This window comes from Agelaius tricolor, unplaced genomic scaffold, assembly GCF_023055355.1.
Source record: "Agelaius tricolor isolate 1412-34295 unplaced genomic scaffold, bAgeTri1.0.p SCAF_25, whole genome shotgun sequence".
Taxonomy (NCBI): Eukaryota; Metazoa; Chordata; class Aves; order Passeriformes; family Icteridae; genus Agelaius; species Agelaius tricolor.
This window is the reverse complement of record NW_027269285.1, coordinates 2,295,772-2,367,263: the sequence shown is the minus strand read 5'-3', so window position 1 is coordinate 2,367,263 and position 71,492 is coordinate 2,295,772. Positions and strand designations below refer to the sequence as shown.

The following is a 71,492-nucleotide window of genomic DNA, read 5'->3' as shown; positions in this document are numbered from 1 at the left end:
AAGCCGCATTTACCGACCTAAACCTTGATCTGCAGCAGCACATCAGCTGCTGCCCGCCCTAAGACACCAGAGGAAAGTTGCAATTAGGATTTAGGAGGACATTTTATTATCTGAGATTTGAAATAGGTTTTGTTAGTTAATCCAAACATCTTTCCAGATATGTTGACAGAGCCCTTCTGTACATGTACTTACTTCAGCTTAAGTGGGAAGTGCAGTGGATGTTGCCAAGGTTTAATGCCTCTAAAAGGAGAATACTTGTCAAGGGCAGGACGTGGAGGGAGGCACAGAGCAGTGCCTTGGGCAGCCTCCCCTCACGTGGCACTCAGTGTGGTAGAGCAGGGTAAGGCTGGATGAGGGGGGCAGAAATGATGCATTTGACTTTATTGAGATTAGAGGCTAATGAATTACTATATTATCCTATATTATTTTGTATTACACTGTGTTACATTACATTTTAACTGAATTTATCAAGCACTCAACTCTGAATTTCATGACTGTCAGCTGACAGTTTCAATACACACGTATGGATTCAATTGGTCAGTGAATTAAAACACTTACACTAAAATCCAATTTCCAATTCTCTTCAGGTAAACAACCTTCTACAATGTATTTTACTTGTTTACTTGTTACTTGGGGATTTGTGGGTAACTTGTGAACAACACAGGAGCAGTAAATGAGATAAGAAGTGTTTTTTCTTTCTCTGAGGTTCAGAGAATGTGAATTTTAAGAAATATTCTTGGGAAGTTGTACTTTGCTTTTTTCTGTGAGGAGAAATGCAGCTACAACTCAGCAGTGCTGGGGCAGCATTCTGCTGGCCAGATTCTCCTGAAAAATAAAATCTATTCCTTAATAAAGGAAAATTAGTAGCTTAACCAAGATTAGACTGTACCCCAGCTGCTTTTATAAGTCTGTTGATTGTGTATGAACTCTGCATGCCCAGGGCTCAGCATGGTACAGACAGGGGAATCTCTGCAAAGCTTAAAGAGCAGAATAAAATCCTTACCTTTCTCATGCTGCCTCATTGCTTTAATAGCAAGGCTTTTTTTTTTCTTATTTACATTTGTAGCCATAACTTTTATATATATCTACATATAAAAACAAGAGGGATAACTTATATATGCCTCTTGTACATAAGAGGGGCTTGTGGCTGTGCCATTCAGTCAGTGGGGGATGGATCCCAGGGCTTTGGTGCCATTTCAGTTGCCCTGGGGCTCATCCCATTGTCTCCAGCTCCTGTGTATTTTGATTTCTCCCAGAAGTGGAGGTGGTTCTGTGCAGAAGGAACCTGTGGAAGTTTTCTCTCCAGCTGGATTCACCAGGCTGCAGCTGCTGTGTCTGGTGGGACCACGCTGGATCTGCTGCATCTTCAGTGCTTTGGTGTCCCCAGGTTCACCTGGAAATTTCTTTTCACTCTATTTGAAATTGGGAAAGGAAAATATCCACGAACCCCCAAGTTTCATCACCTGTGTACAAATTGAAGCAGGTAAATCAAAATATTCCTCACAGTGTCTCTAACTTTATAAATCATAGACGGCTGAGCCACCCTTTTACAGAAGCCCTGAGTTTATTAAGCTCCATGAACTAATTTTGGCAATTTCACAGTGATGGTACAGCCAGAGGAATTGCTGTTCCATGGCTGCAGAGCAGGGCTGGGCTGGGACCGTGTGCCTGTACAGTCCCTGGACAGCAGAGGTCCTCCAGACCCAGCTGTTCATCCCCAAGTGGGAATTTTACAGCAATTACCTTCCATTTGTCACTCTAGAAAATAATTTTGCTCAAGGATTTTGTCATGGAGATAAACAAACAGTCATCTTGTTTGCCTTGATTTTTAAAATTATTATTATTATTATTGTGGAATATTTGCTGTTGTTATTTCCTCTGCAGTGTTGCAGTAATATTTTAGAAAGACATTTGGAGGGTTTAAATCCTCTGTGGAGTGTTTTGAAGCCACATCCAGCATTATTTTAGCAAAGTATTTCTTGTGCCTCATCTGTGCCTCATTTAGCAGCAGTAATGATGTCTAGAAACACAACTCTTGAATTGTTATTATGAGAAAACCCAAAAGCATCTGAAATGTTATGGTTAGAATGTAACTGATAGCCAGAAATGATCAGGTCACTTTCCAGTAAGATTGTAACAAATTTTTACCTCAGCTTTGAGATGCTAATTTGGATTATTTAAATGTGTACAGCAAGTAAAGAGTTGGCAAAGCTTCTTGAATTTATGGGCTTGGGCAAAACTTAAATATTTATGCACTTATAGAGGTAAGTGTATTATCAGCCTCTCATTTGTAGATTTATAGAAATATTACCAAAGTATGGAAATTATAAATATTGAAAGTGGTTTTTCTCCTGCATACTCCACTGGCTGAGCACCTTAACAAGCTCTGTCTGAAAACCATTCCAACTTTGTTGCTGGTAACTTCCCTGTAACCTGGGCAACTAAGCTTTGAGGAGAAAACAAGAATATAAGTAAAAGTAACTGCAGTTTATTTTAAAATATTTTCCATTATTAACACATTTTTAATAGCAGGAGACGCCCAGATTTTGGCTTCATTATTAAACATGCTGGGGAATGGGGTTTGTGCTAGAGCAGCTGCCAGCTTTGTGTCTCCACTCACAATTATTTCCAAATTGTTACCCTGCTACTGCTATTAACTGGGTTGGTCATTCACAGGTTTTTAGAAGTAAAAAAAAAAGAAGAAAAAAGGGCATTTTAGCATTTTACTTCAATTTGGTTCACTACTGTCTTTAACCTGTCGTGTTTTCTGGACAATCTCACCACGGTGCCTTTTTGTAAAAGCCCTCTGAATGATGGATTAAGATCTGTCTTGGATTTTACATGGATTAAGCTTTAAATTAACATAAAAGAATAACAATGTGAATCAATTTGATCAAAGAAAAAGTGTCACTAATTATTTAAACAGGACACTTAGTCCCCAGCTTGAAAGGCAAAGGAGCGGATTTCCCTTGCATGTGGATCGAATCAGAAGTATCCCATAATTGACTCTTTACAAGACCTTTCTGCAGAGTAATGGACTAGATATTAAAGCCTTAAGTATTTAAAGTGAGTTTCCTCCTTCTCTAAGTGGAGCTGCAGCTCTAAGAGCAATTTTACAAGTCTGACACATTAGTGCATCCCTGGGAAATCCTCGGGCCGGGGCTCGCAGCCCCTCCCGGTGTGAAACGGGCACTGCTGGACCTGTGAGGAGCATCCTGACAATCAGTTCCAGATGGGAATGGCCCTTGGGAGGCAGCACAGATAGTGCATGGGGCTATGCTTTATAAGCATCTAATTGGCTTTATCTTTGCCACCTATTTCTAATTTTGTTGGTGTCTCTTGGGAGAATTCATTCTCTGGTGACAAAGGCTCACGTGGCCTCGGAGCTGTTCTCCCTTCTGGAGATGTCCTTCTGCATTTCTGGCTGCTCAAAGTGGATGAGATGAATGCTGCTACAGATAAAACTCTGCCTTGTACCTGAAGGAATTCTCGATTTTCTCAGGCCAGTTTTATTTTGGAGGGGATGCAGTGAAGTCATTCCCAAAAAGGGCACCACTCTCTCCTTGGCCAGTCCTTGTTTGCATGAGGGGTGATTATTCTTTCAAATATTCTTCCTAAGGGAAGTAAAGTTAGTGCAATTTCTCCAATTTTACAAAAACAATCATAAATAAGACAGGAAAAACATGAAAAAAAAAAAAACAACATGAAAAATGTTGTAGGTGCTCCCATTCTTCCCCAATCCTTTTTTTCTTTTTTCTAATACACATATAGATGTATATTCTAATATACAAAAAATATATATAAACTATATATATACTTGTATATGTACACATATATACATATATACTATGTATATATATATATATACACACATATACTAATATACATATATTTATAATAAATACATTCTAATATACATATAAAATAGCATGTGTTATATTAAGGACTATTTCTGTCAATATAAACTTTCATTTGTATTAATCCTCCTTTAAATTGTTGCTGTGCTTTGTTTTAGAGCCCATGAATATCCTCCAGCTCTTTATTTTCCATTCATCCATGCTCCAAGTGGTTTCCCCCACCTTGTACCCCAGGTTTCACCTTTTCAGACACCCCCATGCATGTGGTACAATAATATTACACTGATAGGAAAAATCAGTTCCTTTTTGTATGGAAATAATTCATATATAAATATTCCTTTGTGGTTTATACTGTATAGACTTACAGGATATTGTAATTGAGAAAGCAAAATAATCCTTACTATGATACAGAATTTACTTTTAGCCAGTTTCTGTCTTTTACTGTCAGGTAGAAGCCAAATCATGCTGGAATCAACAGGAGATCAGTCAAGGAAGGAGCCCTGGGAAGGCAAAAATTCTGTCCCATATAGGCACAGTTTAAAATTCCAAAAGATGTGAAAAATCTGAATATCTGAACTTCAATTTGTAACATCTGGGATTTCAAACCAGACATAAACAATATTGAATGAATTATATTTTTTCTCTTTCATCAAAATAACATTGTAAATACTGAAGCCACAAATTATACTTTAAAATGAGAGTGGACATTGAGTATGATTCCCCTGAATGTATTTCATACACAAAGATCAAAGAAATGCTGCTTAACTCTTGCAGAGGAGAAATCATTTATAAAAGTTAGTCTGAAGCTCAGGTTATGGATTTAACTGCTCCTTTTTGAGGAGGTGAAGAAAGAGAGCCAAGTTTTGAAGTATTTCTTTTCACAATTATTCCTGGGCTTGTCCTCTGCTCTGAGGAAAGGACCTCCCGTGCTCTGGGCATCGCTGTGGCAATGCTGGGGTCCCTTCCCTCAGCTGGGACAGGGAATGAGGGGCTCAGCAAAGCCTCATTTCTGCCTCTGCCAGGGTGGCCTCGTCCCCCCAGGCTGGGCTGGGCTTTTGGGCCAAGGCTGCTCCTGCAGGGCCACTCAGCTCCAGCCCTGGCCACACCCGGGTCTAGGCAGGGCTAAGGGACACGTTCAGCTCTGTCCCAGGGCTTTTAGGGCTTCCCTGATCCCTCCAGGCTCTGTGGGACACATTCCCAACCTTCCCAGGTCTAGGCAGGGCTAAGGGACACGTTCAGCTCTGTCCCAGGGCTTTTAGGCTTCCCTGATCCCTCCAGGCTCTGTGGGACACAGTCCCAACCTTCCCAGGTCTAGGCAGGGCTAAGGGACACGTTCAGCTCTGTCCCAGGGCTTTTAGGGCTTCCCTGATCCCTCCAGGCTCTCTGGAACACATTCCCAACCTTCCCAGGTCTAGGCAGGGCTAAGGGACACGTTCAGCTCTGTCCCAGGGCTTTTAGGGCTTCCCTGATCCCTCCAGGCTCTGTGGGACACATTCCCAACCTTCCCAGGTCTAGGCAGGGCTAAGGGACACGTTCAGCTCTGTCCCAGGGCTTTTAGGCTTCCCTGATCCCTCCAGGCTCTGTGGGACACAGTCCCGGTGCTGGATCTGCTCCCTGTGCAACGCCCAGGTAAATGGGGTTTGCACAGGGCTGCAAGTGGGAAAAGCAGAGTTCCCAAACTCCCCAACTCCCAAATTCCCAAACTCCCAAATTCCCAAAATCCCAAACTCCCAAAATCCCCAAATCCCAAACTCCCCAACTCCCAAATTCCCAAATTCCCCAAACTCCCCAACTCCCAAATTCCCCAAACTCCCCAACTCCCAAATTCCCAAACTCCCCAACTCCCATATTCCCAAAAACTCCCCAACTCCCAAATTCCCCAAATCCCAAACTCCCAAATTCCCAAACTGCCACCACAGGCACAGAGCTGCAGCAGCTCCCTGAGTGCTGCCCCCCTGCCCAGGGCTGTGTTTGTGCTCGTGCCTCCCATCCCTTTATTTCCCCCTGGTGATTTCACAAAGGAACAAAATGGAGTTCCTGTGGCACTGAGTTTTTCCACTCACCTTCCAACTTTCCATATCCTGCTCCCATGCCATAGAGGGAACGTTGGAGCTCTTCTGCTGCCTGGACTCTAGGGGTCTGAGTTGTTAAACCTTTTACAGCTCATGTTGTGTATGTGTCTCGAAATCTCAATTATTGAAGTCTAATAATTAAAATTGTTTATGAAAATTCTCCTGATTTAAATCATGCCAGAAGGTGATGCTGAGACCCTCAAGGGTCCTGAGCATTGTTGTACCAAAAAAGAGTTTGTAGGTTTCTGTTGCTTCCAAAGAAAGTAAACCCAAGAAAACCCATAACTTTTAACTTGGTCTTAAAATCTTACCAGTCTAATTTTTCAGTCATGAGATTTCTGCCTGAAGTACTTTTCTTGGGCTATCTTTGTTTTACACCAAAACAAATATTTTGAGAAATCCAGTTTCCATTGATTTTCTTCCCCAGAAAAGCAGCTAGGAGCTAATAAAAGGAGGGGAGCTGGTCCAAGGAAAGCACTGGGGCTGCTGGAGATCTGCAGAGCTGGGCTGGGAGCAACCAGAGCTGCTGTCAATCCCCTTCCTTTTCCTCCTCTGCAAGGCACAGCTGGGCTTGCACCCACGCTGGGGCTCCTTTCCAATGGCATCCAAACCAATATGAATTTATATTTTAAAAGTAACCTAAGGAATCACCAAGAAATATATGAAATTAATCATAAAGCAAAGCCTGATCTCAGAAAAATCAAAGTGAACTCTCCAGCTCTTGTTCCAGATACATGGATGCTGCTCTCAGCTCACCAGAGCATCAGGGCTGATTTTATAGGTTAAAAATAAGAGGCTTTTAAAGCCTCTAATTGCCAAATTATTGAGGTGTCTTATGGTATCTTTTTTAAGATTCCTTTGTGTGCTGCCTCTCCATCTCCATCCCATTCTTGCCATGTGTTCCTCAGTTTGTTTCAGTCCTGGGGTGGTGTTTCAGTCCTGGGGTGGTGTTTTTGGTCCTTGCCTGGTGTTTCAGTCCTGGGTTGGTGTTTCAGTCCTGGGGTGGTGTTCCAGTCCTGGGGTGGTGTTTTAGTCCTGGACTGGTGTTTCAGTCCTGGACTGGTGTTTTTGGTCCTTGCCTGCTGTTTCAGTCCTGGGTTGGTGTTTTTGGTCCTTTCCTGCTGTTCCAGTCCTGGGTTGGTGTTTTTGGTCCTTGCCTGCTGTTCCAGTCCTGGGGTGGTGTTTTTGGTCCTTGCCTGCTGTTCCAGTCCTGCCTTCCTTCTCAGCAGTGTTTGCTTTCCCAGGGAGCTCCTTGGAGAACCATGGAGCGTTTCCCATCTGAGCCCAGCAGGCTGCTTGTGATTTGACACACAACAAATGGCTTTTTTCAGCTTTGATTTCATTTCTAGGCATGCTATAAATGCCCTTAGAACCTACCAAGCTAAGCCAGTGTACATTTGTGGGTAATATCCTCAAGATGCAAGTGAAAATTGCTGATGTCTTGAGCTCTTAGACTCTCCTAAAGACTGGAGGCAGTTGGGGTGCCCCAGGCTCTGCTTCCCTGCATCCAGCACACCCTCCAGAACATTAATTCAACTCTGTTACAAATTTCCTAGAGGTGTTAATTGAAGGTGCTGGAAATAAAGGTATGAATTCTACTTGAGAGTCACAAATGTTTTAATTAATCTCCAGACAGATTATTTTTAAGTAACGTGTGATTTGATTTTCATTTTCTCTTCATTTTATTTAAAAAGGCTTCTGCATTGTTCTTTGCTGCTGTGGTTAATCTGTGCATTAGGAGGGGCAGGAGTTAATTTATGGCATAGAAAGCATTCATGCTGCTTGGGGAGCTGAATCCATCACCCTGTGTTTATTTGTCAGCTGTTTAGGTTTCCTTCTCTTTGCCTCCCAGTCCTTTCTCTGCCACTGCTGTGTGCAGTCTGAAATAAGTTCAAGCTGTGTATAGAAGTGTGTGTACACAGGTCTCTGCTTCCATTCTGGCAGCCAAACATTGACTCCTTCCTTTCTGGGGTTTCCTGAAGAATGTGACTGCAAATCAAAATGTTTGGGATGGCAAAAGTATCCAGAACCCCTGAATTATATTTGGAAATCTCAGCTTTAATACATGGCAGAGAGCCAGCTCAGACCCAGAGCCAGCACACCCCAGTGTATTGGATATTGTCAATTGAACAGAAACAATTCTCCCTCCTGCTTTCCCTTTATGTATTTGTGTGTTATAAATGATTTATTGATGGGAGACTGCTCGTGTAGGTGACCACTTGTAGCATTCCTGTGGGAATAAAACTGTCCCTTGGCTTTTTCCAAATTAAACTGCTTTAGGTGTAGTGCTCATTTGCTTATGAAATTCATTTCAGTCCTTTCTCATTGTTGCCAATATTTTCTATTTTTACCACAGCCTACCAATGATCTTTCTGCCTGTATAGAGTATCCTGAATACTGCTCAGGTTCCTCCTTTCTGCAGGACTGACCCATAGCTCTGGGATGAGGTTTCCAGGGCTGATTTTGGGTTCCACTGACAGCCCAGCCCCACAGGTGCTCCTGGCTGTGTCTCCTGTGTGAGTGCCACTGACACAGAACCCTCCCACCTCCAGCTGCTGGGAGCTCTGCTGAGCTCTGGGAACCCCAGCGTTGCTTTCTCCCTGCAATCAGCCAGAAAAGGCTTTGAGAGGCTCCAGGATGAGTGGCTGAGCAGGGCTGGAGCCATCTGCCCCCAGAGTGGGGCTGGAGCAGGAGGAGATGAGGAGGAATCCTCCCTTCAGGAGGGATTGTTCAGGCACAGCTGGCAGGTGAGCGCTGCAGCTGTCAAATCCTCGCTTGCCACAAGCAGTACATTTCTGCTCTTAATATTAAAAGTGTGTCAGAATTTCCATTATAAACCACTTATTTTGTGGGTTTATAGCTTTGCCATAAAAATACACCTTGGGTTGAGCCCTGGCACGCAGCCATTTGGCTTCTTCTAACACAATATTAATTCAGAACATCCAGACAGTGTTTTTAAACATCAGTATCTGAGAAGTTGTTGCTTCTTTTTCTCTTGATTTTTTTTTCCTGAAGTCCCTTGTTTTCTGCAGGACTCACTCAGAAATCAAAGGTGGCCAGATGTAATTGCAACAAGAATCTGCAACATCTGGAAACCCTTTTTTTTGGAAGGACTGAGACCTGAGATAAGAAAGAAAGTTCTGGGGACATGTAGAGAATTGCCAGGCCAGGTGGGAAGGCTGGATCCAGACCCCCAAGGCTGAGCTGACAAGGTCTGTCTGCCATCACCCACAGAGCTCCCCAGAAAATGGCAGAAAGAAGGAAAGTCTGGGGCAGATGAAGATAGAAGCTAAAATATTCATTTTGGAACCAAAACAAAGAATCTTAGGTCACATTTGAAGCCCACAGTGCAACAAAGGATTGTCAGCCAGTGATCTCTGTGAGATGAGAAACTAGGACCAAAAACAAACTTGTCATTTGAAATTTAAGAATAATTCTGATTGGATATTTCAGATCAACTTCCAAGCTAACAAACCCTCTCCACCTGAGCTCTGGGCTGCAGGAGGAGCATGTCTGCTCCTTTCAAACCCCAGCCCTGGTGAATGGCTGGAAAGGTGGGCAGAAACTGCAGCTCCTGGCAGCCAAACCCTGTAAGTGCTTGGAAAATGAATGCTGAAAAGGGGCAATCCTAACCTGATCCCTGGCCTTACTGTACAATTAGCAAAAGTGATAATCTTCATTTGTGAAACAAGGAAAATTGGCAGCTGGGAAAAAAAAAGAAAGGAAGTAATTCAGTTTAATATTAGACTTCTGAAAAAATTGGCCATAAAAGCTGTTCTGAGGCTGGCCAGGACAGAGCCTCAGAAATGTCTGGAGAATGTTCTTCAATCACTTCAGGGAATGTGAGGACATGAAGCTGAAAGTGCTGAGCTCCAGAGGAATGAGGATAAAGCTTCAAGCTTTTCTCTAGATTTGGTCAGTTTACTTTCTGAATGTATATTGGGATCTGGGAAAGAAATGGAATAAAGTTCCCTTTCTCAGGCTGCAGTTATTGGACAAGGTGGGCTGGAAAAGAATAAATTGGGCTCAAGCAGGGAGAGTGAGTGCTGGCAGACACAGGGCTTTCCAAAGGTGGGGAAATTGATTCAGAAAAGTCATCCTCTGTGAGCAAGAAATGGAGCTCAGATGATGGATGGGCTATGGAGGGATTTGGAGATCATTATGGCTGGTAATGGAGTAATACAAGCTGGAAGTGTTGTCTTACCAATGAAATCCCTGGAAATTTGCTTTAATTGCATGGCTCGGATGAAGCAGAGAATTGCAGATAACTGATTTGGAGTGAGGAGATTTTCCCAGGGCAGCAGGCAGCCACTGCAGCAGCTGCTTGGGGCAGTATCAAAGGAAAGGTTAAACTGCTGGAAATCATATTTTAAGGGCCAAGCATTTGCAGAAACTTTTGCTGATAGATTTGAGGGGTGATTTTTTCCCTTGCACTAAGTAATTTAAATTCTGAATTTCTTTAAATGCAGAACTGCAGCAGGATTTCAGGTGACCTCCCTGCAGCATGTGATGCTGTAGTGGGTGTACTTACTCTGGCTTTACTCCAGCTTTCACAACTAATTGAAACTGAAAATACAACAGCTTGGAGGTCAACACAAGTCCTAGAGATGCAGGAAATACCTTCAGGATCCACAGAGCCTTCAAGGCTCTGCTAATTTGGAGGTGCCAGCACTGCTGGTACTTGTGTGAGCAGGGCTGAAGCCACCACAGCTGTGCCACAATCCCAGTTCCAGGGCACTGTTTGGATTCCCAGAAGTTTTTTCCAGTTAAAAATCAGTTTTCTGAATCCAATAAACACACAGGCTGCACACAGTGGTGCACCACAGATGGATTCTGAGGGAAACCAAGCCATTCCCAGCACCTCTCTGTCAGCAAGTGCTACTGGGCATGCAGGGAGTGAACTGGGATGGATAAATGAGCTTTCAACGAGCTTTGGACCTCACCCCCAGCTCTGACTGAAGTCAAATGGTGGCTGGAGTGGGTCCTGCAGAGCCAAGTTTCAGGCAAAAGAGGAGAGAGCAGCTTCCAGAGCAGGCCAAGGCCTGCTGCAGCTTTAGAAGATGACTTTTGGCCCAGCACCTGCTGCCTTTTGAGCATGGGAAGGAGCTGTGTGTGCTCAGCCTGCCTGGATCAGATCAGCTCTAGATGGTATCTGGGTACCAAGGCCAACACTGAGGTGGGACCTGATGGATTTACAGAGGCTGGAACACTCTGCAAGCCTCAGCCTGACAGCAGCTCCAAAGGCAAGGAGATCACTGGAAGTGGTGAATTGTGAGTACACAGCCAGCCAGGGAATGGACAGAAGGACAGAGGCCAGGCAGGACCATCCTGGGCAGCTCCAGGCAGTGCCCTCAGGTGAAGGGGATTTTTTAAGGATTTTTTTAGGGATTACTGCTACTATTTCAGGCAGATTTTTTGTGGCTTTGTTAATATTGTAAAACCACTGCATGAGTTTGGTGAGCAGGAAACAATTTCAGTGGCTGGCACAGTGTGATTTAATATTTTCAAAAATGTTTTTGAACAAAACCTCTTGTAACTGCTGCCATTTTCACCTCCCCATGTTCCAAACACCTTCCAGGCTGGATGGGGACTTATCACAACAAAACATTCTGTTCTCAGGAGAGAAATTCATCTTGTGCTCAAGGAACATCTGACAGTGCCTAAACCCAGAAGGTCCCACCATGGCTCCTCTGGGAGGGCTGGCCAAACCCTGGCAGGCTGCAGGGGCTGGAGGGTGTGCAGGGCAGGAGTTGGGGGTTCATGGGGTGAGACAGGCTCAGCCTCATGCAGAGAGCAGCTCTGGAGCTTCACCCCAACATTGTCCCATCCAGAGCATCAGGAAAGGGCACCTGGGACAGCCAGGTTTGAGGTTTGAGGTTTGAGCTTTGAGGTCCAAGTGGCTCTCCTGGGATTCTGTGCTCTTTGGGAGTTGGAGCAGTGGGAGAAGACATCAACTCCTGCCCTGGGAATCCTGCTCTGGAGTTCATTTGTTAAACAGCACAATTGTACAGGAAACACGTGGCTCTATCCTCCATTAGTCTTTCCTGACATAAATATACAGCAATAAATAAAAATATATTAATTTTTGGTGTTCAGGAAGGTTATTCTGCTGTTAACCTCTCCATCTCGACTGTTGGATGAAGCAAAAGAAATCTGAAGGCTGTTACAATACCACGTGGCTGGAACACAGGTGGTTTTATCCCTATTCTTTAATAAAATATGACAATTCCTTGGGTCAGTGCATGTGAACTAAGTAATGGACTGATAATTTTCTTGCTACATTAAACCAAGTACATTAAACCAAAATTTGAGGAGGTTTTGCTACAGCAGAGATTCAGCTTTTCATTTTTGTATCTAAGCCATGCTTTCCAAAATGTCTGATTTTTCTGTACCTAAACCACCCTGGGGATGTCATGTTACATTTCAGGTGTGTCACTGACATGTGCAGCAACACAGCAGAGTTACACAACCAGAAATGGGTTTAAACATTTCTTTTAAACACTGATATCTCAACTTCTGCTTAAAAATGCAAGGACAAAAGCTTGGAAATCGGGTACTTATGATTAATTAGATTTTAACACCTTTGTTTCATTTCAAAGCTGTTGGGAGCTCTCTTCCAACAGTAAGGAAGGGTGAAACACTGGAAAATCAGTCCTGTAAGATTTTCCTCAGTTTCTAAATCCTTGTTGAAGGAGCTCCCATGGAAATCCGTGCTCCTGCTGGGAATAACCTGCATCACAGGGGCACCTTTCAGAAATCCTGAGGCAGGGATGTGTTCATGAACAAGCTGCTGATGTGGTTTTTATACAGTGTAAGTGCCAGGCAGGTTTTATGAACAGGAATGGGAAGGAGAGCAGGGGATGTGGGAAACCCTCCTGCAGAAAGCAGCTCATTGTCCTCAAACAGCAGATCAGGAGTCAGGAGTGCCTGATGTTGGGGTTTCTGGGTCATCACTGACCCCACAGATATTTATATTTATTATATATTAATATATATATTAGTATATTTATATTAGTATATTTATATTTATTATATATATTAATATATATCATCATACTGTAATGAATACAAATATATAATTACATATTAATATGTTATATATTATTTTATATATTAATATATGTGTTTTATCTAGTATATATATTAATGATATATCTATATAAACATATTGTCTATATAGTTATATATAAAATATAATACTATATAATAATTACATATTTTATATATTGATAAATATGTTATATATTATATACATTAATTTTGTATGTTTTAAATATATATCTTATATATGTATATATATAAATATATATATTTAAAATATTTTTATATAATATATATAAATATATATAAAATATATATAAATATATTTTTATAAATAATATATCTTTATATATATAAAATATATGTTACATAATATATATTGAAATATATATAATTATGTATATATTAAAATATTTTTATATATATATATATATATATATATATATATATATATGTTTGTTTGTATGTATGTATACACATGTATATTTATATGTACTTGAGAGGTGCTGGGACTCTGCAGTGACACAATTCTGGGCAGCTGCACAGAATTCAGGCAGTTTTTGGGTTGAAGTTGGCCCTGCTGGCAGAAGGCCTGAGGGCACTGGGTGTTTCTGCTTTGTGGGACCTGCTCTGTGCTGGGGTTTGTCTCAGGGAGCTCTGCTGGCCCCAGGAGCTCCCTGGAGTGTCCAGCTCAGCCACATCCCCTGAATCCCAGCAGAGCTGGGCCCTGCAGGGCTCAGGGTCCATTCCAGGAATGCTGAATCCCTCAGTTCCAAACATTTGCAGAATGAGGCCAAGGACTCTGAGGTAGGAAGAGGTGTGAGGAGAGCTTTATTAGTATGGCACATATTTAACCCATAGGAAAACCCACAAATTTTACTCATTTTAAGTGTATTTCACACTTTTTGACTATTTGAAATAACCACATTTGTAAAAACTTCTTTTAATGAATAGAGCTCTTTATGTACAAAGGCAAACCCTTTTTTCCCCCCTAAATCCAGTCCTTTCCAAATACCATTTCTTTTGTAGGTCTGGCTGCTTCCCTCCTCTGTTCATTATTGCTTGCTGCTGCAGAACCCTCCAGAACTGAAACCAGGACATTTAGATTCTGGTTTATCTTAGAAGAGTTTTGCTGATCAATGCCATGTGTTCATCAGGACTAATTAGACAGATAAGTAAAGGACTTTAATTATTTAATGCCAACCCCAACCAAGCTGGTGTTCAGCACAATATTTGTGTGTGAGGGATGGGAAGGAGCTGCCTGGGTACAAATCCTGGCCCCATTGAACTCACTGGGGGCTCTGCCATTTGACTGCACAAAGCAAAGGCTTCACCATTATGTTTAAAGGAAATATTTCACTGGGGTTTTCTGAATGCTGGTAAATGTGGTTTTATCTTCCTTTTCACTTTTGAATGTTTGTTTACCTTATATACCCCTCAAAGTAATGAAACATAAAAAACTTCTCATCAATTCCATTTTATTCCAAGTTTGAATTGCCTCATTTTTTCATTTCTTGTGCATTTAGAGACCCCCACATGGCAATGTCTGGGCTGAAAACAGTGTAGGGGAGCATTGGCATATTTTGTCTTGCTGTGATTTCAAGTGAATTAAAGAAACCCAGAAATGAAAACACTTCCATTTGTTTATGTAACTAAAAAAGCCCCATAAAACTGAGCTAGCAAGAATATCCTTTAATGAACACAAACCCTTTTTGCAAGCAGGCCACAAACAGGGGGACACACACACCCCCACCTCCTATCTCCCCTATCAACAGCAAATTAGAGCAGGTAAAAAACCTCCCTCTATTTGTCTTAGGAAATATCCACCACTTTTACAGGGAATTTGGAAAATATTCCAGTGGAGGTGAAATGCTGCACACAAAGCACAGCCACGGGCTGCTGTAAACCAGCCCTGGAACAAGGCATTAAAATGCCATCGACCTGCACACATAAAAACAACAAAAACAGCTATGAAAACAAATGCCTCTCAAATAATTAGGATCTTATGGCAGGGAGCAGTGTTGATCTCCATGCTGAGATTTTCTGCTGCAGTCAGAGCAGGCTCAGGCTGATGGGCTGAGGGGGGAATTAGCAGAGCACAAATCGGCCTGCACAGCCAAGCCCCAGAGCATCCTCCAGCCCTTCCAGCTCCTCCTGTGTGTCCCTAAAATCCCCTTTCTGTCCCCTAAAGTCTCCTTTCTATCCCTAAAGTCTCCTTTCTGTCCCTAAAGTCTCCTTTCTGTCCCTAAAGTCTCTTTTCTGTCCTATAAACTCTCCTTTCTGTCCTCTACTCTCCCTTCTGTCCCATAAACTCCTTGTCCTCTAAAATCTCATTTCTGTCCCCTAACATCCCCTTTCTTCCCCTAAAGTTTTCCTTCTGTCCCCTAAAGTCCTTTTATGTCCCCTAAATTCTCCCTTCTGTCCCCCAAAGTCTCCTTTCTATCCCCAAAATCTTCTTTCTGTCCTCTAAAATCTCCTTTCTATCCCTAAAGTACTTTGGAATACCACATCCATACATCTGGTTTGTGATGCCAGGATATTTTTTTAATTGAATCTCAGGTTTTTATCATGAGCATGGGAAAGGTTGAATTTGCTGATTTTCAGGGTGAGTCTGGCTGATCCAGCCAGAAATGGCTGCAAACCCCATTTCAGGTCCTGAAAAATCTGCTGTGGGTTTGTTCTCACTGCAGGTCATGTGCTTGTATTTATTTAAAGGTTTAGCAAGAGTTTGTAGAGGTTGCTGGTGTGTAAAATGCATCAAACTGTTGTATAAATGTATCCTTTAATACAATAAAATGATTCTTCAAGAGCCAATTTATCACCTGCAATGTTTGGAAATACAAAAAGAATGATAATAACAACTGATCATCCATGTCTGTGTGTTTGTCACAACTGTTGTGGTTGTTATTAGCACAGCTCAGAAAAGCTACACCATTAAAAATGTATTTGGAAGGATGTGCATCTGTGATTACATCATTAACATGGTGAAATAAATGAAAAAAGCTGCTGCCCAAGAGTTGGGAATTTCATTCTCAGCTTTAAGTTGGAATTTAATACCTTTTTTTACTAAAATAGCCTTAAATGAATATTGCTTTTCTTACATAATAAAATTACTGTTTTGATCTCCATTTTACAGACCACAAACATCAATAATTCAGGGGCATTAATGTATGTCCCCTCTGTATTTCATCTTGTTTCCTGTTTTGTCATTAGGTAACAGTTCCCCCTAAGGCACATGGGTTTAAACTTCCAATCCAGCTCGTGCCTTTCTTCCAGACCTGCAACTGCAGGCACTTTTCAAGTTTGTATTTCCACACCCAGAGCTGTGCCCATGATAAGAGCCCTGTGTGTAACACTCCCAGCCACCAGAACAGATCTTGGCACTGGCATTTCATCCATGAATCAGTTTTTTATCTGACTTTCTGCTGGCCTGGCTTTTCAAAGTGTGAAAATCTGCACTGCAGAGGAATTTTATGGATTGCAACCCTAATTTTTGGAGTGAAATTCTACAGAACCGCTCTGGTTAGGAAGCTTTGGGCAGAATTTTCAGGTTGCTGTGAATTGCTGTTAAGCCTGTGGTGCCTTTTGGCTGGAAGTACATCCCAATTAGTGACCCTTGCATGGAGCAGTAGCACAGAGAAGGATTTGGTTGTTTTTTTTCAAGGCAGTTGTAAATGATTAGTCCAAAGGAGCAGCATAAAACTGAGAGTCCCCTGCAGGAGTGGGCTGGAGGAAATTAAAGGATCAACAACAGAAGGGAAGCACTGAGCTAGGATTGTTCCAGGCTGCAGCCACAGGCTTTCACATGCACTCAGGAAATTGGCTCCATCAAAAGCTGAGGATGCAGGAGTGAGGATGAGGAGGATCGTGCAGGTGATGGTTCTAAATCATGGCCTGAGATCCCAGGGCTTTCCAGGGCAGAGCTTTCCTCCCCTCCCCACAAAAAGCAGCATTTCCCAGGTAAAAATGGAATCTTCTCTTTATGAACCAATAAAAGCTCAGCAGAAATGTGAGCTGTAAATCTGATATAACTCAATAAATAACAAAGATTCAGTCTCCCCACATTAATATCAGCTGGATGGGGATTTTTACTGTGCTGTGCCCTGTGTTTGTGTGTGAGAGCTGTGAAAGCAATGACTGGGGAGTGCTTGGCAGCCAGGTAAAGCTTTTCCTTTAAAGTCTAAAGTAAATTCATTCTGCAGAAATTTGCATCTTCTGGGCCTGGGATGAAGCTGAAACCTTTGCTGGTGGAGCAGGAAAGGATCACAGGAGGGGAAATGCATAAATCTCCATCTGGAGCCAAGTATGCTGGGAAGGAGATGGGGAGCAGGAGTGCCAGGGCAGGCTGAGAGAGCGAAATTCCAAGGGAAAAGTGGAAGAAAGGAAGAGCAATGTCCCAGGAATTCAGCTCTTCTAACGCTCAATACTTTCATCAGGAGCAAACCACTGGAAAGCTGCAACCCAAATAAGGAAATTAGAGCAAAAATTAACAATATTCAAGGATTCAGATGTCAAAGGAAGCAGAGGAGTTGTTATTGGTGTGAGAGGTTATTGCCAGAGGGCAAAGCTCAGCATGTCCTGGGTAATTAAGGTTCACTGGGAGCACGGATCCCTTCTCCAGGTAAGAAAGGCTTTTATGGCATGGCATCTTTGCTATTGTAATTAAACACCATGGGCTATTCTGCATATGAAGTCTTAAACACTTCAGTCCTTTATCAGGGGATTTTACTGGCCAGGCATGTGTGTTCAGATGGCAAAAAAAAAGCCCCAGCTGCTATAAAAAAAGAAACCCAAACATTTCTTTTTATGACTCGACTTGCTGTATTTTTATATATATTGAGCCAAATTCATCCCTTGTGGAGCTCAGTTGAAGCCAATAAGGGCAGATTTGGCCCATGTCTATATGAGAAAGGTGGTGACAATTAAAATATATTGTTTAATAATGAGAGCTATGGTAGTGAAGTGTCTTTGTGTCTATGAAATTATACACCACGACACCCAGCCCGTGTGGAGCTGGGACTAGCAAAACACAGAAGGCTGGTTTCTGATGGAAAGGCAAAAGCACTCTGACTTTTATGATTATGATTAAATATCACAAAGGCATTTGAAGGAGGCTAATTTAGGTAACATCTCCAGAAGGCTCGTTTATAGTGCAGTATTTTACCATTTGAAAATATTTCTTGACTCTTTTTATATGTGGCTCTCAAGGACAGCATGACTGGCTGTTATTAGCAGCAAGTAAAGAACAGTTTTTATTTCACTTATATTTGAGGGACTTTCAGCAATATTACAAGAAGGAATGTACCCTATTAAAGAGAAGTGAGGACAGCCTTTACTATCACTTTACACTGGCAATTCCCCCTTGTTCCTGCCCAGGCCATGGTACCAGCACATGAAAGGCACTGGTGAGACCTTGGAGAGCTGAAGATGTTTCCAGGTTAGCAACAAACACCCAAAGCAGAGGAGTTGTGGTTACAGGGATCCTACCCAGCAGCTCCTCTGTGTATCCCTGTTGTAAGTCTGGCTGGATTTCCAGGCTGGAGCTGCTGTGCTCTCTGTGCCCTGCATGCTCCTGCTGCAGTTTGGGCAGAGCTTCTCCAGAGCCAGGGTCCAAACCCTCCAGGCTCCATCCCGGCCTCAGCTGAGCTCTGCCTTGCCAAGGTCCCAACGTTTGGCCCAAACATTTTCCTGTTGGCTCCTGGCCCTGCCAGGAGGGGAGGCTGAGGGGATCAGCAGAGATTTCCCTGGGGGAAAGTTTTTGTCCCCTGGGGTTTTCTGTCCTGGGCCTTGGCAGCTGCCTCTGGCTCCTGGCTCTGGGAACGGGGCTGACAAAGGTCACAGGAATGGGAAATATTTTGTTGAACCAGGAGTGTGTGAGGAAGGTGGGAACACCTCAGTACCTGGACCAGCAGAAAAGGCAGCTCTTAAACAGAGATATAAAATATCCTTGTTAATATCAAAATATCAAAGCTGAAGATAGAAAATATCAGTTCTAATGCCACTGGTCTTCTAAGGAGTCTCTGACCCCTAAAAATGAGAGTGGGAGGGAAAAACAGAAGAATAAAAATCCTTTTTGTTGTACTTATTACTCATTCTGAGTCTCTTTTATGGAGATCTGGCCTTTGGCATCAGACTCAAATAATATTTTATTAGAAGAAAGCATGATTCATTGGAATGGTGCAGTATCTGTGGAAAGGAAAACTGGGAAGGACACAAGAGGAGCTCAGCTGTGGAAAAACCAATCCAAGGAGCCACTGCCCCACACAGGATCCCAACCCACAGCAAGAGACAACAAAAAGGAGCAAAGTATTTCCAAACAAACCTTTGAAGGTGGTGGTGCAGCCAAGGAAGGAATTGTGACCATATCAGATTGTCAGGAAGGGTCATACAGTACCTGTGGAAGGAGAATATCCTGTCCTTTGGAAATTAATAGGATTTTTTAGTGTAAATATTATTATATTTATATTTATAAAAAGAATGTTTAAATATAAATTATTATTTTATAAGTACAATAATTTAAAACATTTTCTTTATATTTATATTTATTAATTATATATATTATACTAAATACTAATTGTTAAATACTAAATGATTCAATTAATAATTTAAATATCAGATTCAGACTTCTGTTACTCTCCCAGTAGCTGTTCAGACACCCTGGGCAGGAGCAAACTGCAGTTTTCAGAGTGGTTGTGTCATCCATCACACTCAAACACTCCATGCTCATTCCTGAGCTGCACAGCCAAGGCTGCAGGCTGGGCCTGCTGGGGGGGACAGTCAAGGGCTGGTCCTGCTACACTGAATTTATAAAAGTTTTCCTATTGACTCCAACAGAAATAGGACTGAGTCTTAGGATTTTGGCAGGGAAACACAAAAATGGGGTTTTTCATGTCAGAGCTGCAGCAGGCCCTGCCTGACGTCAGGAATTGTTCTCTGGACATGATGTTCTGGGAATGTTCAGGGATGTCCTCCCTGCTGCCAGGGCTGAGCACGAGCACTCAAACCTGGCCCAGAGCTGTTGTTATCAGTGCAACCTCCCAGCTAGAAGAGAAATTTGTCAATTCTGCTCTCAGGACTGTTAGAAGTGTTGCTGCCCAAGCAGACAGTGCTGACATTCCACCTCATTTTTCTTGTTAAAAAGTCAAATTTCCACCAGTTTGTAAATAGAGCCCCACTGAAAGTGTTCCTCAAAACTGCAGCAATGAATGGTCCAAAGCCAAATGTTTGTGTTTGCTGAGAACTAAGGAGAATGGCAGCAACCAAAAAACCCAGATGAAAAATGTTGGCATCTGCCAAATAATGCTTCAAACCCCTTCCCCACCAGTATTTTCAGTGGAACAAGAACTTTGTGACCTGTTGCAGCTTTTCCTCCTCTTTTCATTCCAGTGGCGTTTCCTTTTATTTTATTAAATGAGTTTCTAATTACACAAAACCTGCAATTATCCTGATTTTAATTGAATTAGTGTTATTAGCTCTTTGCACTAATTAATCTCCTTTTTATTTCCTTCTCTCAGGACCCAGTTCCAAAGGTGGGCTGGGGCTCAGGAGGGCAATTTTCCATCCTTGCAGCTGTGAATCCTCTGGGACACCTGAGCTGGCATTCCCAAAGTGCTCAGACAGGAGCATCTGCTGGCCATGGCCAGGAAAGGATCTGGGGGCTTGGAGGCCACAAACACCCAGCAAGGTGACAAAAAAACCCAGCAAGGTGACAAAAAAACCCAGCAAGGGACACAAAACCCAGCAAGGTGACACAAACACCCACCATGGTGGCATAAACACCCAGCAAGGTGGCACAAACCTTCCCCTGGCATTTCCCAGTGAGGCTGAGCAGCCCATGCCAGGTTTAACTTTAATTTAAAGGACAAGGCTGGTGCTGGGAACCCTGGGATAAAACCACCACCAACCCCCAGTGTTTGACAGGCATTTCTCTCATGGCAGGGTGTGCACATTAAATAAGGTTCATGTTGGACAAGGCTTTGTGCTTTGCTTGTACCACTCCCAAGATTTCTTTTTCTTTAATTTTTAATCTTGATCCCGTTCTTTGCAGAGAGCAAATCAGTTCAAAATGTGATGTTTTCTACCAGCCAGTCACAGGCTCATGGTTTCTCTTCCATGCTGCTTTCACAGGAATAAAACCCCTCCAGTCACACTGGATTGTCACAGTCAAGTGCATGGCACCTCCTTGGAGCAGGTCCTTAAATTAAAATATTGTGGATTTTTCTGCTGTTTAAGCAGTACTGCAGAAACATGAGTGGCCAAGGAGAGAGGAGGGTTTTTTTTAGTTCCCTCTGGCTGGAATTTTTCACTATAAGCATCCTCAGGGGAGTTCTCATCTTCAAAAGAAACATTCTTTCTATACAAGCTGCAAAAAGAATTATTTAATGACATCATAAATTAATACAGAGAGGCACAAATTTTCCAAAATGTAGAGAGAGAGAAAAATAAATTCATGTTTGCCAAAAACACCCCAGCTCTTCCAGACTTAGGCCCCTCTTGAGCCTGCGAGCTGCCAGTGATGCCAAATTGAATGGTGGGGCTTTTGGCAGGACTGAGGTTTAGCTTGTTTCAGTCCTGGCAAATCTTCCTATGAGTCACATTCTCAGCAAGCTGATACAAATATTTGTTCTATTTCGAGGGAAGTCCAAGCTCAGTCTGGCACCGAGTGCTGCTGGGCTCGCTGCAACCCAGCCTGCCTGGGCCAAGGTGAAATTTGGACATCTCCCTTCAAGAAAAACAGAATTAAAAAATTCCCTGGGCCTTTTAGCACAGATTAGAGCACATCAATGGAAAACGGTCCTCGTGTGTATTCAGGTTTTTCTCACTTGCTAATTTTTGCTTTAATCTGATTTGAAATGGGCCTGGTTTCCCTGAGCTTGGATTGCCATCCCTGACTGCAGCTCTGGGGCTGGAAAAGCCTCCACACACATGAACCTCCACATTCTTGAGAATTAAAAGCTGTTTAAACTGCAGTAAATCAAACTGGGACACTGTAAGCACACTTGATCTCTTTTAAAGCTGTGCAGGTTGTTGGGATTTTTTGTTAGTGATGTCCCCAGTTTAGTGTTTCTGATTTGAAAAACAAACAGAGCAAATCCTCCAGGACACTCAGGGTTGCTGTGCTCTGCTTCATCCCCAGGAATGATCCTGCTCAGCCAGGATCTCCATCAGGACCAGCACCTGGGCAAAGCAGGAGAAATCCAATGGAACCTGGCTGCCTCACCTGGGACTGGACACACAGCCAGGTTAGAAATCTTGCCATGAAAACATAAAGGGAACTAAAAAACAACAACCTCTTTCCATCCCATAAATTAATACCACCAGGTTTTTGTTGTTTGTTTGGGTTTTCTTGTTTGGGTTTGGGGTTTTTTTGTTGTTGTTTTTGGGGGGTTTTTGTTTTTGTTTTTGTTTTTGCTTGTTTCTTTTTTGTGCTCACCTTGAGTGGGGTTTGTAATGTAAATAATTCAGTGATGTTTCAATGTTTTTGTGAAAGTCACACAGGAGGGGGATCCACTAATATCACTTTTTTTAGCCATTTGGAAATGGGAAATCTGCTCTAAGTGGATTCCTCTGAGTGGAAAAAGATTGTCACTGGAGAATGATTCATCCCATTTAATCTCAATGTCTGATCTCTCTCCAGTGACTATAAAAGGAACCCAGATGACCAGATTAGCATATATCCAAATTTTGCACATTTTTCTGCTAACTCAGCCTTTCCCAATCAGGTCCTGTACTCATAAATACCCTGTGCTATTTTTTACAAGGAAAAGCTCATTATTTGGCACAGGGATTCCCAGGGCACTCCCTCAGCTCCAGTGGCTGCTGTGGGACAGAGCCTGGGCCCTGCCCTTTGCAAAGGCTGCCAGGTAAAACTCACAGAAATTCCAAGATTTCTCTACATTCCCTGCATTGACTGAACGGTTCTGGGAGGATTCTTACAGGAATTACTTTTTAAATTGCCTTAAATCAATAAATATTGCATGGATGAGCAGAAGGTACATGAAAAATGGTTAAAATAGCAGCAGTGATTATTCATGAAAAATGGCATTGTTATTGTGTTGGTCACCTCTGTAAAACAGGCAGGAGATCCAGGCAGATTTTCCTGTGCAGCCTGGGCTGCTGACCCCCCTCATTTCTGGGCTCCATTTGTCAGCTCAGTGTTGATGCAGGGTCACAGTGAGGAATGAACTGAGCACTGCAGGCTCTGGGCAGGGACAGCCCCAGCCCTTCCCTCTCCCTCCCACCTTTCCTCCTTCACCCCCGTCCCTGGAGTGCAGCTCAGGGCTTTGGTGCTCTGGGGACCTGAGGCTGCTTTAACTCAGTGCTCAGACCAACTCAGGGGTCCCCTAAACAAAGAAACACCTGAAAAATCCCAAATAAACCCAATGGGCACCTAAAACCCCATTGTGGAGCTTTGGGATGGTGAAAAAGGGCCAGGTGTGCCCCTTGGGAAGTGGGAGGGTGGTGTAGTCAGGCAGTAGGAGACAGAAGAGAGACGAGGCATCTTAATTCACCATGGAACATTTTTATACTAATTATTGAAATGCACCCAGAGACAGCTTGTAGTAGTAAAATGACTTTATGTTCTGATATGTAAAATAAAATGTCCATGCTATGTAACAAACATTTAAAAATTCCATACCACCTGTATCTAATGTGGTTTCTAATAAAGATTTATCTGTAGTATATATGTTTTTTTGTCTAACCAATTCTTAGTTTTTACATCAAAGGTGTGTAATAAAAAAAATTTAAATAGATGTCTTTCAAAAAAAAAAAACCTTTGCAACATTCATTTTTATTAAGTATTTCATTCATTAAAAGCAAAGCTGAATTGGACACGTGGCCTGCATTTGTGATATATATAATTTTATATATATATATATATAAAATATATATGTATATAAATAGCTATTCAGCATGCAAAAATTGTACTGATTTCCAAAATCTGGTTACAAAATCCCCAGCAGCCACAGAGGAATTCTGCTGAGTGGCTGCAGGGGACTGTCCTGGTTGAAATGTGACCTCAGGGCTGTGTCACAGCCCCCAGGTCCATGGAGCTCCTCCTTGGCATGGATTCACCAAAGCACAGAAGCACCTCCCCACTTCCAAACCTGCATTTCAGCTTTTTGCCTTTGCCCATTTGGGAAACAATGAAATAAAGCCCCGCTGTGCAATGACCAAAGCTTGAACATTGTGCTCTTCAGTGGCACCGAGCTCCAGCGTCACCTCTGCGTCACCTGGGGGCTCAGGATGGACACTGACCTGGGACAGGAGCTTTGTGGGTGAGTTCTGCCCCAGAGGATTCCTCTGCTTGCCCAGGAGTGTCAGCCTCCTGCCAGGGCACCGAGGTGGGAAAGGGCCTCTGGGATGGAGCCCACAGGGACGTGCAGAGGGCACAGCCAGGAGTCACCCTGGGCCTTCCCCAGCGAGCACGGGCAGCCATGAACGCGCTGCTCACAGATTTTACCTGTTCTACAAATATTTGTACACTGTAAAGCCTGACAGGGCATGGGAGCTCTTCCCTCCTCACCCCATCATTAGGAAAATGTTCCTCTAGGCCTCCTAGGCTGAAGACAATTCTGAGTTAGCTGCAAAAGAAAAGAACATAGCACAAAAGGCACGTTTCAGCTGAATACGAAAGAAATCAAGGACCAGCAAATACAGAAATTGGTTCTGGAAAGTATTAGCGACTTTTAAGCTTAAACTTCATAAATATATTGCAATAAGCAAATGTGATTCGATCAAGGGATGGGAGTCTGAAGACACTGGGTCTGTTCCTAACGCTGCAATTAATTCGCTGTTTGGCCTCGGACTTAACTCTTCACTTCTTCGCTTCCCACAGCCACGCCCGATGTCGGTGTGGGGGCAAGAAGAGACATTTGTGCATCGGGGCCTGCTCGGGCACGGCCCCCGCGCTGCCCCGCCGCTCCCTCACTGCCGGGGGGACAAATTCCAAAGGGCTAAAGAGGCGCTGCCACGGCAGTCCTTGAGCTGCGCAGCCGATGGAACGGGCTTTTCCTCGGAGCTTTGGGAGCTTGTGGCTTCGTGAGCCAAGGACCGTAAAAGTGAAGCTTGTATTTTTCCCAAATAGCCAAAATTTGCTCACGGATGTTTAACATAACAAGCAAAAGAACATGACTAGCTACGTCACTCGTTAGTCATGAGGATGGTTTCTACTGGATGAAGACACGAGAATGAATTTATTTGGGAGTCACTGAGAGCCTGATGAATCCAGCCCACTAAGAGAGGAGATGGAACTCTCTGTGTGCCTGAAGATACAAGCTCTTCACCCACACAAATCCCTCTGGAAATGCACATGTGTCTCACCGAAGTGCAAGTTACCCACAGGTATCAACACTGCCTGAAGTGTCCCGGAGCAGAAGGGCGGCTGTGGCCTCGGGGGTCACCCGTCGGTCCAGTTCTCCACAGCGCCCATCCCTGAATGGTACTGCAGCGACGACTCCCGGGACAGCGAGAAGCTCTGCGAGTACAGGAACTCGTTGGCCGCGTTCAGGTGCGGGGAGGGCGCTTTCCTCTCGCACACGGCCGGGTGTCCCCGCTCCCTGGGGAAGGCCGAGGCGGGGCCGCGCTCCCGGCCCGGGGCCGGGCCCAGCTGGTTGTAGACGCTGAAGGGGCCGTTCCCCGGCGGCTGCGAGGCCTGGCCCGCCATGGCCGGGGGGAGCCGCGGCATCATGGGGGCGGCGGGGAAGTGCGGCGGGAAGGGCTGGTAGGGCACAGTCTCCATGGTCTGCACGCTGTAGCCGCTGTAAGGTGCGACTGAAGTCCACATGTTGCAGCTCAGCGGCGGCGGAGGCGGCGGTAAATCGTCGACGGCCGAGACGGCGGCGATGTCGGCGCCGGAGCCAGAGTACATGCAGGCCTCCCTGGGGGCCACCTCGCCGCAGTAGGACGGGCTCAGCATCTGCTGCTCGTAGGGCGGCGGCGAGCGGAAATAGTGATCGTCCCCCACCGAGGACGAGGCGTCCAGGTAGGAGCGTTTGCAGGGCAGGTCCAGGTGCCGAGCGCTTTCTGCAAGAGAAATTCACCCTGAGGAGCGGCTCTGCTCGGGAGCGCCCTTGGAGGCCGCGGTTATTTCACTAAAGTGGTGCCCTCTCTCAGCTTAATCCAGTTAAACCATTTTGCTTTGGGAAAACAATGTACTACATCAAAAAGACATTGTGCTGCAAATGTCAGGCTAATCCTCCCCGGCCTCAAAGCGCTCCGGTGACATTTGTCAGCTTAAGTGAGGGACTCTTCTCACATCAGGGATTACTCCACGTTCATCCCGATAAGGAGGGCCCTGACACTCCCGCACGGTTCCTCCTGACAAACTCAAGAAGTCTCTTAAAGGGTCTTATCACAGCCTGCCTTCCTGTCACTGCAAAAATGGCTCTACATTTCCCAGATAGTCACGTCAAAAGCTGCAGAAATATTTCCAGATAAAGGAGCCCTTTCCCAGTGAGCAGCCCTTCCTCAGCTTTGCACAGCCCCTCTCCTCCTGCGAGGACCATGGCCCTGGTCCCCAGCAGCTTTCTGTTATTTATTAGGAATATTCTCTGGATGAATTAGTGAATTCATCTGCACACTAAACATCTGCTAAAATTACACATTTGCCTTGCAGCCCTCATTACTGGTGCTGTTAGATTCTTCATTTAGCCATGATCAGAGGATTCTCCCAGCTTAAATAAATTAGCAGGCAGTGAGACATGCAAATAGAAGGATTTTTTTCTTCTGTGCAAAATTTTTCCATTTAACTTAAAACATGCCATGATCTCATCTGATGCTGGACTAAAAGGAAGAGAATGCAGTCACAGCTCACTTAAATTTGAGAATGAGTGGATGAGAGGAAAGGGCTGCTCATAGCAAGCTCCCACAGTCCCACTGGTCTGCAGACATTGAGGGAATTGCTCCTGGCTTTGCCTTGGAAAGTGTAGAATTTTGGTAATGCCAATGGCCTCCTGCAAACAATTCTGAATTCAGCCGATCCTAACAATGGATAATTTTCCACTGAAGCTCTGTGCCATTTGAATTACACATTCTAATTAATTGTTTCAGCTCTCTCTCAGAGTCTGAATTTACCTTCTATGGGACAAACCCACTAAAAATTGCTCCAAACAGCAGCTCTTGCCTCCTGACCCCCAAAACACTCCAATCACAGCAGTATTGTTGAAGATCAAGGCCCAAGAGACCAATCCAAACCAAACTCACGGTCTCAGGTTTATTTTCTGTGATATTTTTCTAGCTGTGAACTCGAGTTACCTCTTCTTTTTAGACAATGGTAGAAGAGCCCTGAATCTCTCTGTGCTGTGAAGGTGTTGAGTGGCAGATCTTGAGTATCTGAAGCTGCAAACTGCATGTGAGCACCATTCTCATACTGATAATGCTGCAGGCTCTGGTGATTCCCATGGAGTGGGTTCACATCTGGCTTTGCTGACAGCTGGCCATGGCTGGACACCAACCTCTGCCTCATGATGCTTTTGGAAATTACTGGATATTCTTTGCTGAAAGAGGTGAGAAAAATTAAGGCTGGTTAGGCAGAGATCAGCATCATCAGAATTTCATCAGCAGAGTGAGGAAATATTGGTTTGGCTCCCCCAGAGCATCTCCAGGCAGTGACTTCACCCCCTTTGCTTCAGACGATGAACTCAGCGCACTGCTCTGGGTGTGGGCAGGCTGACAGCACAGAGTGTGTCAGGAAGGGCTTCTGAGGGATATCAGTGCCTTTGAGGCACCAGCAAACACTGCCACATTCTGCTGCTTCTCCCAGGAGCTGCAGGCGTGAGGAGGAAGAGGAGGAAGAGGAAGGAGGAGGGAGGGAGGGAGGGAGGGAGGTACCTCTGGAGCCGAGCCACGCGCAGGTCGCTGTCGTCGCTGCCCCGGAAGCCCTTGGCAAAGGGGTTGTTCTCAATTTTCAGCTGGGTTATCTTGAAAAGAACAAAACCAAGAATAAAGAATAAATAAAGAATAAATAAAGATTTGAAAGCAAATCAGAGCAGAAGTGTGGCAGCAGCAGGGCTGAGCTGGTGGGTCTGTGAAATGCAGAGTCTGGGTCTTATTCTAGGCCCTGTGTTCTTCTTCTGGACTCCTGATAGAGAGAATTTATTTGTCTGATTTAAAATGTCTCCTGTGTTTCCATGTTAGAGAGCCCTGCTTGTCATGGTGTGGCTCTCCCTAATTCCCATTACAATTTTACACACCTTTCTGGCCACCACTCAGGCATTTTAGCTCTGTGAAAATCACAACTCAAACGCTGTTTTATCCCTGCACAGCCCCTCTCCCTTCTCTGCATCCCATTTGAATGCTGAGGAGAGCAGCCAGCTCTGCTTGGGGATGGTTTTGCAGAATATTGCTGTTACTAACAAATGCACTTTTAGCAATGTTGAAAAATATCCCTTACCAAAAAACTCCTGCGAGCACAGCTGGCCGCTGTCAGTGCTGGAGGGAAGGTGGTGACATGTGAATTTAAGCAGCCTCCAGGGCTCAAACTCTTCCAGGGAAGCTCAAGCAGTTGATGAACCACAAGAAGAGTAGGACCCTTCCAAAGCCACAGCCTGACAGCAGGTTTGTACATCTTAATTTCATTGTGTTATTTAGTGATCGTGGTTTTCCTCTGACGTGATCAGGGCTTCAGTCCCTCCTTGTCACCTTCCCCTGGCCTCCTCCAGCCCAGGAGGGGATTTGGGGTGAGCACACACCTTCCTCTCTGCCCTGTGCCCAGGGGTAACCTCTATCCTCAACTTCTCAAGTTTTTTCTTTAGGAATACAATTATTTACAGCCACACTTCTTGCCAGCAGGAGATTTCTGAGCTAAATATAGCTCAGCAGTTTGTTTCTTCTAAAAGAAACCTAGACCAGGCTTTTAATTGTTGATGCTTAAGAGAATAAATAAAACCTGAATGGTTTTATTTATTCTCTTAAGCATCAACCATTCAAGTTTTATTTATTCTCTTAAGAATCAATATTCTCTTAAAATCTCTGAGGCTGAGATTTTCTCCAGACCACACTGAGGTCCTGGTGACACCTTCAGCAGGTCCCTGTGTCCCCAGAGGCTCCTCACAGGATCTTCACTAAAGAATTTGGGCTCCTCTGGGACATTTTCCCTCAATCTGGGGCTGCCCCCCAGCCACGATCCCCGCAGCAGAGCTGGACAGCAGTGACAGTGCAAGTGTGGAGTTTATGGAGACTCTGGGAGCTTTAGGGATGAAAGGCACCATTGACAGCAGACATTTTAATTATGTATTAAATATAAGCTCTTTGGAGTCTTTTTGGTTAACCATGTTTGAGCAATTGGTCATTTTACATCAACAGCTACAACTTTTCTGCCTTCAGTGTCCTAATGGGCACTTTCCCCCACGCTGCCTGACCATACCACATCCATGCTTCTGCTCTCTTTACTGCCTCACTAATTGCAACATTTTTGCAAGGACTCTGTGCTTCCAGCATCAAAGGGCACACAGGCATCCTGCTTGGGAGGAAAAGCTCTGGTCAGGTTATTGGGGAGGAAGAATTTCACACTTGTTCCTGTTCCTGCAGGATTTTCCTATGAATGTGTAGGAAAGGAACTGGTACAGTTACACATGGCAGATTTCACAATCAGGGTGACAGGAGGGCTCTGGCAGTGCTGCCTCACTCTGCACCTTTAGTTATGAATCTTGCTGCCCTTTAAAAATTCCAATTAAATTATTAATTATTCCTCATGCAGCAGCTGGACTTGGCGATTAGGAAAATGCCTGGGAGCAGGAGCTTGTGCAAGGGCAGAGCAGTACCAGGATAGAACCTGAAGCCTTTCCATCCCCTGCTGTCCCTGCCCTGCTGAGGTGACACAGGGAGGTGACAATTTACTGTCCCACTGCTGTCAGTCCTGCTGGCATCCAGCCCTCAGACAGAACTCTGCCCACTGCACAGGTAACACCACCCCAGAGCACAGAGCAGCCCCTACAGCCCCCAGGTGCCCCTGACACCCAGCCAGAGCACAGAACTGACCCTCTGCACCCCCAAAGTGCCCCTCCCCAGCCCCAGCCCCCTCCTGCAAACCACAGAGGCAGCTCCGAGTTCCGTTTTTATGGTTACATTCCTCATCTGTCTCACTAAACACACATTCTGTAATTACTGCTCACTGCAGATTTATGAGCAAGCTTTACTGGTCATTATTCCATGTGCTTTGCTGTTTGAGTGACATCTCAGCTCTGTGAGCACAGCGAGTCAGGGGAGCCAAAATATTGTACCCAGCCAAAATATTGTAACCAGCCAAAATATTGTACCCAGCTAAAATATTGTACCCAGCCAAAATATTGTAACCAGCCAAAATATTGTACCCAGCTAAAATATTGTACCCAGCCAAAATATTGTACCCAGCCAAAATATTGTACCCAGCCAAAATATTGTAACCAGCCAAAATATTGTACCCAGCTAAAATATTGTACCCAGCCAAAATATTGTAACCAGCCAAAATATTGTACCCAGCTAAAATATTGTACCCAGCTAAAATATTGTAACCAGCCAAAATATTGTACCCAGCAGCATCCCTGCTCCTCCAGAGCTGCACCCTGGCTCATTCTCCCTGCTTAAAGCCAGCATGGAAACTTGTCTTTTAAACCAGCAGAACAGGAAGATGCTCTCACAGAGTTCCTGAAATAAAGCATCTGTGGCCCCAAAAGCTGCCTACCTTGTGGTTCTGGTAGGAGGTGACAGAGATGAAGGAGGTCTCGGGGAAGACGTGGGTGCAGAAAGCCGTGTTCTTGGAGCCAAAGGCGTTGTTCTCATCTGCCTTCACAATGTGCAGCCGGGGCTGGTACTTGTGCATTGAATTGAGGATGATCTGAAAAACAATTGATGCCAAAGTGAGAAATCCATTCCAAAAAGAAAAGACTCAAGCCGTGGCTGTTGGACACTCTGCAGCAGGACCCAAAGCCCGGCAGAGCTCAGCTTTAGCTTCGCTTGCGAGCTAGGAAGGAAAATTTACATTCTAGGAATGCACATGGACCAAGGCACAAAAGGTATCTGCAGCTCTGGCAAGCAGAGCTGAACTTAAAGCTTTCCTGGTAAAGCCTCATTTTCCATTGCTATTGGATAGAATAAGTCTGGGTGGAAAAAATGTCATAAGTTTTTTTTTCCCCAGCTCACACCAAAGCTGTACAATATATAATTCACCAGCAGCCTGGCCTGTAAAGATTCCTAATAAATGCTTTACTGAGCTGAAAAATACACAGTTTAGCAGAGGGAAAAAAAAAAAACAACACAGAAACCACAGAGGGAAAAAAAGCTAGAAAGCTATTTTTCTTTTATCTGATGGTAAAAAAAAAGAACCAAAAAACTACAAAGCAGCAGATTGTTTTTTCCTGCTGTTTGTGGAGTGGCTGAGTGTGGGTGGCTGGTCCAGGCACCTCTCCCCTCCTCGAGTCTTGGGCAGTGAAAGGCAGGACCAGCACCAGCCAAGGGATTTTTGTGGAGGATGCCAGGGGGGCTGGGAAGGGCTGAGGTCCAGCAGGGATCACAGCCTGGCTCCACTAAAGGGTTTTTTGGTGGAGCTTTTTGGGCTGAGAGAGGCTGCCCAGGCTCATCCCATTGCAGCACAAAGCAGGGATGTGCCCAGACACTGCAGAAGAAAATGACTTCAAGAAATGGAATTTCTTTTAAGAAGTGGGATGGTTTTAAGAAAAGACTTTATTCCTTTTACTGGGCAAAGAAGAAATATTGCTGCCTTGTTTTCTCAGCATTATCCTTCCCAATCTCCTCCTTCTGCTCCCAAATGGGCTCATTGAGCCCGGCCGCTCCTGGGGGAGAGGGACTCCAGCCAGGACAGGGCCAGGGCCAAGGAGGGGACACTGTGATGGGTGGGGTGGTGGAAGGATGGATGGATGGATGGATGGAAGGATGGATGGATGGATGGACATGGATGGATGATGGATGGATGGATGAGTGGATGGAGGGATGGAGGGATGGATGGATGGATGGATGGATGGATGGATGGATGGATGGATGATGGATGGATGGAGGGATGGATGGATGGATGGATGGATGATGGATGGATGGATGGATGGATGGATGGATGGATGATGGATGGATGATGGATGGATGGATGATGGATGGATGGATGGATGGAAGGATGGATGGGTGGATGGATGGATGGATGGATGGATGGATGGATGATGGATGGATGGATGGATGGAAGGATGGATGGGTGGATGGATGGATGGATGGATGGATGGATGGATGGAAGGATGGATGGATGGATGATGGATGGATGGATGGATGGATGGATGATGGATGGATGATGGATGGATGGATGGATGGATGGATGGATGGATGATGGATGGATGGATGGAAGGATGGATGGGTGGATGGATGGATGGAAGGATGGATGGGTGGATGGATGGATGGAAGGATGGATGGATGGATGGATGGATGGAAGGATGGATGGATGGATGGATGGGTGGATGGATGGATGGAAGGATGGAAGGATGGATGGATGGATGGATGGATGGATGGATGGATGGATGGACATGGATGGATGATGGATGGATGGATGGATGGAAGGATGGATGGATGGATGGATGGACATGGATGGATGATGGATGGATGGATGGATGAGTGGATGGATGGATGGATGGATGGATGGATGGAAGGATGGATGGATGGAAGGATGGATGGGTGGATGGATGGATGGAAGGATGGAAGGATGGGTGGATGGATGGATGGATGGATGGATGGATGGATGGATGGATGGAAGGATGGATGGATGATGGATGGATGCACACACTGCAGCACAGCAGCATCAGCTCACACTAATCATGGTTTTGGCCAGTTTCAAATGAGAATTACCAAGAAGCAGAAGGTTTTGCTCTGTGATTGCTCTGTGTGCTCAGAAACCCTTTCTGCTCCATGAGTGCCGTGGCCAGGAGAGCCCAGAGCAGCAGCTCCAGGTGCTCCAGGCAGGATGGGGGGCAGTGCACGGAGCTCGTGCTCTCCAAACCCCCCCATCTGCTGCAGGTCCCCCTGCCCACAGTAGCTGCTGCATTATGCACCACTTAAATGCAATTTTTACTGTTGACGTTTTCCAGACAACCCTCCCTGCTCCCCAGGAGAGAGAATGAGGAATTTTTGGCATTTTATCAGCTTTGCATCAAGCCTCTGAACCACTTTGTGGCTGTCGATGTGCGGGGTGGAGATCTGAGAGGGTCGGCTCAGGTTTTGGGCTGGAGCCTTTTCTCTGCTTTCATGTATCAGCCACTCATAAAACAAAGTAACACCCAAGGGACAGGACTTTCCTAAAAGAAGGGACATTTCAATTTTCAGTAATTAAGAGCTGAGGCATGCTGGTGAGTAATGGCTGTCTGGAGCAAAAGCTGGGGATTGCTGAGCTCTCCTCACTGTCTGTCCCACACTGCCCAGCACGGGGGACTTTTCCCCAAAGCCAGAGGAACTCAGCTTCAGGATGGAGAAAACAACTTTAAACTGAGCTTTCCACAGGGAAAATTAGGAGGCCAAGTTTTGATACACCCTGCATGAATAGCCTGTGTTCCCCCTCCAAAGGATCCACTGGGCCTATAATAACCCCTTTAAAAAGATAAATGCATTTTTAATAACATCTTCAAAGTCAAGGAGCTCAAACAATTTCAAAATTAACAACTGAACTTCTTGGAGCCTGATAGAAGAACTCAGGAAAGGATTTCTGACAGATGCTCAAGGTTTCTGTTGTGGCTGCAGATCTGCCTGGAGTTTCATCATGAAAAAAACCCTAAATGGCCAAATTTTGCCCCTGCATTTACAAATTTGGGCATTTCAGTGCCTTGCACAAAAAGTGAATATTTGCTCACCTGTCTCAGTGCAATTCCTGTTGGAGTTTGAGTGTGTGGCTCCCCACCAGCTGCAGAGGGGATTTCCCACATCTTTCTGGGGCTCAGCAACCCCTCTCTGCATAAAACCAGCATTTTACTTAAGAACAAAACCTCCTGCACAGAGGCTGTGTCTGCACACAAATCCTCCTCACCTGTGCTTGCTGTAATCCCTGTGCATTCAAAATCCTTACAAACCACCCCAAAAACAACCTTTAGCCACAAAACACCCAGGCTGTGCAAAGTGAAATGCCAACAATTCAGGCTAAATAGTTTTCAAGGCTGCTTTGGAAAGCTAAAAATACACAAAAAAAAAGTAAATTCCACTCCAGTGAGGAGCATCAGTGGAAAGATTAGCTTCAAGAATTGTGTCAAAAATGAGAAGTATTTTAATTGATGGGACAGAGCACTGAGCAGTGATGTAGGAGCCCTTGGCCTCAAAGGTGATGCTAAAACAGTAACTTTGTATTTTCCTGCACTTCCCTTTTTCCTGGGGAGGTGAATTCAGTGTCAGATGCTGTCACATATTTTAAAATTGTCATATTTTAAAATTGTCATATTTTAAAATTGCTTTTGTAGGGACCCTCCTGGGCTGCACCAGGTGAGACCCAAAGAGCTCCTGGATATTTTGGGAAATGTTTTGCACCTCTTGGCTGCTCCCCCTGCCCCTGGCACTGCCTTGGAGCCAGAGCATGCCCAGGGTGATGTCACTGCTCCCCCTCCATGGCACACGTGCTGAGCAGACTGGGACAGCCCCAAAGTCCAATGTGAGCTTACACAAACATCCTTCTAATTTCTATTTTTATTTTCACCCCCTGTCTCCCTCCTTTGTGCTGCTCACACACTTGCAGCAGGCACTTCAGCTGTTACAGAATTCATTTTTTTGGCATTCCCCAGTCAGCAAGAAATGCTAAAAAGAAATGGTGTCATTTGCTCCTTTCATTTAATTTTACTGAGGAAAACAAACTCCTCTAACTTCTAATCTCTCCCACTGCTGAGTAATGTCAGCTCCAGGGCCTGAATTTGCAGGATGGGACCCAAAGGCCACGAGCTGAGCTGGGGAAATGGTGCCACATTCCTTGTCACAAGGCAAACTCGCCTTGGAATCACCAGTAAAATGGATTTACTTTCATATGAAATTTGGGGAGTTGATTTAAGAGCTCCCTGTTTCACCAAGGTATCAGATGTCAGATGATGCAGTGGTTGCTATGGCAACCCCCCTTTTTATATTGAATAGTAAATGGCCACGAAAAAGCCACATAATTTTATGGTTGCTCCCGGGGGATCACACAACTAATATAAAATCTTGCATTTTAATATATTTTCTGCTTCTTTCTTCCTTCCCTCTATTCTTTCAAAGTGAAAAAGCCTTTGAGTGAGGCTGGCCCTGGTCCCACATTGGGACTCTGAGCTGGAGTGTGACAGCCCAGCACAAAAACCTGACAATCCACTTTTCTGCATGGAAAAAACAGTGTTTTAATCAAGGAGGCTCTGCAGAATCATCTCAATTAATATTTAGAGCATTTAGTGCTATAAACCATCCCAAACTGAAGGGTTTTTTAGGAATGAATGGTTTGGAGATGCTCCATCAGCTCTGGAGCTGACCCAGCTGTGCTGCCCAGGATGTGTCCGGGGGATTTGGGATCACAGATCCCTCTTCTCCCTGCACCCATCCTGGGACTGCCAGGGACATTTCACCCCAAAGGCCAGCAGGAAAATCACACCAACATTTACAGTGGGAAAGACCCCTGAGATCACCCAGTTCAATCAAATGAAACATTCTGTGCCCACAGCCTCTCCAGCAGCTAAAACAGGAGCTCTGATGTTCCCTGAATCCCTGATATTCCCTGAATCCCTGATATTCCCTGAATCCCACCCTGCAGATTTTCCCTTCCAGGGGAGGATTCCCCTCTCCCTGCCCCAAGGCAGGCACAGACCAGGCCCAGCCCTGAGTGCAGCCAGGCTGCTCCTGCAGGGGAGCCTCCCAAATCCACACTGCCCTGGCAATCAGCACGGAGGGGAATAAAAGCAAGGCTGGAAAATCCTGGGAAAAGGTTCAACATGAGCTCAGACAAAAGTTCCTCAGGAGATGGCCAAAGCTGGGGTTTCTGGGTTTGCTCTCCCTCGGTTCCTTTTCATCTCCCATCAGCTGGAGTTCATCAGGACACAGCTTTGGGGTGATTCCAGCTCCACTGTGGCACGGGGGGTTTGGGCAGAGCCCAGGGGTGACACCCTGGGACACCCCAGGAGTGACCCCCGCTGTCCCCTGCACAGAGACTTCCCCAGGCTGGCTCCCACTCCAAACCTGACCATTGCAGGGTCTGATTCCAGGTCAGCTTCACCAAAATCTGCTGCGTTTGACTCACACAAACCAGCAATGGAACAACAAAAAGATTTAACAGAGAGGAGTAAATCTTCTTGTCAACCACCAAGCCCACTGGCCACTTCTTCCCCAGGACTGGAATGGAAACCCTGGATCCATCCCTCCCTGTGGAGCACACACCACTCCCAGGGGCACACAGCTCTGCTCCTTTTTTTTTCTCAGCAAACAATGTAAAACTTCACTTTGTGATTTATTTGGGCACCACTATTGCTCTGATTTCCTAAAATGAATGGGTACCAAAAAAAAAAAAAAAAAAAAGAAAAGGAAAATAATCTTTTCATGGATATTCTTTCAGCAGAAGGCTTAGTGATGCTCTGAAAAAATTGCTTGCAAATTTAGGGTGTATATATATATATATATATATATATAGGGGTATATATATATATGTATGTATGTATATATATATATGTTCTTATAAATATATTTTTTCTTATACCTATACATATAAATAATATATATAAATAATAATATAAATATATATATAGGGGTATATATATGTATGTATGTATGTATATATATATTCTTATAAATATATATATGTTCTTATAAATATATATTTTCTTATACCTATACATATAAATAAAATATAAATATAACTATATTCTTTATATCTAAGAAATAATATGGATTATTTATACATATTTTATATATATGTATATACATACGTACATATATTTAAATAATATATAATATATAAATTATAATATATATATATATATATAAACCCCCAAGATGTTATACATAAAAATACAGGAAATTTTTAGCTGCAAATTCTCGGAGCAGGACAAGAGGGGTGAGGCTGTGTCCCTTTCCCCAGGCAGGATTTTCCCCCTCCCTCCCTCTGGTGATCCCAGTGCCTGGGGTGGGGAAGCTGCTTCCAAGGCAGCACAGAAACCTCCCACCAGCACCCGAGAGGAAACTGCTTGGCCACAAGTCATAAAGCAAACAAATAAAAAAAAATTATGAATCAAAATTAGGGTTTTGCAAGATTAGTAGGACGTGGAGCTAATTAAAAGTGCCTGAGTGCGTCTGACGGGCACAGGCAGAAAAAGGCTGATTTAATTAACAGAAAAATGAAAAGGAAACCCCAGGACTAGGGGAAAAATTAAGGCTTTCAGTGATAATCAAATAAAACCAAGTGTGCAAATATTAAATCTGAAGAGAAATAACAAACTCATCAGCATTAATGAGTGAAGCCAGTAAACAGCAGATTTTGGTCAAGAAAAACAGGAATATCACTTCAAATGCCGTGATGAGTGACAGGCCATCTATAATATCCTGTAGCTTTAAATCTCACCAGGTTATATCCCAGAAACTAAAATAAAAGCTTTATTTTAAAAGCAGATAAAGTAATTACAGCAATTAAAAGGCACCACCAGTGATGGAGTCATTTCCATTTTTCACCTGGAAAGCACTGCCAGGTATTTCCCAGGCAGCAGGCACTGGGAAGGGATGTGCCACCCTTGCTGGCACTTACAAGATTATTCTCACCTCTGCAAATGCCCAGAGAGCAAAGCACCAGCCCTGCCAGAATCCCCTCATGCTCAGAATCACTCACCAGCCCCACGTAAATCAGAGGCTCTATCAGGTTGATTATCTCTGCATGTAATGCTTTGAAAATACATAAATTCAGATTTCACTCTAAGCATAGGTGGCTTACAGTGCTTTCTTTGGGATCAGATAGACCTCACTGTAGCTAAACATTACAGTGGCTGCTGATTTCTTAATCCACTTCCAACATGAACGTTGCTCAGTTGTTAAGCCTGGTGTGAAAGAAGCCTTTCATGGATGAAAAATCCCCCCGGAGCAGAATATACAGCCCACGTTTTCAGGCTGTGCTGTGTGAGCTGGGCACAGCCTTACCTGCCACAAAACCTGCTCAGCCACAGGGGTTTGAGGCAGATTACAGAGCCCTGAGTTTGTTCTGATATAAAACCTGCTCAGTTTTACGTGTCTGCAGTGACAAATGCCTCCCATGCCTCTGACTGTAATAATTGACCACAACAGATAACGGGCCAGGGCAAGCAGGAGTGGGGCTTGTGAGGCTGCAGGGCTGAGTGTCAGAGTGAGGCTTTCCCACATCCCACATGGTAAATAATCTCCAGTCTAATTCCATGGACTGCAGCAAAGGCTTCAACTCCACAGTTTATTAATTAAGATGCTTACCTTATTTACTTTAAGCATCAGATGTGCCTCCAGTTATAATCTCCATGGGGCTGCCCATCCCTGATATTAAGCAGCTATTTCAGTGTACAGTCAGACATGGATGGATCAATGGGTTCATTTGTTGATGGAATCATGTGAAATCTCTGCTGCCTGTCTCTCAGGTGAGATCCCTGGCTCAGAGGAGCTGCACCCCATGTAGGGATGGGGACACTGCAGTGGCTGAGGGTGCCAGGGTGGGTGACCCAGCACAGCTCTGCCTGGGCAGCTGCCCACACACCCAAAAATGCCCCAGCCAAGGCTGCAGAAATCCTCACTCCACGTGGTTTTGAGGTTTGGAGGAAATCAAAGACAAAAGGAAAGGCAGGCAGGCTCTGCTGGCACACGGGAAGGCAAACAAACCCTGTGGCTTTTCTGACTTGTTTTTTTAGGGAGCTTTAAGAAAGTGTTTGCAGTCACTGGGAACAAATTCCTAGAAATGAGAAGCTGTTATTATTCCTAACGTAATGCCTTCGTGGGACGGGCCCTGCAAGAGCAGAACTGTTCCCAGCCTGAGCTGGTGGGAGCCTTGCCCCTCTCCTGCTGCAGAGCCCAGCTCTCCCCCATGTGCACCACAAAAAGGGAAGCACCACATCTCTAAAGCAGAGGATTAATTAAGAAGCCTAATGAGGACCTGGCTGAGGACTGGTTCAGTCCCATTTAGCCAGGCAGGTTGTCAGTGCCTGAATAGAGCAGCAAACACTTTAAAATAGATTATTTCAGGCATTTTCCCATTAATGTGAGAGGGAAGGTGCTGGGCTGTGGTACACGGCCCAAGGGCACTGAGCAGGGCTCATGTGGAGCCACAGCACGGTGGATATCACCCCAAAACCCAAACCACTGCCCCACTGGGGAAAAGACAAGCAGGCTGTTCATTGGAAAGGAGGAGGGGGTTAAAATCTTCCCTGTTAAAATGCAGCGCTAAAATCTCAGTTAAAAAATGACAAAGTCAGGAAAAGCAAACGTTTAAAGTTGCAAAACCAACACGGCACATCCTGTTTGTTTTACAGCCACATCGCACATCCTGCATGTTTTATGGTTTACATTTTACAGCATAAACAGTCGTATATTAAGCTGCAGAGTTAACCAAGAGGAAAACACAGAGTGAAAAAATGCCACGTGCAAAGCCAGCGGCTCAGGATGGCTGTGGCAGCCAAACGGTGGCAGGGGTGGGTTTGTGTCACTGTCACTGAGAGAGCCCTGACACAGGGTGGGTTTGTGTCACTGTCACTGAGAGAGCCCTGACACAGGGTGGGTTTGTGTCACTGTCACTGAGAGAGCCCCGACACAGGGTGGGTTTGTGTCACTGTTATTGAGAGAGCCCTGACACAGGGTGGGTTTGTGTCACTGTCACTGAGAGAGCCCTGACACAGTTGTTTCATTTCATTTCATTTCCATGGTGCTTCCCCCCTTCAGGGGAGCAGAGATGGGCTGTGATTAATAGCAGCAGCATTAAAGGGTGCCGGGGAGCCTTTGAAGCTCACACATGTCTCAGTGGGGTCAGTAGGGTGGGGAGGGGGTCAGGGCCCAGCACGGGGCTGGGTTATCACCAAGTCCCTGCCAGGGCCTGGATTTTGGAGGCTCAAAATCCGCAAAAAATTACAAACACTGGCAAAAGTTCTGGATTTTTAGCAGTGTTTTAAGCTGCTGGGGTCCTCCTGCCTCTGGAGTCAGGAGCTGCAGCTGGTTTAGCTGTGCCAGAATCTCACTTTCTGGACAGCTTTGGGAGGCATTGGGACACTGACTCCAAGTGAAAAGCTGCTCTTTAGAGGCTCAATGCACAATCATTTTAAGCAAGACAGATACATCCCTTCCCACTCTGCACCCTTCTCACAGCCTCCCTTCCCTCCAAACTGCTGCTGCTTAAAACACATTCAGGTTCAAACCCACATTTGATGGCACAAATTAGATTCTCTTACCTTTGGTACAAGGAGGAACGGATGGCACTAAACCTAGAAGGATTTTAAACTCTCTGTTCCCTTCCTCTCACCAAGGATGGTTTATTTTTACATGACTTCCAGCTCAAGTTGTGCAAACCAGACAGGTCTGTGTTTTTATATGCAGTATCTGAGCACTCACTCTCCTGACAGGCTGCCAGGGCCCTTGGTCTGGGTTATTAAATGCACTGGGGCAGATAACTGTGTGCTCCCCACCTCTCCCCAACACACATGAATCAAAATTTTCCAAATAAAATACTTGATCTTTTTTAGGGCTGCCAAAGCCAGCCCGGAAAATCAGGAGTTTATGCAACCAGCTTCTGTGAGCTGCATGCACCACGTGCCAGGCTGAAAATCCCACAGCACTGCCCGGAAAGATCCTGGGCAGAAAAGAAAACCTCAGTGGCATCCAGCAGGACACAACTGAGCCAGTCATGGCTGCATTTCCAAGAGCAGGGGAAGCACACAGACCTCCTCCCTTTGCTTTAAACACTCCCCCCAAGCACAAAATAATGTTATTCCTTATTATTAAATTAACAATTATTAACTGTTGTATCCCACTCAGCATCCCAGACACAAACCCAGCATTTTGAGCCCACCTCCACCCACAGCCCTTGCAGAATGTCTCTCTTACGTGTCCAAAGGGATCCAGGTGGTTGTTGGTGAGTTTGAGCTTCTGGAAGGACACCAGCTGCCTCATCCAGTGGGCTCCCGTGGCCGGGGAGTCGGGGTGCACGTACAGCCTGCCCGGCATGGCCGGCTCGGCCTTCCCGGCCACCATCCTGACAACAGAGGGGACACATGGCATCACCCTGGCACCTGCAAGAGCTTCTTGTCCTTGGACTCATCCCAGCCACCCTCCTGCCAGCCCTGGGGGGATGCACTGGGACATGGGGACTCAGGGAGGCTCCTGCTTTGGGATCCTTGTTTCAGCATCACGGGCTGGCAGAGCAGGCACATCCCTGCTCCCACGCGGGATTCCCTTGGGGCAGTGTCCTCACATGGGCATTGTGGAGACACTTCTGAGGAGGAAAACTTGTCTGGGTTTTTGGAAGTCTGTACAAAGAGCCTTCTGCAAAGGGAGATGGCCCTGCACAGCAGAAAGCACCCGTGGGCAGGTGCAGAACTGGTGTGGCTGCACCTTCACAGCCAGGGAGGGCTCCCACAGCCTGGCCCAGTGGGAAGGGGCTGCTTCCCACTCAGGCCCAGACCCTGCTGCAGCTCCCCTTGCCCCACAGCACCAGCAGCTCCCATGGACACAAGGCCCAGCCATGAGACATCATTTAATGGCAACGCCCTCATGACTCCACATTGTTCTCCTCTTATAAAACCCCAATAAAAGCAATATTACCAAAAACAACAGAAACTTTCCAGCAGCAATAAAAGGAAAAGGGGAAACAGCTCTAGGGCTGGCAAAAACTAAATTAAACAGAGTTAAGGACTATCCATCATCTCGTGTTTAATGTCTCAAACACACAAAGTGGCCACCGTGGTGCAGAGACCCTCAGTCCACTCCTCTTACCCAGAGGCATTCCGGGACAAAAGCTCACGGAAAAGGGATTTTTTTTTTTAAGTGGAGCAGCCCTAATGTGCAAGTAAATAATTTCTGCTTTCTGGGATGTCACTGGGCTCGTTCCCTGTGAAATTTTCCATTGCTTTTCAGCAGGCAGCAGCCAGGGGAAGGGTTTGGGGAAACCACAGCAAATAGTGGCAGTGAGGGAGGCTGCCGGGCATTTTGTGGGGGGAAATCAAAAGAGAAAACAACACGTTTCCTTTGTCAGAGAGCAAAAATCCCAGCTGCCTCTTGGGTAAGTAACTTTGCTGGGAAAGGCACAAGGAAAGGAAGAACAGCAGAAGAGAATCAGGGCTCTGAGTGAACCACCCCATATTTCGCTTTATAGCTACTCTCCTAAAAGCAAAATATTACTATAGAAGAAAGGAATTTAAAACTTTTCTCGAGTCACATAGAGACCTAATTTTGAGGGCCAAAATGGACCATTAGGTCATCCTGTCCAGCCTCTGGTACAAGGCAGGCTGTGGCTTTACCCTCCTACACTGCACACGGCCAGATAACCCGTGCTTGGCCTAAAGCATCTTCTCCAAGAAAACTCCCCAGCCTAGAACACTTTGGGATGGACAAGTCACCACCCCAGCAGCACTTTTTTTCCAGCAGTTAGCCACCCAGTCTGTTAGTAATATTTCATTTGATATTTTTCTGGTTTAAACTTCCAGCCCCGGCTCTCATGTCCATCATTGCTCCACCAAAGAGAGCTCTGGGATGTTGGCATCCTTCCTGTGGGAAGGTGTTTCTGTTGGTTTCTAAGTTTGCACAACAAATGGTTGATCCAGCTGCAAATTTCTTATGGAAAAGCAGGCAAACAGAAGAGTTGTCTTACCATTTGTTGTCACAGAATTTGTAGCGGTGGTCATCGGCCGGGACGATGTCGATCAACAAAATGTACTTGGTCTTGGGGTTCATTCCAGTCACTTTGACCTTGTAACTGGGAAACATCCTCCTTAGGGAAAGCAGAGGATCACCACATTAGTGAGGGGTGGAAGCCCTGGAACTGAGGGAAACTTGCAGCAGCAGCAGCCCAAGAAGCAGATCCACCATCAGAGGGATTCATGCCAGGACATTGTTGGTTCTTGTTCATACCTGAATTAAACTCTCTCTTTCCAGAGCCTGTGCCAGTGCAAAAGTGGGCACAAATTTTGATGAGGGTTTAGGGAGGGGGGCTATGGGCCAGTGCCAGTAAAATGAGGGTGCAGAGAGAGATACAGGGGTTCAACACATCCCTCTTTGTGGGAGGCCTGGACAAGGAGCCCTCACTTCTACAAGAGGCTCTGCCTGGCTTATGGCAGCACCAAAACTGCAGATTTCTTGCTGCTGTGGAAGTGTTTGAAAGTCTGGAGACTACATTTCAGAGGAAACCAAGCACAGGCTTTGTCATCCACACGATCCCAATATCCACCAGGTCCCACCACTCCTCCCGTGTTCCTTCCAACAAACTGAGAACTGAGGATCAGCAAAGCCTGGGGGAGACAAAGGGTTAAACCCTGTGGTGGTGCAGACAGGCTCCTCTGGCATTCCCAGATTTCCCAAATTCACAGCACACCCCTTAAACCTTGCTGGAGCCTGGAGCCTGGCAGAGCTTCCCACCAGAATGTGCCTGTCCCACTGGCTCCATCAACCAACACCAAACTAGAGCATCCCATCCACCAGTGCATCACCAGAGAACACTGACATGCCTCACAGGCCTACAGACTCTTTGTGATATTGAATAATACCTTTTTACAAAGCCATGTGGCTGTGAAAACAGCAGATTCCATCCCAGTCCAGCCCTGCAATCCAAAGGAGAGAGCCCTAATGGATACTGACACTGCCATGGGCTTCCCAATCCCTTGAGGCCGCGGCAGCAGCCAGGATTTGCAGGATTAGGCACTTCACATCCTCAGAATAACTATTTTCTTGGCTCCATCTTCCCCACCTCCTCCTCATCCAGTAAAAACACCCGAGTCAATAGAGCAAACTGGCTCACCACAGCCCTCCAGCCAGGACACAAAGTTCTCCTTCCACGGGGGGATGGAGGATGAGAATTGCCACATCCTGGCCTCGTTCGAATTACGTGAATTAAGATGGGCCCAAATCCTGATGTCATTTCTCCATCAGACATCAAGGCCACTTTGTCCCCCACTTTATCCCTCTTTTCCTGAGCTGGTCCAAGTCTGCAGCACCATTTTGTCGCTGCTTGGGGAGAAGGCAACAAAATGGGCCCTGTTCAAAATCGCTTCAATTGACTCTTTTAACCGCCCTGCATAAATTCCAGATGTTTACCATGTAATTAGCCTGGACTAAAAAGGGGTGGTTTAGCAATGTCCCTCTTTGATTTTCATTCATAAACTCTGCACTCCTCTTAACCTTGTCCTCCTACAGGTAAGCACCTGGGTAAATACAGTAGGACATTTCAATTTGTGAATACACAGCCCAATTCACACATTGAAAAAAATTGTATAAGGAATCCAATCTGAATGCCAAGATTTTTTTTTAATTAGGCCTTAAAATGGCATTTTAAAATGAAACAAAAAAGAAAAAAAAGGAAAATTAAAAAAGGAGGATAAAATTATTTAAAAACATAAATGAAATGAACACAATTTGACAGTATCATACCTGCACTGGGGATTTTTATAACATTGAGCTTCTGAATTTCTTTTTCCCTCAATCATTTCATTTACTGTAGAACATCTAAGCTGCTAAAGTAGCTGAACTGATATATTGTAAATGTTAAGTGCTTTTTTAATGGCATTTAAAATTAAGCTTCAGCATATGGAGTTCATATAGCATGGACATGCCTGAGTTTATAATGTTCTTTAGTATAGCCCTCTAAAATAAATACAAAGAGCCAAAGTACTACTATAATATATACAGCTGAAATTCTTTAAGGATAACAAATGGGGACTCACATCTGATTGAAGGTGTTGCTTAACTTGCAAACCACTCACTATCTCGCAGTGGTAGCATTGTACTCAGCAGTCCACAGACCCAGCTACAACCAAGTTTGCCAACTCTCCACATTCTTTTCCAGGAAAACATGGGTAGATTTTAGTAATTTGGCTGTGCCTGGACATTTCATCATTATTATTAGCTGCTGCATTTTGGCCTTAAAGAAAAAATATGCGACTAATGTGCTGTCCAGGGACTTGTCAGTTTAATTTTCTTAATGAAAACATATTTCTCAACCCCTTGGCAGAGGCTCGTTTAGTAAATATCTCTGCAATATGATACAAACATGGGTTGTGCATCTCTGATGGGAAGGCATGACAAACCCGAGAGCTGGGGCCAAGGAAATGCAGTCATAGAGACTGAATTAAAAAGAAAAGAAAAAAAAAAAAAAACAAACAAACAAGAGACAGCACCTAATATCATGTCCTGGCCCTTATTAAATGGCCCGTTTTTAAGAAGGGAGCAGGAACCCACCGTGGAGCTGCACCAGCCCTGCCCAGGAGCGAGGCCGTGCTACAGTGGCTCCATAGAGCTCCCTGTCAGGCCTGGGAAGGGGCCAAAAACCTGCCTGCTTGCCCAAATTTACTCCAGGTCAATGGAGCTACTCAGAGGCACGAGGAGCTGCAGCTCAGCAGCAGCAGCAGCTTTGCACAGGCAGCCCCTCCGGCAGGCCGGTGCAGCAGGAGCCCGGCGGATGGGCGGCTCCCGGGGATGCTCCGCTCCCCCAGCCCCTGCACAATAGGTTGTTTCATCATCCCCTGCTCGGGGACCGGCAGAGGCACAAGAAGCACCCAGTGCTGCAATAAAACTTGCCAAAGTCTTGCCAAGCTCTGGGAAAGCTCAGCCTGGCTTTGGTGGGAGGTCTGAAGCAAGAGCCGGGCAGATCTCTGTTTTATCCACCCTCCTTCCCACACGGCTCCAAACCGCGGGACAGCATTGCTATGCAGAAACCGGGGACAAAAACTGGGGATTTGGGGCTTCCTGGGGAGTGTGTGCAAGCAGGTGACACCTGATCCTCAGGGCACCTCCCGTGCCAGGGGCAGCTGCAGCCCTGCCTGGGCAAATGGGGCAGCTGGGTGGGGTTCAGTGATGGGCACAAGTGCAGCACAGCAACACTGAAGTCTCCGGTGAAGTTTGAGCCACCAGCACTCAGGAGATTCATTGCAGCAATTCCTGGCCTCATCACCTTTTGTTCAGACCCAAAACCTGTTTGGACACAGTGTCCACGGGCTGCAGCAAATGCCCTGAATGTGCCAATGACAACACCATCCCTGGAGTGGGGATGTCCAGCACTGGACCAGTTTCCTTCCAATTTCTATTCCTTTTTTTGAAAGCCACACCAGATGTGTGTCCAACCCAGCAGCACAGCTCAGGTGGAGGCAGCAGGGCCCACCAGCAGCCCCACAGCTGCCCTGCCCACCCAGGGACCAGCCACAAGCACCCGTGTGATGCACAAGGGACTCAGCACAAGCAGCCAAGCACCAGCCCCAACAGCCTCTTCTGCAAAACACCAGAATTGACAGGACTCCAGTTTTAGGCACATTCAAACCCATTTCTCCCTGCCTCCAGCTCCAGCCAGAGCAGAAGGGACCATCCAGGCTCCTCAGCCCTGTCCTGAGGGTCTCATGTGCCCCTCAAAGCTCCCTGCTGGGTTTAGTGGCTCTGACAGGCACCTTCCTGTCCCACCCCTGCACTGGCAGGGACAATAGTGCTGCTCTGCCATGCCAGCAGCTCTCACTGCCCCTCACAAGGCAAAACTTAAATCAGATTTTATGTTCACAAAAGAAAGGCACCTTCAAAGAAAGCGATCATGGGGAAAAAGCCACGGTGCCACCCCCTGTGGCATTAAAACCCCACAGTCCCTGGGTGATGCCCTGGGGAGGGCAGAGGGGCTGAGCCTGGCACTGGGACCGTGGGCAGTGGGAGCAGGGTCGGCATCAGCAGAGCTTGGCACCACTGCCACAGCCCCAGCTAAACCCTTCCCTGCAGATGAAATGTAGCAAAAACAGTAAAAGCCAGGAAAATAAACAAGCAGCACAATTCCACAGGCCTCCCAAGCTTCAAAGATGATGTGCTAGTGAATTATTTGTTCTGATAATGAAGCAGTCACTGCTTAGCTAAGTTTATGCTAGGCACATTTTATCTCTACATGATATTCACAAATTGTTTTAAAATGAACTGTTAGAATAAGCATCTCTTGTTTATTTATTTATACTATTACTATCCAATCCCCTTAACTGTGGAGCAGTTGCTGACATGGAGCCAAAGCTTCTATTATTGTTCAAACAAAGTTTAATTGATGTATAATTGGCTGGTTGGATTTGGAAGTGAAAGATAAGAGAAAAGCTTTGCTTTTCTTTGGGGCAGCAGTTCCCAGCCTTTCAGGCTCTCCAGCCTTGGCCTCTCTGTGGGCATTTCACGTGTGTTTTAATGCCCAGATGAGCAGGTCTGGTTGATCCTGGAGAGATGGGTGGCTGCAAAGCTCCCATGTCCAGCAAAATCTTATTTTTTGGGCTGGGGATGGCAAACCAGAAAAGTAGAGAGAATCAGAGCTGCTTGAGGAGCTCAGATACTGATCTGAACAATGACTGTGCTGTGCCACACTGCACATCAGCAACAAACCCTCACTACCCTCCTGCTCACCAGGATGGAATCTGACCTCCACTTAGATGCCAGCACCATTCCTGATGTCCCTATGGATGCATTAGGTGGGAAGGGATGTCTCTGACCAGCACAGGGCAAGCAGGGGATTCAAACAGTATTTCCATAGAGAAAACTGCACAGAACCAGGACACCTGAGCAACCCAAGCCATGCCCTCACCAAAGGCTGCCAGTGCTCTCTGAAGCCCATGGATTTATGAGGACTGGTACTCACTGCACATCCCTGGGATGTGAATGGTCCTTCAGATACCACTGAGTGCTTCCTTCTGTCCTTTCAAGGGGATAAAAACATCCCCAAGCACTTCAGCAGCTCAGCAGCTGAAATTCTACTTTTTAAGACAATAAGACAAAGATTTTAAAGACAGACAGAGATTTTACAATCCTTGCTTTTGGGACGATCGAGTAAAGCAGTGACTGGAAGTTCCCGTGCTGTGCTGCCTGTGGCAGATCAGGTTGTGAAAGGATCAGAAAACAACTGCTCACTCAACATCTTGGCTAACAAACCATGTCATGGCTGAGCAACCACCTCCTCAGAGCCTGCTGGGCATGCTGACATGCCTCCAGCAATGCTTTCAGAGCTCCAAGGCAGGGACACACCTGCATCCCTGATAACAGCTAATGTGGCCCCAAATTCTTCCTGAGACTTGGCCATGGCTGCTTGAGGATGTTTCTCCTTGTCTTCATTGTTAGAAGGGAAAAGAATGGTGTGCAGAGCCTCCCAGAACTATGTCTCCATTCTGATGACCTTTCTTCATTTTTTTTCTGATTTCCCTTCTTTCGACAAGTATTTCTTCCACTGACTTAACGCATCCTTAAAAATAATATTCTCCAGGGCAGATTAAAACAAATTTGGGGATGTCAGCTGTTTCTTTTAACCTTTTAAATGGCATTTCCTTTTTGATAGATTCTTGCTTTCAGAAAATACTTTAAAGAGATCAAAGAGTTTTTCAACAGGGTCCCATTTTCCCAGTGTATCCTAACCCTCAGTCCCTTATTTCTCTTATCACCCACGCCACTCCGTTATGACGCTCTGTATACAAAGTAAGAGCAGTTAACTTTGAAGTGCTGGATTAGCCCATGCCAGATCCTTGCCTCAGAATAACAAACAATACAGGTTCAACAGGAGTTCTCATCAGTAGTTCATTTTTCAGCCCCAAATTCACTGTCACTAACACAAGCAACATTGAACTCTCAGTCTATGGGCAGATAGCAGAGATTTATCTGGTGGCAGGACCATGACCTAGTGATGAGAAGGTCAGACAGTTAAGGGATTTTTATATTTTGGAATGGCGAGGTTGTATTTTTTCCTTCTGGCTAGCACATCTAATTTTTAAATAAAACATTGTTTCTCACATACTTGAGAACTTGGTGAGCTGGATGACTGCTTTCATGGTCTAGAAACATTTCCTTTCTTTGCCCCATGGTGACTCGAGGCATGGGCAGGCTCCTGGCCATGGGCTGCTTCTCTGGGCTTTCATTTTGCTGCAGCTGAAGTTGAGCAGAGAAGGTCCCAGCATGCAGGAGGATGGGAGAGGTGGTGCCAGCAGCACCAGCAGCACAGCACAAAGGTGCTTCAGAGAGAACCTGGGCAAGAGCATGGTCACCAACAGCGTTTCAGGGCAGGTTTGCTCCCTCTCCAGCCCTGCTGCCTGGGCTGAGGCAGGAGCCGAGGCAGCCTTGGCACTGCTGGAGCCTCAGCCCCGGTGTCCAGGAGCCTCTGAGGCAGCAGCAGAGCCCCAGCAATGGTTGGGGACCTTCCCCAGCTGATCTGGGCTTGACCAAAGCCTCTCCTCACCTTGCCATAGCTCCAGCACAAGGACAAGCAGGGAAAGCTCTGGGAACACCCTTAACTGTGAGCATCCCATGTCTTTAAAAAGCAGGGATGAAGAGAGAAGTGGATCAGGAACCAGACTCCCATCCCTGCTCTCCTCGGTGTGCACAAGCTCTGCCTCCCTTGCCAAAGCTGTCGACAACTTTAGCAGCACAGCCAAGAGCCATTGGAGTTCACTCCTGCTTTTTCTCTAAAAGCAGGAGTTTGCCTGAACAGGATAATTCCAGGACCCCAAATTTAGGAGCAAGCAGATCAAGCATTCCTCAAATATCTATTTTATTTCTATGTTTTATATTGACGGCTCACATTCCTTCGTTGATCTCGGATATTAAGGTTTGCTTTTGAATCAAAAAACATCAGTAGAAATTCTTGTAACTGCCTCAAAAGATTCTGGACAAATATTTCCCTTTAATTGTAATGAGAACTGGGCATCCATATGCCCTACAGAGCCATGGAAAATTTAACTTTTAAAGGATTATTCACACAGGAAAGCTGCACCAGCTTAGCCAGAGCATTTATACTTCTTCAAACCTTGATGTCCTAAAAACTAGTTTTATTTTGGTTTACTAAAGTTTATTAGGAACAGATTTTTTTTTTTTTAACTGAAATAAGCCACTTTTAAAATGAAACTTGAACATCTAAAGGGGATTTGCGTCTTTTCCACACATGCAAGATGCTTTATCGATTCTACTTTTTCCTCTGCAGCATTTTCCTACATATGCTTCTTAAAACCTGCTACCATAGAGACCAAAGCTGGCTTTGTACCTGTGCACACCCTGCACTCCAGCCAAAACTTAAATTCAGTATCTAGAGCCTCCTGTTTCGCCTCAGGGCCAGTTCTGCTATGACAGAGAAATGACACATTATTTTCTCTTCAGGAGCTGCTCACAAAAATTTGACCAGACATCCTATGAACTGGCATTTTTTTACTGATTAAACAAAAGCTTCATCAAATTGTTTAACCTTGGCAATACCTGGATAGAAATTACAATGCTGCAAAGACTGGCACCTGGAAAAAAACCCTAGGGAACAACTCAATAAATAATCTAACAGAAAGAAGAAATCCTGAGCCAGGAAGGCTGTGGAAGCAAAGATTAACTTCCAGCAGAAATAAAGTCTGAAAGATGAGGTTTCACAAAGAATAGTTTGCCACGAGCTACAAAAAGAATCTACAATTGTTCAGTCAAATAATAGCACATAAAAGTGAGAGGAAGAAATCGGAAAGCCAGATTTATAACAAAGTCCCCCATTTGCTTTCTGCTTTCCCCACCCCTCGTACAATTTCACAAGTGTGGAATTCCTAAAATCCCACAGGAAAGGTGTGCACCCTGCTAGGACAGAGCGATGCCCCCACGGCAGGGCGGCCAGAGGGGAGGAATCCAGATGTGCAGCTGCAGCTGCATCCTCTAATACACCCTGTGCCCTTCATTAGAGTCTAGATTGATTTGATTCATTTGATTTAATAGGATCTCACCGACTGGAACTTTTCAGTGAAGATTTTTAGGGTATTTTTCGGTTCTGTAGTTTTTCTAGGAGAAGGGATTTTTTTGGTTGGTTGGTTTGGTTTCGGAGCGGGTTTTGTTTGTTTTAACACACACGCACACATATATATAAATACACACACACACACGGCAAGGTTTGTGAACAATCATTTCCAAAACTAGGCACTCACAGCTCGCTGGATTCATTCCCCCCATCCCTGGAAACCGCTGGATTCATTCCCCCCATCCCTGGAAAGCGCTGTGAGCAGGGATGGGAACCGGGATGCTGCAGCGGGAACCGGGCACCGGGAGCGGCCGCCCCGCCGGGGCTCCGCGGACAGGGGATGCTCAAACAACGGGATTCCCTCTGCCTCCCCATAAACCTGTCCTGCAAAACGCCCCCCGAGATGGGCAGTGCCCGAAGGGATCAATCAGCCGTGCCCGCTTTGCCTCTCTCGTTTCCCCCCGGCTCGGGCGGCCGCGGGGACCCAGCGCTCCGGGCAGCGCCGGGGACGGGGCAATCCCTGCAGCGCAGACCTCCAGCCCTGTAAAACCATCAGCAGATAATCCTCCGGAGGAGAAACCCGCAATCAGAGCAAACCTCAAAGAGGAGGAAGGAGAGGAAGGCTCTGAGCGATGGAGCCGGCGCCCATCCTGCGGGCGCTGCCACGGGCGCTCTGAGGGATCCGAGCGCTTTTCTCCAAAGTTCAGGGAACTTTGCTAACATAAACTTTTTATCTTTTGATGATCCTTTTAATATAAAATAATCTCTTTTTTTCCCCCTCCCACAATGAAGCAGTCGGACATTAAAAAGATAGCGAGTGCATTTTAAAGATGTTTCCACTTTATAAATCAAACTTTCTTGGCAACAACATGATTTCTATTTCATTGCTGAGCTTGCTGTGTTCTCCTAATATCTCCTACAGATCAGTCCTAAGAGGGAGTAATAATCCCCTAAAGTAATTCTCAGCCCTAAATTCTCGATAATTTATAGTTGGCTCGTTCTGTGGAGCTCCACAAAGAACGAAACAAATGACTCCCCCTTTCCCCCCAACCAAGTTATCAATATTTGCCTTGTTTATACAAAAAAAGCTATTTTACACCATTGCCATGGAATTAACGCTTCCGCTGAGCTTTACATTTCCTCTCCATTGAGTGAACTTGTCATTAAAGTCACTCTTTTTTTTGTTGTTGTTTGAAATTCAAAAATCAGGCTTCCATTTCTTTTCGTTTGTGCCCCTCGAGGTCAGACAGACCTACATTTAAGTGATTTCAACTAACGGCATTCAGGGGCATCTCTGTGCCTGCTGGGAGGGGGATTAGAGTCCTGATTAGTGCCTGCAATTAGCCGCTTTCCCTCTTTCCACACCCCCCCAATGCTAAATGCAAGTGCACACAAATCTCCATTAACCATCGTTTTTTTAATTGGCTCAAGAGGAGGTTTATTATTGCGACTCTCTATTTAAATAGCCTGGGTAAAATAAAATCTGCATGAAGTAATAATTTTCATTTTGTCCTTCGCATGGGGATTAGCAGCAGATTGCAGCTCGTGGGCTGCCCTGCCCTCAGCACGGCCACGCGTGGCATCCCTGTGAACCGAGACTCGAGGCACCCTGGCGTTTAAGTTGTTCGATTTTTCACGCTCATTATTTTGTGTATTTTTGCTGTCGGTGCTGCGGCAGAGCCCAGCCCGGGCCGGGGAACCGAGCCGGGTCCCGGCAGCGGCGGCGCGGGGCTGTGCTCGCTGCTAAAAACACCGATAAAAGCCCTCGTCCTGCGTTTTGACACCATTTGCAGCTGAACCCAGTGGAAAAAAAAAAAAAAAAAAAAAAAAAAAAAAAAAGGTTATTTTGTTCCGTGTTATTCATCAGCATTTCAGCCGCTTCTTTCATTATTTTTTTAAAATTCAAAACTGTTTATAAAAAAAAATTAAAACTTTTTAGCTCGATGGCGCTGCACTGAATTTCGCCAATGGAGAATTTGGCTCGAGTAACGTAAAAATCCCAAATTTTTGTACATCTTGTGGTCTACTCCCCATCCCACCTCCTGAAAGGTGCACTGCCAGCTCCACCGGACAAGGAATGTGGGACTGAGCCCTGTCCATCTGGAGCTGTTTAAACAAGCCACGTTCAGACTTGCAGAGAGATAACATGCACGTTTGGGATGCTTAGGGTCTAGAATTTGGTACAGATATTACACATCTCCACAGGCACACTCAGATACTATAAATTAAGGGTGAAATATCTGACGTCTTGATCCCCTCATCTGAGCTGACTTAGGGAGCAGACCCATCCAAATGAATCCGGCTCTTCCCATCAGCAGACGCTGCAGAACAAGCCCTGAGCTTTTGTACGCCAAAATAAGGTGTGAAAAGGACAGAGTTACCTGCACCATCACTCCATAAACAGCCACGCAGCAAATAAATGGAAGATTCCTGGGACATACACCCCCTCTCCAGGGGGAATAATGGGAATTTCTTGCTTATTAGAGTCCAGCTTCCCTACACCGAGCAGCACTGCCGGGATGGAGGAAAGCACAGGGAAAGTGCTCAAATCAATCCCAAAAATCCAGTGCCGAGGGTTGGGTTCTGGGTCTCACAGTGGGAGCAGCAAACGGGAGGAAAGTCACACACACACTCCATGAGCACCCACGGCTGCTCTGCACGAAGATCAGAGACCACAGAGAAAGAAATAATGCATAGAAATTATTTGTGGGGTTTTTTCTCTCTGTTGTTTGAGTGTCTGGCCGCACAGCTCGCTAGCACGGTGTCAAACAAGCAACGGCAGGGCACGGCAGAAGCGCTCAGCCGTGCTGGAGTTAAACGTTAACGCCTCAATTTTCCTTTCCAGCAGCAGCGAGGTGAGCCCGCTGCCGCAGAAGCCAAGGGCAGATACTTTGGTGCCCACAGTGACACCCGGCTAATTTTCTCGGGAATTAACTGATTCCCGAGCCTGTGATGGTCTGAGGTTTAATTCTGATTCTTAATTTTCTGACATTTATTCTGCCATCTCCCACCAGAGCAGCCTGGGCAGGACAGGAGCCCTGAGCAGATGCAGGGCTGAGTTCTCTGGGCAACTGAAACCTCTGAGAGGCTCTGGTCTCCCTCCCTGGGTGTGCACACTGAGGGGGCTTTATGTTGATAAAAAGAATTATTTGTTTCCAAGGGAAAACAGATTATTTTTTCAATCCAGAAGTGGCACCCTTTTCTCTTTCAGTTTTGAGATTAAAAGAACCTTCGTACTGCTAAAACTTTGGTGCAGAGTGTCCCAGCACAGGTCTTAATGCACAGCACAGAAAAGGGAAAGGGGCTTGCTTTGTTTTGGGAAAAAACCAAAACATCATAATTATGCTAATTTCCTAATTAAAAAATAATTAAAAAAAAACACAAACATTACCAGAGAGAATCAGGACTAAATGTTTCAAACGACTCCACAATATTTTCTTGCATCTACATTCCAACTGCCACACTCAAACACATGTACAGTTTACACTGAAAAAAATGATCTTACTGAAATCTGCAATCACAATAATATTTTTAAAATGCCACTGAGTGTACCAGCTCTGCAAAACACAGTCTTGGCAAACAGGACATTTCATAGACATCAGAAGCAATACATGTTTGCAGGGAATTTTCACTAACCTGCCTGCTTTAGTTATTATCATTTCCGTGCCAGCTTCATGAAATTTCTTCCATAGCTCCTTCTCATGGAGATAGACTTTGATATTTTCTATTGTCTGTAAAAAAAATAAGATAATGAGAACAGCAAGAAACGATGGAGAAAACGTGCGAGGAGGGCTGGGAAAGGTCGGGGAAGGGCTGGGGACACTCAGGGCCCGCGCTGCAGCCGAGGCTCCGGGCGAAGCCACCAGCCTGAGCGGGAGGAGGATGGAGTCTCAAAAATTCCGCTGTCCTTTGCCAAAAATAAAAGAAACAAACGGAGGCCGGTTTTAATTGCAGACTTTCACAACCAGGCCGGACACTGCGGATAAATGGAATTTTTTCTTTTTTTTTTTCTTTTTTTCCTTTCTCCTAGGGGAAAAAAAAAAGTCTTTTGGGGTTGATTCGCCCTAAGCCTCCCAAAAACCGGGGACAGGAGCAGCCGCGGGGACAACGGATCCTGGTCCAGGGCCGCGCTTTGTGCGTTCCGCGGGATGCCGGGGACATCGCATCCGTGCGCGGAGCGAAGGCACAGAAGCCGCGTTTGATTTAGGGATGGAAAACCCGCAGTGAATTCCCCGCCGGGCCGCAGCCCCGGGAGGAGCGGCGGCGGCTCCGCCACGGGTCGGGCCCTGCCGGCCGCGGCTTTCAGCGCTCGGATTCGCCCTTTACCGACTTAGGCACCGACGGCGGGCCCGGGGCGGCCTGCTGCGGACAGGGAAAATAAAATTATAACAATAAAAAAATAAAACCAAAGAAAAGTGAAGAAAAGTGAGCTTTCCTCGCAATCCCTCCCCGTGTCGCGGCCGGGGGAGATGCGCGGTGTCGGGCCGGGCTGGTGGCGGGGGTGAGGCGCAGCAGGGCGGGACGCGGGGCCGGACGGAGCGTACCTGCTCGGGGTCGGGGAGCTGCGGGCTGCTGAGCGGCGTGCTGCTCCCCCCGGCTACGCCGAGGACGGGGGAGCCGGCGGACGTGTCCGCATGGCCGGGCGCGGGGGCTGTTGGAAACCCTTCCTCGGTTTCAGACAGGCTTTTCTCCTGGAGCATTTCCTTGGGGGAGAGAGGCGCAATGTTAGCTCGCGGCACCGGGGGCCACGTCCTGCCCCTCGCCCAGCGCCGGGCACAGCCACCTGCGAGGTCAGGCCCTCCCGGGCCGGCCCGTGGTCGCTCCTCGGGCGGCGGCACTGGGATGTGACACCGTGGGCTCCGGGGGAAGCCGCTGTGCCCGGCAGAGCCGGGCCGGGCCCGCCGGCCCCTGCGGGGGAGCCGCCCACGCGTGGCTGCGCTCCCGCTTGAGGCCAGGGCAGCTCAGGTCTGATGTGGCCGCAGCCCCCCAGCCCCGATTGTTTCTCCCCTCCGGTACCCGTCGGGAAGGGCAGCCCGGCCGGGTCGGTCTCTCTGCCCCGTCCCGTCGGGGCTGCGGGGGCTCCGCGATGAAGAGCTGCGGCGGAGCCGGACGGTGTAAACAGGGGGAGTGCTGGGCTCCGAGATAAAAGGGCCCCTCTTAAACTTGGACGGAGACTGGGAAAAGCCAATAAAGATAAGGCCTGACAGCTCCGCCGGGGCTGCCGCGCATCAACGCCGACTTTTACAGCGCGGAGGGACGCGGCCGCCCGCCCCGCTTGACGGACAGACAGACGGACGGGCAGCGGCGGCGCGGAGGGGGAGCAGCTCCGAGGGGGCTGCGGGGTGCCGCTCCCGGGGACCGAAACCGGCGCTGGCCGCGGACCTGCGGCCCCCGAGGAAGCGCTCCTGAGCTCGGCCCGCAGCCCCGGTCCCTGCCCCGAGCCGCCAAGGCCGAGCCGCTCTTCGGGACAGCGGCTGTGAAGGGGGAGAGAGGGGCTGGGAACCCAAAGTGCAGCTCCAGCAGAGCTCCAGGGAGAACGGGACTGGCACCCCAAAGTGCAGCTCCAGCAGAGCTCCGGTGAGAGCGGGTCTGGGACTCCCAGCTCCATTCGTACCAGATATCCAGGGAGAGCTCCCGCCGAGGAGCCGGACAGCCAGCCCGGCTGTGTGCGAGTGGACACACATACCCCAGCGACCAGCCGCAATCCCCGGGGCAGGGAGCACCAGCGGGGAGCACGGTACGGGGCTCAATGCCCCGAGAACTCCACCGGTCCCTCCGCCCGGCTCGGGGTGTCGGGACGGGACGGCCCCAGCCGAGGCGCGGATGTGTCCCGGTGTCCAACCGCAGAGCGGAGCCGGGTGACCGGGAGGGCACAGGTGGGAGGGAGGTGTCCGCGGCGAAGCCCGAGGGCAAGGCTCCAGCCCCGGACCGGTGCTCCCGGGGTACGGAGCAGGTTGGCTGGCGGGGAGCAGCAGGCAGCAGCGGGGCAGGCTGGCGGCGGTGTCCCGCCCCAGGCCGGGGCTCGGCGGGCTGCGGGGAGCCCGCACCCTTGGACCCCCCGCTCCCTCCCGTCCTTCCCCCCGCACCCCGGGAACTCACACGGCCGGCCGAGGGGCAGGAGGCGCAGCGGGGGGCTCCGGGCTTGGCCTGGGGGCGGCTGCGGCATGAAGGGCATCCGCGGGGTGCTCAGGCCGGGAGCGGCTCCGCGGCCCCCGATGGCAGCGGCGTGCGGAGCATCCCCCGCTGCGCGGATTCACTTTCCCTTGATCTCGGCGGAAAATGTTCCATAAAGATCCAGTTTGGGGCCTTTCGACTCCCTCCCTCTTTGTCTCCCCCCCTCCCTTTTCCTTCCCCTCCTGTTGCTGACGTTGCCGCTGTCAATCACATCCCTTTACACCGACTCTGGCCCGCTCCGCCCGGCCCGGCCCGGCCCGGCCCCGCGCCCGCCCGACGGTCCGCACCGGGGGGCACCGGCGGGGGCAGCGGCCGCCCGGCTCCCGCGCACCACAGCCGGCCGCGGCCTTCCCCGGCCTGCCTCGGCGCTGCGCCGGGCCTGGCGGCGAGCGGAGCCGCTCGTTGCTCCGGGAGGAGCCCGGGGAGAGGGGACATCCTCGGCACCACCGCCCCCTCACAGCCCCGACGGTCCTGGGGCTCCCCACTGCCCGCCGTGGAGCCGGGCAAGGCCGGGGCTGCAGCGGAGGGCATAGGCCGCGCTTGGAAAGGCACCCGGCTCGGCGGGACCCCGCGGCAGGAGCCGGGGTAGCCCGAGAGAGGTGATGAGGGAGAGCCGAAATCACGCCTGGGTAGGGGTCCCGCCTCAGGAGGGGCCCACAATCCCCGTGGGGCTCCCTGACCCTGCACTGCAACCAAAACGTCCATGTCGGCCGGCCTGCGGCCTGCCTTCGGTTGCGGGTCTCCCTTGCGAGCCCGGGGACGAGGACAGGGCTCCCCCTCTTCTCCATGTCACGACAGAGAGCCTCGAGCCTTTCCACAAGGCAGGCAGGACCTGGGGGCCACAACAAAGCCAGGCCAGGCCGTCAGGGCTCCCCGAGGTGAGGGCGGCAAGGGAAGAGGCCCCTCACACCACCCCGCTGGAGCTCCCTCACCGTGCGGCACGGGCACCGCCTGCTCGGGGCTCCCACCGCCACGCTAAACCCCCAAATCAGGAGGAGAACCCTTGCGGGACAGTTCCCGAGTGCTGTCGCGACTTAAAGGGCCACTTCAGTTCGGCTGTCGCGATTACCAAGCCACATACACAGAGGCCCGCAGCGCTGCCGAGCCGCCCCTCACATCGGAACCGCGCCCAGGCCGCGCTACCCTTGTACACACAGGCCTGTCGCGACATCTCCACCTCTGTGCCCCGCGCTATGTCGCGACAGCGCCAGGCTCTGCGCTTCACCGTGCCCCCCAAGCCCCTGCTCATCCCCTTACCCGAGCCGGGGGTCCCGGGCGGGTGCCGAGGCGCCGCTCGCTGCCGCAGCGCCGGGCTCACAGGGACCCCGCCATGGGCCGGCAGGGGCAGGGGTCTTATCGGGGTTTTCTTGAAAGTGAATTTAAACCCAAACTCACTCCCACCGTCACGTGGTGCCGAAATTGGGAACAGGAGCAGAATAAAAAGTAAAGTGGGGTCAACCTCGTAATGAACCTTTTCCCCACTCCTACCAAAAAAAAAAAAAAAAAAAAAAAAAAAAAAAGAAAGAAAAGAAAAAAGGAAAGGGAAGGAAAAAAAAAAAAAAAAAAAAAAAAAAGGACCCGAGCGGGCCGGGAGATGCGAGGCGAGCGGAACTCGCAGGAGCCAGCGGGATGGGGCAGGTGAGACCGGGCCGCGGCGGGCCCCCACGGGCTGGGGCGAGAGGGGACCCGCGGCCGCCCTGTCCCCGCACGGACCGAGCGGGGACTGAGAAGGGGCGAAGGGTGAGGGGCAGCGAGAGGCCCGGCCCAGCCAGGGCTCCCGGAGCGCCGCTCCCGCCGCTGACCCGCCCCGCTCGGTTCCCCGCCGGTTCCGCGGTCGCAGCCGCCTCTGAGCTCCAGGCCCGGCCCGTGCCCCAGCCCCGCGGGCACCGCGGCCGTCCCTCGCTCCGTCCCGCCGCCGGTTCCCACCCCGGCTGCCCAGGGCCGGGCTCCACGACAAGGTGAATTTTGGTGTGGCTCTGCAGCCGGGACCGTGGGTTCGGCTTTGTCTGGATGGGTCTCCCCTCAGCCTTTCCTCCCGCAATCGCGGCAAGGGGAAATGCCGACCGCTGCCTGAGCTTCGTTAAATGCAGTGTTTTCCCCCTTGAACAACAACAACAAAAAAGGCGGAGGGGCAATCCCAGGTGGGGAGGATTTAATTGAAGTAAATCCTAAGACTCTCAGGCCTCCTTCCAGCCTGATTTCCCCGTCGGTGCGTACGGGGATGCAGGAGTGGAGGGGTCGGGCCCATTCCCCGCCGTGCGGCCCCGGTTGGGTCCGGCCGCACTCGGCTCACCGTGCCCTGAGCCCGGGCAGCACCTGCCCGGGGCGGGCTCCGGGATCGGTTGCTCCGGGACCGCACAGATTTCCTCATCCCCCGAGCACGGGGACGGAGCCGACACCGAGGGGTGAAATGTCCTCGTCGGACGGAGCCCCCGGGCTGCGGCAGCTCCGTGCGCTTCCCGAAGGCTGCGGCAATTGACGGCGAGGCGAAACCAGCCCGACTGTCATCACCCGGCAGATAAACGGCCGGATCCCCGACGGCAGGGTGGCTCCTATTCACGGCTCATCAACGCCGAGCCAAGGGAGCAGTGGGAGGACAAGCCCCGCTTGCAGGGACCAGCGCTCCAAACCACTCATCACTGTCACCGAGCTCGCTCATGCCTTGGCCCTGAACACCGGCGATTAATAAAAGTTCGCTGTCGCTTTTCTCCGAAGTTACACTCAGTCCGCTCAGGGGAAACTCGAGTGGGATCCGTCCTGCGGGATGCTCCAGCGCTCTTCCTTCCAGCCGCTGCCCCTTTCCGTGGCTCCTCTTCCCCCGAAGAAAACCTGCTTCTCTTCCCCACAAGAAAAGCTGCCAGCCACGACGGAGACGAGGGGAGAAGCGAACCCCGAGCCCGCACCCGACGGAACCCGACGGCGGCGGCGGCGGCTCAGAGCCCCGTGCGAGGCGGGGGGAAAGTCAGGACCAAGCCTCGACCGCGTGGATTGGCACAGATTTACTGACTTGAGAGGAAACTCACCGGTTTACACAGCTGAGAAGGGTTTGAATGGATGAGTACTGAGAAAATGTTGCCGAATTTGGCCAGTAACAAGGCTGGGAGAATGGAAGGCTAATACTGAGTTATGCATGAACTCGGGAGGAATTACACAGCATCAGAGTCTTGCTTCTAAACAGCGACAGTGCCAGATTTCTAATAACTGTGTAATATGCTTATTTATACCATACAAGGACTTACAAACCTCATTGTGCATAGCAGCTGGGTCATATTTCTTTACCCTTCCATTCCTCAGGCTCTTTTGCCAAGAGACTGGTACCAAACACTTCTAGGCTGAAAGGAAAACACAAAATTTAATCGCAAAGAAACGATGACAAGGAAGCGTGGGTAAGATACGGACTGACGTGCAGCCCTTTAATCTTTAGCATCTGCCTGAAATAGATGCACGAAGGGGGCATTGGAAATATGCACGGTTTGAAATACGAGTGATTCTCTGCTTCTAAATCGTTCCCCCAATTATCCACATGTATTTCCCTGACCTGGGCACGTTTGTAGGCTCTAAGGCTTTGTTTTAAACTGTTAAATAAATATTTTAACGAATGTTTTAAAACGTTGTAAACGAATGTGCTGCTCAGTCTCGCACCAAGCTCCGCTGGAAATGGGTAAATCAAACGAAGAACCATATTCCCATTTGTTTTTAAATATTTGGGGGGGGGTATTTGTTAATTTTATCTCAGCGAACCAAGTGTACTCACCCGTCGTAATTTCAAACAAAGCTATGCAAGATGCAGCCCTGAAATGTTAAACCTGTATCCAGAAATAATTAAATTATGAACGAATATTCATGTATGTAGACATTTTTTTAAAGCTTAAGTATTTTAGAAAAAAAGCTAACAATCGTGGAATTGGTTTAATTTTTAAAACTAACCCAAATTTTGTCCAAATGCTCTACGTTTTTATTTTTGAATATGCTTACTTATTATTTTTTGAAGTAGCATCTAAAAAACTAACATTTCAAATCAATCACACAATTTTGGAGGAAGAGGTTTTACCATGAGCTTGGCAAAGTCCTTGTAAGAATGAATAGTCCAGAGATCACTGCCCTGCTGAGCGTCAGACTGAGATAGTCCCCAGCGGTATTTCCCAGCCAAAGCTCCGATTTAACTTCAAGATTTACATACATTAAAAAAAAAAAAAAAAAAAAAAAAAGAAAAAGAAGCTCCATCTATTTTGCAATAACTTTTTTGATTTTAATGAAAAAAGTCCTAAAGCTACAACATGCTGGAGGATGGGAGGATGGGAGCAGGCAAACGGAGCTGGAATGGGAATGATGGTTTAAAAAATAAAAGGAGAACAAAGGCCAGTGCTCAGAGCTGGTGGTTTCTCTGCAGCCTGGCTTCCAGGGCCAGAGCAGCCCCAGCTCTGCTCCCTGCACCCACCAAACTCTGCTGTGGGGAGGGGTCTGAGCAGGGCCCGCCATTGGCACAGGATGGGGGCCAAGCAGGCCCTGCCACCCCCGCTGTGCCACTCAGAGCAGGTCAGTGCCTCTGCTCACACCATCCCGAGGCCTGGAGGGCAGCCTGGGAGAGAAGGGACTCAGGTGTGGGTCAGGGTGGCAGAAGATGTGTGCATGGAGAGGGGACAGCAGCCCCAGGACAGCTCAGTGTCCTGCAGGGACCTTGGTGCAGTGGGAGGAGGACACGTGGAACCTCCTGGTGAAGCTGCTCTGGAGCTGTGGGCAAAAAGGAGAGGCCACAGCTCCAGAGATTGCACATCAATCCAGCAAGGGACAGCACAGCCAGTCACTTGTCACAGGAAGAAAAGAGGAGAGCCTTGTTTTAAGCCTTGCATCAGAGCAAGAAACTGCCTTAAGGTATTGCAAATCCAGGCCAGTATGCCAGCAGAACATGCTGTGGTTCTGCACAGAATCCTTGGCATCATCCATCCATCCATCCATCCATCCATCCATCCATCCATCCATCCCTGTGCAGGGATGAGGGACTGGCAGAGTCCTGCCCAAAGTGATTATTCAATTTGTGCTGGGCATGAGGGGGAGGTTGTTGCTCTGGGAAATCACTGTCCCCCAGGGTGAACAGAGGGAAATGCTGGTCTGGGTGAGACATTCCCAGTGTGAGGAATGAAGGCAGCCAGCTGCCAGCTCTGTCTCTGCCCTGGAGCTGGGCATAGATGCTGTCCAAGCCCCCAGTGTGGCACAGTGACAGAGCAACCAGGGCCAGGGGGGCCAAACAATCCTGTTCAAACATCAGAGCCCCCTCAGGGGCCAGAACCCCTGACCACAGCCTGAGCAAGGCAGCACAGCAATCCCTCACAGCCACCAGAGCCTGCTGCTCCCTTTGGCCAGTCCCTTTGCTCCACGGTGCTGCCCACAGGGAATCTTTGCTCTCTTTCTCCCTCCTCCAGGGCTGGACCCAGCGTGGCAGGAGGTCAAAACAGGGCTCAGCACTGCAGCTATGGGGAGGGAAGGGAAAACATTGAGCCAGAAGCAAACAGGGACCCTGGGGGATTAAACCCTTGCCAGAGAGCCGTGCATCACCCTCCCAGGGATCAGTCCTGTTCTGGCTAAATCACCCAGGGCAGGTTTAGGGGTGTGAGGGCAGCCGGGATTTCAAAGGGCAGAGGGGAGCAGGGAGCAGCAGGAGCTGGAGTGGAGAGGCTGGAGCAGAGGCACAAACATTCATCCGGATGTGGAGCTGCTGGGGAGGAGGAGGCAGCACAAGGGGATGGAGGAAGGAGAGGCGAGAGGGAGATGAGGGCAGAGAGGAAGGGAGTATGCGGGTCTGGGGAGCAGGAGGCTGGGGAAAAGGGGCCACCCTGGGGAAGGGTTTTGCTTCAAGGGCAGCACACATCAGCAGCCAGCCTCTGGGATGTGGCAGCTTGCTCCCTGCTCAGCCACATCCCCCCCATGGCTCCATCCCACTGCCGGGACACTGATGTGAAACACATTCCTGGGCTGCAGGGGACAGGGCCAGGCCTGGGACAAATGCTCTTCTGCACTTTGGGGATTGCCCTCCCTGCCCAGGGAGTGGGTTTGCTCTGAAAACAGGGTTCAGTCTTAGGGGTGCTGTTGGCCCCCCAGTAAAGGGACCAGAACTGCAAAAAGGCCCCACATTCCCATTCCTGGGGAAGGTTCTCAACAGAAGCAAACAGGAAGGGAAAGGACAGCCAACTGGGATGGGGCCCAGAAGCTGGGAATTTCCTCCTCCTGGGACATGACTTGCTGTGGGACCCCAAATTTGCTGTAGGTAGAACGAGGGAAGCTGGAGAGAGGGGAGAGACAAAATGCTGGAGCAGCATCTGCCCCTGGCTCCAGCAAGGAGAGAAAGGATGGCTGAGATTCATTAAATAAAGAGACAGGAAAACCTTGCTTAAGGAGCTGTCTGGGAAAGGGGCCATTTCAGGCCTGCTGTATACAAGTGCCAGTGATTTGGGGCCAGAACAGACAATTGCTAAAATTTCCTCCAGGCTCCGCTGTGCGAGGAGCTGCTCTCAAGCAACGCAGTTACAGAAAGTTGTGGGGAGATTGCTGGTGCTTTTCTGCTGGCTCCATCAGAAGAGAAGGGAAAAGATCCCTCAAATTAGGATTTTTTTCCTCACACAACAGCTCAGAGCACTGACCTGGTGGTGCAGAGAGGATGAGGCAGCTCCTGCTGGAGGAAGGGCACAAGCATCTCACCATGCAATGGGAACAGAGAGAGGGATGGAAAAGGGATTTCAGGATCCTCAGGATCAGTGTGTACCTGTCATAAACCAACAGGGTGAAATTGGGGAAGAAGCAGGAGCAGTGGGGACAGCAGAGCTGTTCCCATGGTGAAGGTTTGCACCACTGAACCTCAGCACAGCCACAGCTCCAGAGTCCAGGTGCTTCTGCCCCTGCCATTCCCTGCTCTGACCTGGCAGCCAGGCAGGGAAGAGAGCAAAATGGGCTCTGCCCCAAACTCCAACCACTGCTCCACCACCAGAGAAGAGGAATCCACGCTGGGCTCTCTCAACTTGCCACAGGTGATGAGGCTGCTGCAGGTCTGCCAGCTGGTCAGGGGCTGGCCTGGCTGCTTCGGGACATCCTCAAGACATTCCCCACCTCTGCCACATGATGTTCATCCATTTCCATGCTGGTAAATGTATGGAAAATGCTTGCCTGGGTTGGGAACATCGACCTGAGGAAGCACTTTGGCCAGGGAGCCTCAGGGACTGTGGGGACAGCAGGCACAGAGCCAGCAGCAGGATGGTCCTCTCTGATCCTGACACAGAAATCAGGAGCTGGGGAGGGCTCCATGCCCTCTCTCCTGCTTTGCCATGTTCCTGCTCCGAGCTGAACCTGGGAAGTGTAAAAAACCTGGGTAAGAAATGCTGCTCAGTGCTTTCCAGAGCAGCATCCTTCATCTACAGCACATTCTCAGCACCTCCAGCCAGCGAGGACGCTGTGGTTTTGCCTCTGTGCCGGTGCCACCGACAAAGTGCAGAAAAGCCTCAGAGCTGGAGATAAATGCCCTGAACCAGATGAGATCAGCCGGGAACACCTGATCCTCATTCCCACAAGGTTATGGTTGAGGTTGCGAAACGAAGGAAGTGCCGCACTGGCATGCTGGCAGCAAATCAAAGCAAATGACATTAATTAAAGCAGATGTTAGGAATAGGAAATTAAGCTAAAGCAACATTTCATCTGCAGCGTCTTCTCCGGGCACTTTAGAGAGGGTATAAGTTTACTGTAGGGAAAGAGAAATGAGGAGGCTGGTGCAGAGGATAGATGTGCGGGAAGTTAAAAGAATTAGAGGAGAGTTTTAAAAGCTTTAGACTATACATTCAAGGTCATGTTCACTCTCTGTATTTATTTTGAATTGTGGGTGAGGGGGAAGGCTGAGAGTGCTGGCTGGCACTGCAGGAAGACTCAGACTAACATGGACCAAGCATCCTTGACAAGGGGGCTCAGCCCTGAATATGGGACCCTCCACACTCCTCCCTGCACGGCACTGATGGACCTTGGCACCAGTTTTGCAAAAATAATTTCCCAATTTTGCTTTTCTCAGCTCACTCAGCCCCAGAATTTACCAAAGCTCAGCGCATTTCTCTGGGCAGCTGGGGACAAGGGCACCCCTGTCCCCTGCACAGAGGGGAAACTGAGGCACGGCATGATTCACAGTTTTGGAGCACGCAGCAAGGACAGGGCTGGGAGCACTGACCAGAGCTGTACTCCAACCCCGTGAGGAGCCACGAGAAGCCCCTCGGACCCTCTCCCATGGTCTGTCAGCCACGGACCCTTCCTCCTGCTCCCGCCCTCGGGGCTGGCAGCGATGCTGCAGCCCCGACCCGTCGGGGGCGTTCCTGGGGCTGCACTGACGCACCCGTGTCATCCCGGGTCACCCGGCTTGTTCCAATCAGGGCCACACGCCTCTCTGTGCCGGGGCTGCGAGCCCGTGGCCGCTTCCACGTGGCCCCTGTGCCAGCTCACACGGTGCACGTCGGTGTCCCCGTGTCCCCATGGGAAGGGGGCGACATCCCCGCTATGCCCAGGCTGTGCCAGGGGCTGTGCCAGGGGCTGTGCCATGCGGAGTGCCAGGAGCACGGCAGAATTCCCACCTCTCCCTCTGCCTCCGCCGTGCCCCGGCAGCGGAGCGAGGCGGGAGCGAAAGATGCTGGTGCAGCCTCCTGACCCCTGCGCTCTCCTCCTGCGCTGCTCCGCTCCCAGAGCGGCTGCCGTGTTTCCCCCGGAGCCATAAATTGCTGGCGGGGCCCTGGGCGGGCTCCCCACGGCGGTGTCTCCGCGATGAGTTACGAGGAGCGAGCGGCGCGGCCGGGGCTCCGCTCCAGAGCCCCAGCGAGGCAGCGCCGCTCGCTCCTCCCGTAGCCCCGCAGCTCCTTTCCCCCCTCTGCCACGCTGCCCTGCAGGGCTTCACCCCATGGCACCCCCTGCGCTCCCCGTGTGCCGAGCAGCGCTGGCTGGAGCCGCTGTTTACCCAGGGCGAGCGGGCAGATGGCTTGCTGACAGCTTCAGGAACACCTTGTAGCAGTTGCGGTGATTCCCGAGATCCGTTGCTTCCCATTTCAATTCACACATCATGATTTCTAAACCTCAGCTTGTACCTTCCCAGCAGAGCTCCCCACCTCCATTCCTGGCTGCACGCAGTCGCCACCGGCCCGGGAATGACGGGGAAGGGGATCCTGTGAGCCACCCTGACCCTGCCTCCTCCAGCGGCCCTTCACCTGCCAAAGCAAGGGGAACAAGCAGCGCAGAGGCTGGAAATCGCTTTGAGGATGTAAGGACTCAGAGGTGGAGAATTCTTTTTCCATCCCCTTCTCCAGCTGAATAATGGTTGTAAATGTATGGGCAGCAAACAGGGAATTGGGGTCTGAGGTTGGCATGTGGGAGTCTCTCCTGCTTTTGGTGTGGAGCATCTCTGCTTGGGATGAGTCCCTGCCATCAGCTGCTGGCACCAGCATTGTCCCCCGTGGGCTGTGGCACCTGCTCAGCCCCTGATGCTGTTTGGGGACAGCTCACAGAGGCAAAACTGAAGCTGGGATGGAGCCTGGCCATGGTGGCTCCTGTAAACAGCCCAAGTTTGGTCAGCAGGAGGCTCAGCCCCAGCTTCCCCACCTGGAATGGCTGCTGGCCCCCCTTCCCTCGAGGAATTGCTTTCTGGGCCTGGTGGGACCCCAGAGCTGGTTCTGGGGACCTTTGTGCTCCCACAGCAAGTGTGAAGCAGAGCATCTCACACTTGTGTGCATTCCCTGCCCTCCTTGTGCTGCTGTGGCAGAGCCTTGGCCTCAGGGTGACAATAGGAGTATGTTTTTCCAATTAAAAGAGCCAAATGTGTTTTCCTGCCAGTATTTAGTCCAGCCTAACGTGCAATGTCTACATTTTAACCTTGAAGAAGCCTCTGGAGACACTGCAAAATAAATCAATACTAGTCCACGTGCTGGAAAACAGAACCAATAAATAACTTCAGAGCAGCTTTTCTGTTTACCCTGTGAAATTCCCACTCTTGGCCGTGTGCTTCAAAACAGAGTCTCAAAATAAAATAGAAAAGAAAAACAACCCCCTGAACCCTTCATTAGTGGCCCAGCATGAGGCTCTCCAGCCAGGCAGGGCTGGTTTCAGGTTGCAGGTGCAGGGCCAATTCTCCACTGACCTCTGGGCTGGGATTTGGGATTGAGGTTGCCTGTGCAATGCTTGAAAAATATTAAATAAAAACACGAAAAAAGAGAAATGTATACACCCTGTATGGTTTCTTATGGCATGGAAGGTGCTGGAGGAAATCGAGCACCTGGGTTCTTGGATAGGATATCCCCAGCCTGGCTCCTGAGCCTGATCCAAGCTCCAGTGCTGCAGCCAGGATTCCTCGAGCCCATCACAGCCATAGGGGTCTACACCCCATGGTTTTTTACCTGGTGGCATTGCTGTGTCCCCAGATGATGAGGGGTAACCATGGCCCTCAACCTTCTCCCTCTGCTCTTCCCAGGCTGGTTTGGGGCCAGTCAGGGATTCACCAGCTCTTCCTCCTTTCTGACAACAATAAAGGTGTCTTCAGCTTTAGCATAAAATAAGATTTACAGGAGCTATTAAAAAGCAACTCAAAGGCATTTTTCTGCATCCTGCTGAGGAAGGGTCTCATGTGGGAGGCAGGTGGGGCTGCAGGGACACACAGAGGGCAGCTGGGGACCCACCTGTGCCTGCAGGCACTGCTGGTGCCACCAACAGCCCATGCTGGTGGCACCAGCAGTGCCATGGACACACAGCAGGGTCAGGACACACAGGGGCACCCCCTGCACAGGGCAAACCCCACAGAGAGTGAGCCCACGCTGCCCTGGGATGGACAGATGGACACTCAGCAGGGACAGGACACACAGCAGGGTCAGGACACACAGGGGGCACCCCATGCACAGGGCAGACCCCACACAGAGTGAGCCCATGCTGCACAGACTGCCCTGGGATGGACAGACGGACACTCAGAGCTCCAGGGAGGGTGGTGGGAGGCAGGTCCAGCTCCTCGGCCTCCCACCAAGCCCAGCAGGGATGTCCCACAGGCAAAGCCCATCCTCTGGCCAGCGGGAGCAGCCGTGAGCAGAGGGCTGAGCCTCACAGTCCTCCCCTGGGGCTCGGGAGGAACCTGCTGGAAAAGCATCCAGGAGAAACAACCCCAGAAGGAAGCAGAAGGGTTTTAAGTGGTGATTCAGGAGAAAAATCTCTGTTGTCCATCCCCGCTCGGAGCTGCTCTCCCTGCAGAGGGATGTGTGTTCCCTCGGGGGCAGAGGCTGCTGGCACCTCTCTGGGCTGGGCTCTGCCTCTGAAGCACTGAGCATATCCCAGGAGCTCCAAATCTCCTTCTCTGAGGGCTAGCAGGGAGGAGAGGACCAGGAGTTAATAATGTTGGGGAAATCAGGGCAGCCATTTACAGTTTCACTCTGGTTTGGCACCCACCCCTGTGGCCCCTGTTCAGAGCAGCTCCGTTTTCACTGAGGCACTGCAGGGTCCGAGCCCTCGGGGAGCAGCAGACTCGGTGTCAATGTCCAAAAAGCTTCAGGCTCCAAAGCATCCACCAGGGGAAGGTGGTGAGCACCTGAAATCACAGCACTGCCCCCACCTGCACAGGTTTACCCCAAAGCCAAGGCCAGCAGGACGTCAGGTGCCTGCTGGAGCACAGAGCAGGAGGAGACATTCCCACCTCGAGGGAAAAAGTGGAAAAACTTCAGCTCTTGCATCCTGCAGTGAGCACAGCAGAGGATCTGTGCATGGGGTAGGTGTCAGCCTTGCTTTGGGCAGTCCCTGTGCCATGCAGCAGCTCCAGGAGCCCTGTGGGAAAGGGAAGAGGCAGTGTTGGCTTTTTGTGGCTGGGAAAAGGGACACACAAACCTGCAGCTCATACAAGGTGAACCCCAAATGCACCCCAGACTGCAGCTCACACATTCACATCCCTGTCCTGCTCTGGTGGCACCACTGCCACCCCTCTGCTCCTGTCCCTGCCCTGCACAATGAGGGGAGAGGGCAGGACCTTGCAGGGTGTGTGTCACACTCACCACTGGCCTGTAAAAACACGCTGTGGGCATAAACTGGGCAGATTTAGCAACTGTAGGGCCTTCTGTTCTTCCTTACATCTCTGGGCCATTTCCCCACCCCTTAAATGCTTTACATTATTTATTACATTTCATTTAACCCCAGCCACGTCCTCCAAATAAAATTTATTTTGCAGCTGTCATTCAGGTTTACTCCAGCCTTAACCTCGTAATCCTATTGATTCCCTCATTATTCTGGGAGTGGGGATTGATTTCATGCCTTCTGTGCTGTGGAGAAGCCTTTGCTCATTAATCTCACCCACATTTACAAACAGCCCATCCTGCTCATTCATTATTTTCTCATTCCCTGACTCACGGGGTGCTCAGCTTGTCTGCTTTGCCTCCTGATCTTGGGGTGTGGATGGAGAGGGAATATAATCCCTGTCCTAAAGGGCATCCCCCTGCATCCTCACAGCCTGGATCTCCATGCCCAGAGGGTGATGGGCTCCCATGCAGGGAATCTCCAGAAAATCCCCCAGAGCTGTGCTCTGCATCACCTTTGGGACATGCCCCAGGTCTGCATCCTGCTCAGGAAACCACTGAAACCAGCTGGGCTGGGAAAAACAGGGAACCAGAGCAAATCCAGCTCAGAAAGGTCTCCAGATGAACACCCTGCACCCAGCAAGGAGCACCCACAGCCAGGCCCTGCTGCTCAGGGCTGTTGGACAGGTACCTGCAGTACCTGTTGCTGGGGTTTGCTGATGCACACACATGTGCACGCCTCCAAACACACCAGGAGTGTGTTTATAGGGTGTGATTAATCACTCAGAGCCTTTCATAGAGCCCCATCCCTGTGCACAGCACTGTACAGTGTATGGAGGAAGACATGACCCCTGTCAGGGAGGCTTAGAATAAAAAATAGGCAGACACTATAGTTCAGACACGTAATAAATCCCCCAGAAGGGCCAATCTCAAATATTTCAGCTCTTTCTCCCTCCCCTTCCCTAATATATAATTGTCTTTGTTGGATCAATACAGAGGGGCTTTGTGGAAGGAGCAGGTTTTAAGGGAAGATTAATGTAGTGAATTATATATGCAGCTAGGAAGAATTCTAATATTCAGCTTCCAGGAGGAGAAGGAAGGTCTGTGGGATCAAATCCTCCTGGCAGGGTGGGCACACAGTGCCTGGTGGTGCAGGGAGCCTGTGGGATGGATGGATGGATGGATGGATGGATGGATGGATGGATTCAATGAGTGTGATTTCAGCATGGCATAAACCAGCATGTCTGGGCTGAATCCCCTGAGTTTGGGGCAGGTTTTGTCCCACCACAGCTGCCCACGAGGCTGTGAACCCCCTCACCCTCCCGACACAGCCAGCAGAGAGCAGACAGGGCTCTGAAGTGTTTGTCACTGGGGTGTTTGCCACTGAACACCCATTATTTATCCACAGCAAAGCCCTGTGGGTTTTCATTTTCATAATTTCATTCTGTCATTTCTCTGGGTGCACAGACACCCCCAGCCTCTGCTCAGAGCATCCTGCAGATGAATGCCCCCTAATCCCATTAACTGCAGTGCCACAGGGCTGAGCCCTGCTCTGCTGAGCCTCCCCAGCAAGGTGTGCATCCTGGGGAGCACGGGGCTATCATATGGAATAAATTTAACTGAATCAAGTTTTGATTAAATGCCATAAACATGATTGATTTGCTTACATACCCTCTCTGTGACGGTCTGTTTAATTTATTTTTTCATTCTGAGAAGGGATGTTGCATTGATCCCAAACATTAGCTTTGACTGCCACCATAAATTCCCATTTTAGGGTGACCTGCAGCAGCCTTATTAATATTTTTACACTTACCCAGCAGTTGCCAGGGTTAACCCTTCCACAACGTGCCCAAATTGTGCAGTGCTGTGGGGAGACCTCAATGAGAACCAGGGGCTGCAGCCAGCAGGGGAAAGTCACCTGCTCTGATGCCACCACTCCAAAGCCACCAAACCCTCCTAAAGCTGCTCCCTGGAGCCCTCAGGACCAGGGGGATCAGCACAAACCCTGAGGCAGCATCTCCACCAGGTCTGTGGCAATGAAATTGTGCCCATAGCATGTCCAGAGTGGGCTGTTGGCTCTCTAAATCCCACAAAACCCAGCACACCTCTCACCCTGCCAGCCTCTGAACCAACACTACTACAGATTTCCTCACAACAGCTTCTCTATCTTTCTTTTTATCAAGGGTAAGGGAAAAAATCCTGCCAAAATATTTTTTTTAATATATTACTAATAAATTGGAATAATGCTTTATGTTTTCAATATATTTTCAATTTACTGCCATGGTCAGTATCTTGGTTGCTATGTGTATTTTATAAGCAACATCAATGATAACCAGATTTAGCTGTTGGTTTCTCCATAAATACTGTGTTATCCACCAGAAGTGATCTCTGGGAACACAGTGTCATTAAAAATAATGCTGAAAATCAGCAGGGAAACACCAAAAGCAAAAAAAAGAATTAATCACTTCCA

At 48.2% G+C, this 71,492-nt stretch overlaps 1 protein-coding gene across 1 annotated transcript; it reads right to left on the bottom strand.

The window, feature by feature from the left end:
* Nucleotides 1-23,618: 23,618 nt before the first annotated feature.
* Nucleotides 23,619-60,230, bottom strand: TBX4 (T-box transcription factor 4). The gene is made up of 9 exons (XM_071447963.1): nt 60,219-60,230; nt 55,346-55,504; nt 54,438-54,532; nt 42,720-42,839; nt 40,958-41,105; nt 30,633-30,785; nt 27,803-27,891; nt 27,227-27,468; nt 23,619-25,996 (listed from the first exon to the last, which is right to left on the bottom strand). The coding sequence occupies exons 1-9, from the start codon at nt 60,228-60,230 to the stop codon at nt 25,371-25,373; spliced, it is 1,644 nt and encodes a 547-aa protein (XP_071304064.1). The 3' UTR covers nt 23,619-25,370.
* Nucleotides 60,231-71,492: the final 11,262 nt, after the last annotated feature.

Excerpts from the sequence above, each read along its gene's own strand:
- TBX4 (XM_071447963.1), bottom strand. Across the intron at positions 41,106-42,719 it reads AAATTCTGTGACAACAAATG|GATGGTGGCCGGGAAGGCCG; the intron begins GTAAGACAACTC and ends CTCTGTTGTCAG. Across the intron at positions 30,786-40,957 it reads ACCTGGATCCCTTTGGACAC|ATCATCCTCAATTCAATGCA; the intron begins GTAAGAGAGACA and ends ATTGTTTTTCAG.